The sequence below is a fragment of the Colias eurytheme genome, chromosome 25 (assembly GCF_061535395.1).
Source record: "Colias eurytheme isolate Ceu_HAF_F1 chromosome 25, ilColEury1 Martin Lab GWU primary, whole genome shotgun sequence".
In the NCBI taxonomy this organism is placed as follows: domain Eukaryota; kingdom Metazoa; phylum Arthropoda; class Insecta; order Lepidoptera; family Pieridae; genus Colias; species Colias eurytheme.
Window position 1 is genome coordinate 2,880,961 of NC_143004.1, and position 60,948 is coordinate 2,941,908.

The window sequence follows — 60,948 nt, forward strand, 5'->3', positions numbered from 1 at the left end:
TATTGTTGGGGTGCCCCGGCCCAGATGTGGGAGCAGTATTCCATGTGCGACCTGACTTGCGCCTTATATAACTTGAGGCGATGGTGCGACGTGAAATACTGCCCCGCTCTACAGAGCACACCAAGTTTTTGTGAAGCCAACTTGGCTTTTCCTTCCAAGTGACAAGAAAACTGTACGTTACTCGAGATTTCGAGACCAAGGATTCCGATACTGACTGCGGCTGAGAGAGGAGTACCCTGAAAAGTAGGAGCTAATATTTTCCTTTCATTCAACCACTTCTAGCGTTTTAATGTTTTAACTTTTAATCATATTAAGAGGCAAATACTGTCCTCTTGTCACGTTTACACTCTATAGATAGGTACTTGAAAAATACGTTATAGAAACGCATATTTTCTATGCACGTAAACCCTTATAGATACCAAGAATAGTAAAGATAATATCCTTCCTGGAGTACAGCTCTGTTTATTCTATATCAGTCATATCAGATAATAATTATAGTTTCCTACACCTTTACCGTATCTTTGGGACCGTTAAGTAAATCTTTTGATAACCATAACGTTGGCTCTGAAAAGATAACAATACACTTAAATTTTCTTTAAATGTTATTCTGAAAAACATCTAATTTATCTTTGTTATCGATTATCGATTAATGCCATCGAGATTGTTCACACTTTGTGTCTTAGCCTTTGTTTTTGCTTATTGCAGATAAATTTTAATTATTTTCCACTGCTGCATACATTTAATAGTACCGAAAGAATAAAAAAAAAAACATTATTGTTCGTCGTTTTAAATTTTAATTACTTAAGTCTAAATAAATCATATCAAAATGCGGCAATGGTACACCTTCATAAGGTCAAGTCCAGAATAACACGGAAAAATTAACTGTTTTTTTTTTTTTTCAATGATTTTGCACATTATTAACATCATTACTATGTACTGCAACTCGATAAAGGGAAAAACTGAAACAGATCGTAGTGGCCAAAAAGTTCGACGTTCATTGACAAACCGCTTGGCCAACGTGGCCATAGGTAAGCCAACTTTATCCCGCAGTAGCATAATCTGCGGCAGTAGCGACATATACCTAATACCTATGTGACTTGTGAATACGTGTATGCTTGCAGTAGAAATAAGGGCCGGCGCCCACTGCCGGCACGGCACGGCATGGCACGGCAGAGCATCCCGCGGCGTGCAATGGCATCCCGCGGCATGCCGTGGCATCCTGCTAAAAGCCCCACTAATGCTGCATAAGTTTCAACCTTATTTCAACTAGCTAGCAATCATAATTCCTCGACCCCAAAGCAAGACACGTCATGCCGCCGCATCCTGCGGCGTGCCGCGTCATGCTGCAGCATCCTGCGATACGTCGCGGCATCGTGGCATCGAAATAAAGTAACTTGAATTCTAAACTGATTGAAATAAGATTCAAAATAACTTCATTAGTAATAAAATCCTCTGCCCTGCCATGCCACGCCGTGCCGGCAGTGGGCGCCGGCCCTAAGAAAGGGCTGATGAAGATAGTATTCTTTATTAAGTAATTAAGTGACGTAAAGAGGACGTGATAAAAAAGCTATAATTTTTACAAATTTTCCTTCTAGATAAGGAGCCTTGGATGTAGTGCACGTGCATTGTTTATCAGAATCTTGCATGAATAAACAAAAAAATATCGGTTATCATAAATCAAATGGTTTGATCGACTGTTTTAATAAATAATTCAAAAACGTCGAAATGATGTATCTATCAAGCTCATAATGTTGTCTGTAGATTGCCCAATTATTGATGACCGACATTATTTTTCCACTATAAATAAATTTTCATTACGATTGTAAAAGTTATAAGTATTAGATTAAATAATATTTATGATGTGTTTTCTATTTTTGATAATGTTTTTGGTAAATACATTCCTTGATATATTAAAGTTTATTACAGGATTATTTTTTTTTATTTATTTGGACCATTTTTTAACTTTTGTGTTGTCCTTTAAAAAATTGTATTTTTTTTAAAACTGAAACGGAATATAACCACTTCCTATAATTAAATCAATTCAATTCAAAAATTTTATCACCTAAACTGTTTTAACATTAGAATTTAGAACACCTTCGTCCATGAAACCAGTAGAAAAAAAATAATACTGTCAAACCGACACCAAACCATTTAATAATCTGTGGCACCAAAATCGATTCCCGCAGCCCGTGAAATCTGTAAATAATAAAGATACCACAGATCTGTACAACAGAGGATCATTGATCACTGTTGACAGAAGGGCGTAATATTTACATAATAGCATTTGACCGATTGCGAAGGTCAATATGGGAGACGATCATGTTTATCTGTTGTTTGGTTTGGAGCCCCTCACTCTGTGTGGATTCTAATTTATTTGGGGTTCTGTTAAAAAATGAAAACATTTTTGATGTGGTTGTTTTATAAAAATACTAGCTTTCCGCCCGCGGCTTCACCCGCGTTTTCAAAGAAAAACCCGTTCCCGTAGGATTTCCGGGATAAAACCTATCCTATGTCCTTTCTCGGGTATCAAAATATCTCTATACCAAATTTCATGCAAATTGGTTAAGTAGTTAAGGCGTGATTGAGTAACAGACAGACAGACAGAGTTACTTTCGCATTTATAATAGGTATTAGTATGGATGCATGGTAGAATATTGGTGTAAAGTCGATTAATTTATTCAAATTGTATATGATAAATTTATTTTTGTGGAATTGACCTAGGTACGGTGTACAATATTGAAATATTTTTTATGAAAATATGAATAGGTACTTACATATTCAATTGATTCATATTAATATTCGTTTTAATATATATCTATTATTTTGTTATCATGAATCAATTAAAGGTGATAATTCGGAAAATACTAACTAGATTTTTATTTGGAATCAAGGTCATCCAACTTTAATTACACGTCAGCTATCTCGTCGTCGTCGTCGTCGTCGTGTCAGCCGTGGGACGTCCACTGCTGGACAAAGGCCTCCCTCAGGGTTTTCCACCACGACCGGTCACCGGCGGCCTGCATCCAGCGGCTCCCTGCCGTCAGCTATCTACATAACAATAATTATTACGTGCAGGGCTGCCGTAATTAATATTTAATATTCGAATCAAAAATCATTTAATCAATGACTCTATACACTCCTATATATACTCCTAGAAATCCCTATTCGATATTCCTAGGATCGGACTTAGGAAATAATTCAATAAAATCTTGCTATTAATATTAAGTATTAACCTAGGTCTTACGTAGGTACTCTATTGTAGTCATCTGTCATAACATACAGTCTATTTTTTTATGAACGTTATGATATGTGTATTATTTTTGGTGTCAATTAAGTTATTAATATGATTAATTAGTGATGTGTCATTAATTATCAATAGTAATCCTTAATCTTATCCGTAAATAAATAGCTTAAATTTTAAGATAATCGTTCACGTTCATAATATTACCTGTGATATTACCTAATTTTATATCTATGGTATAGAACAATAATTCAAAATAACCACACTAAAAAATACACTGATGTCAACCCTACATCTGCATCAAATTAAATATATTTCATCAGAATAATCAAACAACTAAAATAGAGCAAGTACCTACCTATATGATAGCATTTTATATTACAACTACTGAGCTATATCTAATAGGGTACAGCCCTATCACCCATACGCATTAAATGAGACGTGTTTTTTTTTATATTTACATATTATTTTTATCACATACTAAATTAGTTTACGGCTCAAAGATCATTTTAATCATAATTACTATTTATTAGCCATAGTACACTTGTGATTTTTTTCTAAGATACTACACAGGTGTATCCATATTATTAGCAATCTGCAATCGTCCATGTCTGTTTGCAATTAAACAGAGAAAAACAGCTGATTAACTTTCTCTCATTCATTAACCAACACCATTGACTAAATGATACTGTGTACGGTAAGCGTAATTCAGAAATGTTAATGCTTACTAGAAATAATTAATGCTTTAACATTCATCCGAACGGTTAAAACGTTTAAGCTAACCATCTTACTAATTACCACTTACCAGCCATCTACAATTCGCGTGGATAATTAAGTTCCTTGTAGTAATAAATACCTAATCTCTAAATCTTGTCTATTCATTATCTGATAACAATAAATTTATTGTATTATTATATTGTTTTTAATGAGTTCACGTCGCCATATTGTTTCATATTTATCTCATAGATAATGTTAAATAATGTTCGATAAAAACGGAACGACATCGGTAAAGGCATCTCCACATTATCATTTCGCGCTCTCAAACAATGATCCACCTGAGCTCGCCCGCCGGACAATCTGTAGCAGGACGACGAAACGAACGACGCTATCCGTCTCGCTCGCACGCGTCCTGCCCGAGATGCGCGCTCTCGTTCGCCCCGCGCGCCCGGTCGACGGTCTCGACCAATCGGCGGCCATCTTTTGCTCCCCCGAGAGCAGAGCGACAGTGCGTACTCTCATCACAAGGAGACGACATCTCGCCGCGCGAGGTTGTCGTTCCCGCGGAAGATGCACACATGCAACGCGACGCGATAATATATCCAGAAGTGCCTTAGAACTTTTTATTAGTGTAAGACTGTAAATCTGTGCTCAAAAGTTACCGTGATAAGTGAGAGACTGGAAGCTTGGAAATTGGACTTTAGTAGTTTCTAGTACCGGCTGATAGCGCAAAAATTATCCACGATTGGGTAAGTGTAAGTCTAACCGATTAGATTACAATGCAAATTATCGTTAGTGCGACCGTCGCCCTGTTTTGTTTTTAGGTTCAGACATTTAAATCGAGTAGGCCGTGTCGCAGAATTCGATGAATTAAAAATGAAACAAAGTAATTTATCGATCTCCTTGTGTAGGAAAAAATACGAAAGTGGTGTGTGCTTTTTTATTGTTTATCGTTATATTTCGACAGAACGAAAAAAGCTTTGTTTTGGATGTTTTGTTAAATATTGTGTTTGATTTATTTTTTAATTAAGTGCTGTGAGTTTTAAATAGAGTATAAAATGAAAAAAATCCATGTTTTACCTATATAAATTAAATTTGTTTATATTAATTCGGAACTAGTAAAAACCCGACGGGATCGACATTATTTTTGTGAACGAAAAACGAAATTACTTTTTTGAGCTTTATGACTTTTTACGTTACAAATTTTTTTACTCAGGTTTTTAATTCCGCATTACATTTTTAATTAAAAAAACTTACCTACATATTAAAGTAAAAAAGCACCTATTTTTAGTAATACCGATAATATGTTAATTGTAAATGAGAATTGAGATATTATATTTTTACTCTTTATTCTCATTAAAATTTATAATTGCCTTTCTTATAAGATATACCAATTGGATGAAATTGTGTAACGAAAATGATTTTACTTTTTATTAACCGTAGGTATCTAAAAAAAAATCGTATAAAAATTGTATGAATATTTATCTTCTCTCTACTACCATAAAAATAAGTCGGGTTTTCCTTCCTGACGCTATAACTCCAGAACGCACGAACCGATTTCCACGGTTTTGCATTCGTTGGAAAGGTCTCGGGCTCCGTGAGGTTTATAGCAAAGAAAAGGTGTCTCTGTGTTTGCTAGTTAAATTTATATACACATTTCCAAAAATATTGATAAAACTATGACTTTCATTGTTAGATACCTACCTACCTATTATCTATGATTACTGATTAGGTATTCATCATGAGAAGTTACGGTAAATGCGTAATATTATACAGAAATTAGCACCTTTTCTTTTCTATTTTTTTATTTCATGCAAAAATTGGGTGAATACCTATCACGTAGATTAAAAAACAATTTATTTTTATTCATTTTCAATAAGAACTTAGTAGAATTAAGAACTTAGTTCCTATGTACCTACTGGTACATAGGAACTAAGTTCTTAATAAAATTATAAATTTAACTTGCATTTAAAAAGTAACTTATAAAGGTAGATACCTATCAGTTTAAACTACCTATAAGATCAAAATTGTGACGACGCGGATCACCGCTTTTTCTATTAACAATACCAATAACACAAATACAATATTATATTAACCTAAAGCTAATTTTAAACAAAGAAACCAATTGAAAAGATAAAACAAATTACCAAAGTACCTAGGTATACAATAACCGTCAAGATAAAAACTCAATCTCAAAATCCGATCTTAAATTGAGACGTTCACTCAAATATTATCTAGTAATTGCGTTCTCAAACTCAAGTGGTGAAGCTATTTTTATCTAATCTTGTTGTTCTCAATTTCAAATTATTCAATTACGACGTAAAATAGGTATTTAATAAATGACAAAGGAAACGAACTTTTATTATTATTTATCTGTGATCTAAATTATAGATAATCTGAGGAAGATATTTTTGAATATGGTTTAGGTATATTGAATATGTATTTGTTAAATGTTAGATTTAAAAAATAGAATAAAGATTTTAAAAAATTATGGCATTTAAAAATAATTGAATCATAAAGTCAAATATAAAATGAATAAAAATATTATAGCTTACACACTTACCTATTTAATTCGGTTATGAAGTAGAATTGAACAAAATGTTATATAGAAAAGATATACCTAGTATGTATTATACAAAAAACTATATTTCACGGTTACTTCATCATTAAAAGAATGTTGACAAAGCAAACCTTTTATACCTACTAAAGAATAGAAATTTTTTTGCATTTGAATGCCATAAAACCAAAAATAATTTGGAAAATCCAAAAGTGCACGCCTCATAATTTTTTTTTAATAAATATTTATTAATTATTATTTTTGTTTATTTAATAACAATTAAACCACATCGAATCAGACCCTGAAAAATGAAAGGGTTCTATTCCTGAGCATACTCAAGCGTAAGAGAAAAAAAAAGACTCGATTAGTAAAGTATTTCGGTCGCTATCGTGTTAACAAGAAAAAGGATCCGCACATACAGACACACGGACGTCCAAGACAGAACTTTTTTAAACTGTTTTTTAACTAGTTTAAATAACCTAAATGACATCAAAAATATCATGAACGTTAAAAATAGTGTTTTTTCTTAATATGTGTGTGTATGTATTATCTTACAAGTGCAATGTATGATACATAAAGACATTTTAAGTTTGAAAAATCAGATGTTTTGCGCGAAGTGACAGTAGTACCCACCTCAACGCTTCGCTTATGAGGCGTGCAATATCAATTTCAAAGCAAAATCTTTCATCCACTCAAAATATTTCATTGTTCTCTAGCCTATCTATAACCTTTAATGATATGGTACATTATATTAGATATGATAACATATTTTATTCAATAATCTATATCCTTTTTTCTATCCTGTTAACATTTACACATTACACAGGTAATAATATCTACGGTTAGATCATTCAACCCATGAATAATATACGATCACAAAAAGTGCCTACATATAAAAATGTTTTTGTAAATTTTCATGTAATTTTTAATTGGTTTGAATAAAAATTACACGTTCAAATGAACAGCGATAGTAAAGACTAAAGACTAGCTGCGCCCCGCGGTTTCACCGTGAATCGTGATGACGCCTATAGCTTTACTCATAAATGGGCTATCTATCCCTGAAATAATTTTTCAAATCGGACCTAAAGTTACTGTGATTAGCGCGTTCAAACAAACAAACTCTTCAGCTTTATAATATTAATAGTATAGAATATAGATGTTTACTCACTTTAGTAAATACTAGATTTCCGCTCGCGGCTTCGCCCGCGTTTTCAAAGGAAAACCCGCATAGTTCCCGTTCCCGTGGGATTTCCGGGATAAAACCTATCCTATGTGTTAATCCAAGTTACCCTCTATATGTGTGCTAAATTTCATTGTAATCGGTTCAGTCTTTTTTACGTGAAAGAGTAACAAACATCCATACATCCTTAGAAACTTTCGCCTTTATAATAGTAGTAGGATTTTATAAGGTAGATAAGTATTAAATCAATTAAACGCATCATAAAGCATTAAAATTTAAAATGAATTTAGATCATTTATTTACCTCTTAATCGTCTATTAATCACAGCATCTTTACTTTAAATTAAGCATTCAATACTGATTATGTGTCTTTTTAATAATTTTTAAAGAAAAGACCACATAATCTGTTAAAAGAAAGGTTTTTTTCAGTCTTCGTTAACAATGACGTTCACGCTGTCTATGTACAAACTACAAATTCATTATTTTTTAAACGTTTCGTAAACAGGCACTGGTTATTCAACAAAGATACAGCACAGACATTTTTATCACTAATTGCCAGTTAAAAAATACGAATTAATAATATATTAATGAGACGATAACTTGTATCCAAACTTCACGGCCTAGTAACGCCATCTATTGGCAGAGTTACGAAAACACTTCACGCATGTACCTACAAAGCTGTTATGCCTGACAAATGATCACTTTTTATGGACTAAATATCTTAAACTAGCTTACCGTCCTCGGCTTCGCCCGTTTTGTCTAAAACCTAATAAACCTTCCTCTTGAATCACTCTATCTATAAAAAAAATCCGCATCAAAATCCGTTGCGTATTTTTAAAGATTTTAGCATACAAAGGGACATAAGGACAGAGAAAGCGACTCTGTTTTGTATGTACCTAGTGATTAAAAAAATGCATAACTATTCCATATTTTTATTATATTCTTTGATATTAAAGTAGAGAACTCAACTGAAATAAGGTTTCGGTTACGTTCAATACATTTAATAAAATATTCATCTATACAAATTATTATTTTATTCGTATAAAAACAAATTACAAATATCTAGAATGATTAATTACTAGACCTATAAATATTGAACCTGTTACAATTAAAAATTTATCGAAAGGTTTAGAAAAAAACAAGATAATAAATATATTTTTAAATATTATTACATCACGCGAAAGCAATGATCATCAATATCTCACAATACAGATGTTATTAGTGACTTTGTCACGGAATTACCGATAAAGGTAATTAATATTTAATGTCTTCATACGCGATGCAATAAAAGAAAATATTTTATTTTATCTGTTCAAGTATTATTTGTCTGTGCCATTTGCATAACTCGCAAGATATTTCAATGCATATTCGAAATAAGTTCTTATTTATTATATTCAATTTAAACGTACATAGTTAAATAGGAACATTTGAATATAAATGTGCGTAAAACATGGCTTTTCTCGTTAGAACTGTTTTCATATCAATAATTTCCATACTTTTAACGATTTTGTTTATAACTTATTATAATATTTATCATTTAAACATTTATCAATTCAAGAAAGCTTATTTTAATAGCAGCATCTTGAATCTTCCTACCTATATGTAGTGAAAATTAATCCATCCATCCAGAAAAAGGTATTGTCCAAAGCCGATGCCGCGAAAGCCTCAGGTATTGTCCAAAAGGTATAGTCCAAAGCCTACAAGCCTACTTAATGCTCCGATTTATTTATTTATCAATTTAATATACCTACCACACCAAGTAAAATATTTACAATCATACAAAATGGATTTATACGGTAGTTACATAAGGTGGCCTTATCGCTTATACTAGCGATCTCTTCCAGACTGCCCAAAAGGTAAGGGAGCGTCCATAAATTACGTGAGGTGTTTTTGTCCATTTTTTGACCCTCCCTCCCCCACTGGTGAGATATCATGAGTTTTTATTGGGAGGGCCCCATCCCCCCATCTTACGTGAGATTTTTCAAAATATGGGTTTCTATGATTATTTGTCATTGTAAAACGAAAAAAAAATGCTTCGTGCTTTTGTTTACGACTAGTTAAAAATAGTATTTAATATGTATTGCTGAAAGTTATAATAAGGGCCGATTTTTCAATGCTTGGATAAAACTTATCCGTCCAATAAAGTATTACACGATAATATTAAAATGTCACGTAAACTGTCAAATACGGGCAATTAGAATACGTTTTTAAAATGGTAGTTTTATACATTATTCGACGAATAAGTTCTATCCAAGCATTGAAAAATCGGGCCTTAGTGTTATAACAAGGTAACAATAGAATATTTAAATCTTAACCGTAAGTCCGTAACATAAAAATCTTAAGCATGTTATTTGGATTAAATGGACCAAAAGAGTATAATTTGTTTTGTTTCAATTTAAAAAAAAAATCCGTGATATTTGCCGACACCCCCCCTCTCCCCAACGTAAGGTTAGATGAGATTTTACTCGACCCCCTCCCCCCCTAAAACAACTCACGTAATTTATGGACGCCCCCTAAGAGATAAAGAAGAAAAGAAAATGTTACGCGGGTGGCTGTGAAAACTGAAGATAGTATACATAAAATACATAATATTAAATAGAAGGATATGCTAAATTGGAGAGGTGCTTGTATAAAAGAGTTTTAAAATATTTTATAGAGGAAGCTCGTCTAACATCCTTATAATATGTAATTTATGTTACCTTCTAGAATCTAGATAAATAAAAACCTTACATTAATAGATTAAAATAACCGATTTACCTTAGATAAATCTTATCCAAACACAAAACCAAGTGTCTCAAATCGAAAAACAGATACAAGCAAAATCAATTACCTCAGGCTTATCAGATAAGTGACAAGGATTTCACCTGTTATCTAGTAGATGTGACTGTACAAAATCATTATTTAAGATTATTTTATACCTATTAGGGTTCTTGAAATTGGACTTAAAAGTCTAAAGTGCACGTATTGGCATGAAACACACTTGGGAAATTACAGGATCGTCCTGTGGTTGAAGTAGGATATTTTAACTAGCCTTGCCTATGCGTTACAAATTATGTAGGTATCAAATATAGGTTCGACAAAACTGCAAAGTAATAACAGCGATATATTAAACATAGACGTACATGGAGGAAACACTCAAATATATGTACAAGAGAACAGCCCAATGGGCAATGTGTACTAATTAAAATTGATTTGATTAAATTTTCCTGGATAATTCTAACAGTATCCAGTCCAATAAGAATAAGTACTTACCTTTAACTTGGAAATAGTAAAGCTTCAGACCATTAAAACATATTTGTTTATTATTCTGAGGTTAGCAAAGAATAAAATAATGCGAGAGGAGCCGCAGGCAAATAGGTAGTTTCTTATAATATTGGAAAGAGATTATGAATAAGATATATGAGGCATTTGGAAATTTTTTAGCAGAGATATGAAAGCGGTATTTTATATTATCTAATGCATGTTTGTATATATCTAGTGAAGGAAAGGAATGGTTGAGCGTAATTGATAAAAGTTTTAGTCATTAACAAGTGTTTTTATCTATCATATAATATGCTTAGCGGATTAGATATATTAATAAATTATATATTTATTTATTTTAAGAACTTATCGTATCCCTTTTTAGTTTTAACACGGCTGGTAGATAAAAATATTAATTTGATGATACATATCGTTAATTATCTTTATGGTGATCAATTATTAAAGAAAATCGATTCATTTATCCAAAATAGGAATTATAAGTTATAAAATTATAAATATAACTGAGGAAAATATATCTTCGGAAATGCACCTCATTTAGAAGACAGCAATGTTTAAAGTCAGCTATAAGCTTATAAACATTAAAAACATTACTATAAACATTATTTAATTTATTATCATACTAGTTGTGCCGCGCGGATTCACCCCTTACGAACCACGGGGTCAAAACCAAGTATTTGTACAATTTATGTACTACTAGGTTTCCGCCCGCGGCTTCGTCCGCGCAGTCTAAAGAAAAACCAGCATAGTTCCCGTTCCGTGGGATTTCGGGGATTGCGTCATTTTCCCGGGATAAAAAGTAGCCTATGTCCTTTCTCGGGTATCAAAATATCTCCATACCAAATTTCATGAAAATTGGTTCAGTAGTTTAGGCGTGATTGAGTAACAGACAGACAGACAGAGTTACTTTCGCATTTATAATATTAGTATGGATTCTGCTGTATAAACTATATTAATGTAAAGCTTCATCCAAATCTGTCAAGAAGAAACATATATACATCCTCAGTCCTCACAAACCTTTGCATTTATAAAAGAATTTTATTAATATCATTAGGATTCATGGAAACAAAGAAAGTATTCATTGTGTTATTTAACCACCTCATCAATTTAGCATTTAACAATTATCGAATTAAAAGCGAGATATTATTACATGGCGGCTTATCTCAGATAATATTACACGGTCTCGTACAAAGAGGCCGCTTCTTTGTTGGCGTAAACTGAAGCTTTGTGAGAATTTTCATGCCTTTGTGGAAATACAGCGGAGTATTGTGACAACAGACAAGTTGATATTTATTTTATAGAAGATATACACCCGGCATCGCCCAAAATACTGTCGAATATTGGTCGTACCAACTCGGAAATATTCGGGGACTCTTGCATAACACTTTTAAATTCTAATAAGACTGAAAAATCCTTGAAAATAACCAGTAGTTTCTTCTCCGTCAGGAAACAAAAGAAATAATATAAAGTTTGTTTTAAATTGGAAAAAAAAATAACAAAACTAACCCAAAAAGACATGCTTAATTCAAAATGCATTGTTAAGTAACAAATACATAATATTGTAACTTGTAAGCCCATTTCAAAACTTACCAACCAAATAGGTAGGTATCTATATAAAATACAAACCATTTAGTCAAATGTGTTTGCTGTAGGTATATACATTATAGAAGTTCAAAATGACCATGGACAAAACAGCACCAAAACTAAGGTTAATCCATTCCTTTAGAAAGGAGCAATCTCAAAACAGTACAATCCCTATACCTCATCTATTTATACGGTACATCGCAGGTTGTTAGCACGCATTGTCTGTCCTTAATGGGTCACTTGAAGTGCAGTCTGTAACACAGGTGACAAAGCGACACATCGGCGTTCGAATTTTTTTTTCTTTTTTTGAATGAAAACTTTTTGGTGTACTGGCTGATTATGTTCTGTTCTTTTTTAATGAAAACTTTTTTGTGTTATTATGTTTTCGTTTTTAAGCGACATAGAGTATAGTTTTTGCTTCTGTGAGCAGTTTTGCACGCCTCATAAGCGAAGCGTTGAGGTGGGTACTACTGTCACTTCGCGCAAAACATCTGATTTTTCAAACTTAAAATGTCTTTATGTATCATACATTGCACTTGTAAGATAATACATACACACACATATTAAGAAAAAACACTATTTTTAACGCTATTGTTATTTAAACTAGTTAAAAAACAGTTTAAAAAAGTTCTGTCTTGGACGTCCGTGTGTCTGTATGTGCGGATCCTTTTTCTTGTTAACACGATAGCGACCGAAATACTTTACTAATCGAGTCTTTTTTTTTCTCTTACGCTTGAGTATGCTCAGGAATAGAACCCTTTCATTTTTCAGGGTCTGATTCGATGTGGTTTAATTGTTATTAAATAAACAAAAATAATAATTAATAAATATTTATTAAAAAAAAATTATGAGGCGTGCACTTTTGGATTTTCCAAATTATTTAAGGTTTATTTTTTCTTTTTTAATTAACTTTGTTGGCACGGGGCTAGTAATTAATTGCTATGTATTGATAACGGAATTGTGCCTTAGGTGATTAGGTACTTAATATTCATGATATATTACTCAAAATCTATGAATTATACCATTTTTATCTTAATAGTTTCTGAAAATAGCATTTAGCTGTAGCAAAAAATAAAAAAGCAATATGTTGAGAAAAAAATCTAAAATTGGCGCGAAACGGCCTTATACATTTTCCATCATGGCGTCACGATAGATACACATTTCTCGATGTATAGGAAATACTGATAACTGAGGGCTTCTGACTCATTTCTTTGTTCTAATCGATTCTTTTGTGCTATATAATGTCTGTTAAGTATATGTTTGTGTTTTACTTCCCTCTCAAAGTAGGCCGAGTATATATAAATGTTATATGTACTTATATATTGTTTGATTGTAACAACATATTTTTATTTTTATGCAAATTTATACTTAGCTTTGGTTATAAGCATTGGAGTACAGTAGCAACTTATATTACGTCAATAGTTTGTGTTTTATATAGATTCTTGGACAATTATGAGTTTTTAATTGCTCTAAGAGATTACCTATTCATCTCATTTGTTTAATTGATTTGAAAAAGTGTCTGTCCAATGGATGGAAATAGGACTCAAGAAATATATTATAATGATCCAATACATGATTACAATAACAATTGAAGAACTACACAAATTTTATACTCAACGTTTTCTGAACAATGCCGTTGAAAAACCTTTTTTTTACTCCATTTTTTATGAAATCACTAACAATAGAATATTAAATACTTATAGATATTTTATCTAACAGGCGTTGTCCCCAACGGGTCATGCAGGGTGCGGCTAACGCGCCTGCGCCTTCCGCGGCGGAGCCTCCGGCGTCACAACGTAAGTTTCAAGTTAACTTGTAACTTAGTTGTTACTTAAACTTAATATTTATAATGTGGAAGTATTTTCTTAATTAAGTGTAGTTTAGAATAGCTTAGTCACCTTTGTGCTGAGACCTTATTTCTAACGTTTGCGATCTGAATGAATTCTTTTAAAAATGGATGTTCCGATTGGAATGAATAATAATTAATCTATCTATATATGTATCTATCAACGCACAGCCCAAACCACTGGACGTCTCGGACTGAAATTTGGCATGCAGGTAGATGTTTGGACGTAGGCATCCGCTAAAAGAATTTCCCGAATTTCTTGCGGGATCGGGGAAAAACGGGGATGCACGTTAAGTCGTGGGCGGAAGCTAGTCAATTATAAGTCTAGACATGATAATATTTTATGGTATACGATTCCTTTCAGTAACACAGTGAATTCTTATATATTGTACGAATCTAAAGGTAACCATTTTATAGGCATTTGTAAAAATAAATGCAGTTCAATGTACCTTTACTGCGGCAATGTATTCTATCGAAAAGCTTCATCTAACTATACTCTCACAACTGAGATCAAAATAACATTCCAACAACAGGATGCGAACTCGATACTGCAATTAAGATTATCTCAACGACGCGTGCGATCTCCGCGGCGGTAACATGACGACTAATTGTAATTGCGCGCATGCGCCAAACCCGACACCAACAAACTACCCGCGTATTTTATAACATTTATCTTTTGAAGTGAAACTTCTAAGCGCTTTGAGAGTAAAATTTCAAGGTCGCTTCATGGCAATACCGTCACGTCATGAAGTAATGCGACGATTTTGGTATCTTGCCAAAGAAGTTTCACTTCTGACACGTGTATTCGGCTCACACCTGATTTTTTATTGTGCGATAGGAAAGCTCTTGAGTCTTGGCCACGATGCAGATGTCACGATGAAATGTGGCCTAAGATGGAGCGCTTCCCTAGAAGCCTTCCTTCGTCGGGAAACTGTCATTTATCCTTTCTACAAGTCACGCACTTATTACAGACTAGCTGCTCCGCGCGGTTTCACCCCCGTGGCTCCACTCCTGTTGCCTGTAGCGTGATGAAATATAGCCTATAACCTTCCTTGATAAATGAGCTATCTAACACCGAAAGAATTTTTCAAATCGGACCAGTAGTTCCTGAGATTAGCGCGTTCAAACAAACAAACAAACTCTTCAGCTTTATAATATGTATTAGTATAGATTAAATATATCTTAATTACTTACTGCGGTCCAGTTTAAAAATAAAATGGCAATTCATGCATAATTGTTATAATGTTATTTATCTGTGATTCAATATTGTATAATGTATAGTCATTCTATGAAATAAGGAATCGAGATATAGGTAGTTTTCGTAGGTATTAGTTATCTATATAAGGATTAAATGTGTTATATTTCATACTAGCTCACCGCCCGCGGCTTCGCCCGCTTTGTCTTAAACCTAATAAAATATATACTAAAACCTTCCTATTCAAAAAAACCGCATCAAAATCCGTTGCGTAGTTTTAAAGATTTAAGCATAAAAAGGGACATAGGGACAGAGAAAGCGACTTTAGTGATGATGGCAATTGAAGTTCCAATAAGCGCATAGGAATAGGAGCTCATTTCTACATAATTTTCATCATAATTTTCCACAGTCATGATGAATCTTCAAAATTCTTAAGATTTCTAATCGGAAAATCGTTTTCCAATAACACAATAATTATCTAAACTAATAAATACGCTATCAATATATTTATTATATTATTATTTGAACAAAGTATATAAAATTAATTTATTTTTATTACAAGCTAACCGTCTCAACTAACTCAAGTTAACTAATTAAATATAAATCAGTATAAAAAGCGAAGATATATTTTATTCTGACGAAAGTACCTATTTACGTAATTGTAAACAATTTTATTTTTATTATTCTTCGCTACGTTGAATTTGTGAACACCTAGAAAATCCTTGGCCAGTTTTATGGATCTGTTTCGAAATGTTTCTAAATATTATTCGTACGTTTATTATAAACTAGCTTTTAACGCGGCGTATTTGCAAATTAAATCTATACCTACTAATATTATAAAGCTGTAAAATTTGTTTGTTTTTTTGTTTGAACGCGCTAATCTCAGGAACTACTTACTGGTCCGATATGAAAAATTCTTTCAGTGTTAGATAGCCCATTTATCGAGGAAGGCTATAGGCTAAGGCTATGTCACGCTAAGACCAACGTAGGAGCGGAGCAATGCGGGTAAAATCTCAGGGCATAGCTAGTTTGATATTGTATTATAGATACAAAATAACGGTGTAGGAATATATTTTTACACGCTTTATATTAGCTTCACCTGTATGTTTGTTTGTTTGTAACCGACTTCTTTGGGCGCGATTTTGACCCACTTTAAACGGCCAGATTTAGTTCAAACTTTGTAGATTTATTGAGGACCGATGACAATACAATAATTTGATAAAATTTTCTATTTTTTAGTTCGGTTTTCTATGAAAAGCGTGTTTTTTAGTTTTTTTAAACTATTATTAAGTTATTCTAGAAGAATGTAAGAAGCCGTATACACTACAGGTAGTGTTCATAATTGTTTTAATTATTTCTTACTTTAATAAGCTTAAGACGTCTGAGTTACACGCAGACGCCTTACAGATAGATAGAAAGTTGCTAGACTTGTTTAAGATAGATCTTTAATATAAAACATTTAAAATACACCTCATCTATGAACATTTTCAAAGTTCTTTTAATTTCCGATTGGAAAATGTTTTCTAACTTTTACTCGAATCGAATTATCGTCTTGTAAACTCTAATAAATGCGCTTGTTATTCATCTCAATAATGATTTTTCTTAATTAAATCTAATAAAAAGTATCTAAGTAACTAAAAATATAGTAATCTAAAAATACTAACATATTATTATATATTTACTAGTGGTCCCCCCCCCCCGGCTTCGCCCGTGGTACATATTTAGTATCCTATGTCCTTCTCCTGGCTCTAAACTACCTCCCTGCCAATTTTCAGCTAAATCGGTTCAGCCGTTCTTGAGAAGTGGAGTAACTAACACGACTTTCTTTTATATAATATATATAGATATTTAGATACACCTAAATACAAGATACCATTAACCAATTCCAATGCTATTTATCTAAGAACAAACGCAACAACCAAACAAACATCACCTCGTTAGCTGTATTGACGTATAATCCACCTGTACCAACATCCCAGAGATAAAACTGTAAGATTCTTTTGTTCTTGGAACACAAGTATACGCACATCTTACCGAAATTACTAGAACGTTCCACAAAGAAGCTAATTGCTTGACGAAATTAAAGAATCTATCTTTACTAATATTATAAGGCTGAAGAGTTCGTTTGCGCTAATCTCGGGAACTACTGGTTCGATTTGGAAAGATAGTAAGATAACCTATTCATCAAAGAAGGCTATAGGCTATATATCTGTGTATCTTAGATATATCTAGTTACAAATATAGAGGAAATAAGATTGTAGCAAGATCATTTCTAGATAAAAATGTCCATTATGATTATATTTCTATTCTCGGTTTCAAATTTTAATAATAATAAATTTCTAAATTACAGCTTCACAAACATATTAATAATTATAAACATGTGATTAGATTCTACATCCATTCAGCCGTTGATAAACAAACCATCTTTACAAATTAACGTATTTTTCTAAGCCAATATTACTAGTACAAAGAGGAAAATGTTATTGTTCGTTACTTCTTAAAATTATTTCTAATACTACAACTCAAAAACTACTTCACCAATTTCTAATGTTCATTCATCTTTAAGTACATTATTTCATTGAAAAAACTATATTATCAATAGCCACACTTAGTTCAATGCACAAAACAAAAGAAAACCAAACATTTCTTCAGTTGAATGACTAACATTTAAAACCTTTCAAATGTCTTAGCGTCACCGATTAGGCGTTCAGATAACCTCAATGTGTGTTTGTATTGGACAACTTTGGTCAATTGGACCATACCGAGATGAGACAACATCCTGGCGGATAAGATAGTGACAAACACACTATTGAATCAGGTATTGATAAGTGGAATTAGACTAGGCAAAGTTAGTCATTTGCTAACGTTTTTTAAAAAGGTTCTGCATTGGTACTTTTTAACACGCCTAAATTAGCGTCACTTGTATGTCGATATGTAACCGACTTCTTTAGAGTTGATTTTGAGGCACATTTAATTCAAACTTTGTACACTTATCAAGGATCTGTGACGATACAATAATATCACTACTAATTTTTTTCTTAACTCAAATCGTGTTTTTTTTAATTATACCTACTTATTTCATTATGGTTAACTGCAATAACAAAGAAATCTTGTTTATGAGTTATTACCATTTCAATATTGAAATCATGCATTCCAAAGTAATAAATTTTATCACTGATTAGTGTCTAATACAAAGTTCAATTCTGGAAATCGTAAAATGATGACATGAAATCATTATTAATAGCTATGTATTTCCAAAGATAAAGGTTAAATTATATTACAGAATCTATTGTAATAGAACTATGACTAAACTAGCTTAGTAGTAAGTACTAGAAGATGCTCTTTACATTTAAATTACTTACTTACTTACTTAATATCCTAAGACCCCTAGGTGGGGCAAAGGGCGTCAACAGTACATCGCCATGTATCTCGATTTTTGGCGGCATGTTTTATTTCGCTCCAGCATTTTCCTATACACTTGTCCTCTGCGATGACAGTCCGACGCCATTTTATCATATCATTTTACATTTACATGCGTAAGAAAAATTGTATTGTTTATCGAGTTGCATTAAAAATATTAGAAAGCGCACCAGAACTTTTGTAACAGCCACGGGCTTATAATTAGGAAAGGTGTCACGTAATTCATGTATCAAGTACCTTAATGTAAAGGTTGTTTACCTCTATAAACACTGGGAATACGATTATTTTGTTTTACGATCCAATTGGGATGGAATTAGCATCTAGAAAATTCTACGAATCGAAAATTGACGTGCTTAAAATTTACGACGCGAAGTCAGGGAAGGGAGGCACTTAATTCAATGTAGATTACAAATTACTTTTAAATAGTCGATAAAATCATAATAAATGACGTCATGACAAATTACGTATGTATTTACTATTTGTTGATTCTTTCGAACTTTTATAATAGATACAGGCTACATATTGAATATTCAAGCAGCTATTATGTTAGTATAATTCCATTCTTCTTTAACTAACGAATACGTAAAACAATATCGTTTATTATGTCGTGACTGATTATAAGATAAAAGGCTTTATGATAAAAAAAATTAACACATTATTTATCACTTCACCTTACATTCAAAAACCTTTGTATCCGAATCATTTATTATCTATGCACTCGATAAAGAAGGACTTCTTTATAATCTGTTATAAGAACGCGCCTACTTTTGAATTTGGAACGTCAATCTGACAAAGAAAAAAGTTATACAAGAGACAGGTGCTCGGTTGGTATGTGCGGTGCGCGTCGTCACGTCCTCAGTCCTGTTACCGCCATCTCTCGGGCACTGCGCGAATTAATATTCAAATATTCAATTTATTCACATCTTCACGCCCCTCCCGACTCCTAATTGGTACGCCTTTCCGTTCGGAGAAAGCGCCGTTCGATTCGGCCACAGATTATATTCATAGCACAGATGAAATATTGTCAATGTGCCTGAATGCGAATACTGATTTCTGTGGCGTTGAAAAAGTATTTAGGGCAGTGTTTTTAGCCGTAATTCGATATTCTTGCTTAGATCCATATAAGATAACGAGGTGAAGCTATATTTCTTATTGGGATATGCGATCTCTAAACAGTTTTCTGGTAGGCAACATCCATAACCTCGGTTATAAGCATCTAGGGGCGACGCAACTTGCTTGGCAGTGCGTCTACTCTTTTGCCTCCTGATGTCATAAAAAAGAAACGGATAACATTTTTGCTACTTTACCTTCTCAATTTAGGAAGTGCTTTTTAATAAAGACACCATCACAAACGTTACCAAATCATAAATACTTTCAAACCTTGTTCTAAGTACATTGCAGTTTCCATTACCCACCAGTTACACCATTTGTCCCAATAACCCACAATATACAGCAATGTATAATAACCAGCGATATGACCGTTAAATTGTCGCGGAAGGAGCGCCCCTGACTTGCATTCGTTAACACCAAGATGGAGCGATGTTGCGCCATGACCATCTAGATGTTTGACCGTCTGAGTTTCTCTATTATAGTACAGATTATTAAATACTATTCTAGTTATGAGTGTATTTATATAATAAGCTTATACTTTATGAAATATTTATGTAAATGTTATACATATGTAAGTAGCTTACATTGGGATTTTTCTGGAGATGATTGCTAAATAGTACTTAAATACTTACATCAGAAATAAGGACACTAAGAAAGAGCCTTCAGAAATTCAATCGAATATTATTACTTTATATTTGATAAATAGTTAAATACATAAAAAATTAGGTTAATGACCTTTATTTTTCTTTGAAATAGCACGTACTTATGAAATTCGATACCGCGTTGAAAGCAAGTAAAGGTTTCACGAGTTATTTTGCTACGCTACATATTACTCCTACGTTAGCGCATTTTCCTGTCTTAATATACCAATACATATAATAAATTCAATATAACTTGAAAATTTAGTAAGTATATACAGCTAAGAGCTTGAGTATAAACTACAGATTGAAATTATCCCTTATAAAAGTTGTTTCAGGTCAAGAGCGATACGAGTATACATTAAAAACTTTCCCAAAACAGCTTAAGTAACAACAAATAGCATTCAAACAAAATCCATGTCGAAACCCGGCAATTTGCACACAGCCAGCCGAAACCCTGTCGCAAAGATAATTGTCAATAGCAAAATGGTGACAGTCTCACTATAATTCTGTACCGTTCATTGGAGCATAACCAAACGGTCCGCGCGGCGCGGCGACGTCCCGACCATATCAATCAAATATTGTGGACACCGTTATGTATGGAAGCTTACGGTGCATTTACACATTCGCCTCGAAACATTCGTGTACGAATGTTGACGCGACTACACACTACTTTGCTCTCTTGAATCTCAAGACACACACAACACGTTCGTTCGTTTTTTCGTTCGTGATTCGGCTCGCTGTTCGTACGAGTGTGTAAACGCACCATTATAGCACAGGACTGGGATGGTGATAGGTCGATTTAAATTCCGTATAAGCGGGAACGAGGAAGTCACGAGCGCGCGCATCTATGTGACACCTTTTCTCTATATGAACTTGAATGAACCCGATTTTTGATATCGAGATTTGAATTTAGAAATTATTCTCGAAGGTTCGTATTTTGTTGTTAATTTTTTTAGGTTCAGGTGTTTTATAAAATGATATGAATTGCGGTCAGTTTTTAAAAATACATAACTAATAACTATGTATATCCGATAATCTTAAAGTTTACTGTTTTAAATTTATCATTGGTTGATTTAATCAGCACAAATTATTAAATATTTTCGATTTGAAAAATTAAACTTTTTAGTTTTTTTATTATAAAAGGCGTTAGTTGCTGGTATTTCTATTACAACATTGTTGTTTCTTCAAATAAACCTCTAAATTTATATTTGCTGATGTTAATGTCAATGTTTCCCAAAAATGCATATAAAGTTTCCTGGAATCGAATGAATTTCAACATGTTTACGACAAATGCGCAATTTCTCTGTAGGGACTTACGTTGCGTAAAGGTGTCCGCCTATCACACCGTATTACACGATGTTTCATAATGTTAATTAATAATTACGACAAGGGACTAATTTAGAACATTTAAATTAAGTACACCCTTGTGATTATGTTTAATATTCTGTGAAAATAACATGATGTGTAAAACGTTCAATAGTAGGTATATACCAATTAAGTATAAATATATTTTTTTTAATATTAGATTCATTTCGATATTTTGTATTAATCATAATCTGAAAACATCTTGCAATTTTATAATCCACGAAACATTTAACTTTTAAACGAACATTAAATGCTAATATAATCCCTCTTTATTTGTAAAACCTGTTATAGATACTTTAGGTTTCCGCATTATCACAAAACTTGTTTTACACAGTCAATGTTTAGCATATATAGTGCTTTTGTATTTGATAAAGCTTTGTAGACAAGACTTATTCTCATTTAACAAATTTCAGCTAATTTAAACATATTCTATTTCGTATTTATTTTGTACTTATTTACAGTAGGTATATTTAATAAAAAACTGTCATCTTGAATGAATAAGTGTATGTAATCACTATTAAAAATAACTTTAAAACGTTCATTTTACTCAATACATATTATAGCTAATGTTACACAGCATTTAGTGAAAGAATCGAATAACCATTTTGCGTAAAGCACTTTTATAATTAACGTATTACAGTTCGGTGTAACAGGAGGCCTTGTCATACCACCGCTCATATTACTTAATAAGATTGTGTGTAGTGATTATTTCAATGAAAATATGATACGGTACATTTGTTCGACAATTCTTGTAATAATTTATTATTTACTTCAGCGAATTTGATATATTTATAGACCGGACTCTCAGTGGAGTTTCGTTTGCAAAAATCGCGGACCTAAATCTGACTTCTGATATATATTGTATAGATCCCAGACATCCTATAGACAGATGTTGCCAACCAGTTTTGTGGTCCCCCTGCCCGCACCCCGGTAATTAAATATGGCATACAAAGAAAAAAATAAAAATTTCCAAAACATGCCGTGTGGGGTATCAAATGAAAGAGCTTATTGAGTAGATCACGAATATATAGCATACTATATACATTTCTTACACTTTCTCTAAGATTTTTTAGAAAATTTACGAAAATGGTCCATTTTTGAGTTAACTTTAAACCACTATAGATTGAAAACTCATGAATATATTTTTTAAATTATTATTTTAAATAATTAACAATAGTTCATTGTTTACGATTCAATATTTCGTACAGTGAAATAGTTGCATGGGGGAGTGGGGGGAGCATTCAAAGATGGCGAGTATATTTTCAAGTTCATATAGTATATAGTTATTTTCATCAAATCCACCACATAGCTCACTTATATTATATTACGAACTATTGAATCATAAACAATGGACTATTGTTAATTATTTAAAATAATAATTTAAAAAATATATTCATGAGTTTTCAATCTATAGTGGTTTAAAGTTAACTCAAAAATGGACCATTTTCGTAAATTTTCTAAAAAATCTTAGAGAAAGTGTAAGAAATGTATATAGTATGCTATATATTCGTGATCTACTCAATAAGCTCTTTCATTTGATACCCCACACGGCATGTTTTGGAAATTTTTATTTTTTTCTTTGTATGCCATATTTAATTACCGGGGTGCGGGCAGGGGGACCACAAAACTGGTTGGCAACATCTGTCTATAGGATGTCTGGGACCTATACAATATATATCAGAAGTCAGATTTAGGTCCGCTATTTTTGCAAACGAACATCTCCTTGGAGCCTGCTCTATTAGGTGAATTACATCAAGAGAAAATCCTAATTTTTTAACATAATGAACATTTATGTATCTACTAGCACAAGTTAGTTTCAGTCCGTGACTTGTCTTTAAATAAAACAATAGTATTAAAAAACAGAACTTTTAGTAGCATTGTAATAATAATTCAAAACGCATCATTTTCATTTATATCTGCCTGTTACTACCATTAATTGTATTTGATTGATTTATCGTATTACATAAAAATATATTTCCTGTACGTATGTTTGACCTATTTTAATATTAATTCAAATAAACAAACACTCAATGCACAATAAATATTACCTATCAAAAGTCATTGATTTGAAACAAAATATAATTGAATGAAATGTATTGTAAATAATAAAATCGGCATCTCATTCACAATTGAAAACGCAAGCTCGAAAAACGGCATCCATTTACACCGCTCTTTATATAGATAAAAACATCCGGTTGGTGGTGTCGTGTTACATTATAGGTATTATAGATATTAGGTGAAATAGTTAATCAATGCTATAATGTGTATGTCTGTCTGGTACGTAGTCACGGCGCGGCAGCAACTGATTTCTTGGGGGATAGCTAGGAAATGGATGTTATTTTGAAGTAGCTGTGCCCCGCTTTTCGCTCCTGTTGGTGTTAGCGTGATTATATATCCTTATGGCTTATATAGCCTTCCTCGATAAATGGGCTATCTAACACCGAAAGAATTTTTCAAATCGGACCAGTAGTTCCTGAGAGTACCGCGTTCAAACAAACTCTTTTATAATATTAAGTATAGATGAAAATGAATTGTATATAACTAGTCTGGTCATAAGTTCTGTCATCATGTTAGATTTTCTAATTTTTAATGTTTACCGCAAATTTCTTTTTCACGTGCGATTTTTCATTATTTGACGCGTTAAAAAACGAGACATTTTATTAGAATAACTTATTTGTTACCATGTAGTGGACGCAAAAAGAAGACATAGTCGCTGTTCTCGCTCTGCATCGTAGCGGTTACGCGCCAAGAGTAATATTCAGTTTGCTTTAAAATTTACAAATAACACAGATATTTTTTTATTTCACTATAAAACGTTTTAAGTAAGATTCAAGAGTAGAAGATAGGAATACAAGTGGTCTTTGTCGTACGATTTGGACGACGGCAGTGATAAATGCAGTAAAGGTGCGAATAAGGAAAAGTCCGGTCCGAAATCGAAAACAGTTAGCACTGCAGATGGGCCTTAGCAGTACCACAGTTAAAAAGGTGTTAAACGAGGACCTAGGACTATGGGCTTATTGTAGAAAAACATCGCATCTCCTTAACACACGCGTGAAGAAATTAAGACTGGATAAATGTCGCGCTTTACATAAACGATACGCGAGAAAAATGTATCGTGAAATACTGTTTTCAGAAGAAAAAAAATTTACAGTGGAGGAGTGCTGCAACAAACAGAATATCAAAGTGTATACCCACAGTAATGAAGAAGCTTGTCAACGTGAATCTCGAGTCCAACGCGGCCATCACCCCTTATCAGTAATGGTTTTCCGGGGAGTGTCTTATTTTAGCCTAACAGAGGTGTTTTTCTGTAAAAAGGGTGTGAAAATAGGTTCCAATGTTTACCAAAATACGGTCCTGAAAAACCTCGTAAAACCTCCTTCTCAGAACATGTTAAAAAATCAACACTGGGGATTCCAGCAGGACTCAGCACCTGCCCACAAAGCAAGAGTATCCAAAACTGGCTAGCCGCCCGTCAGATTGACATCATTCGTCATGAAGATTGGCCATCTTCTAGCCCGGACCTGAATCCTCCGGATTATAAAATCTGGTAATATTTAGAGGAGAGCATCTGCGCTAAATCCCACCCAAATTTGGAGTCACCCAAAGCAGCCATTATTAAAGTAGCTGCTGAAATAAACATGGACATGGTTCGTGCTGCGATAGACCACTGGCCGCGGAGGTTGAAAGCTTGTATCGCAAAACATTGATGCCATTTTGAATAATTTTTATACGAAATTATTAAGTAATATGTAAGCTTTATTTCCACATATAAAACAATAAATATATAAAAGTAACTTTTTGTTTATTTAATAAAACATATGTGACAGAACTTATGACCAGACTAGGTATATTTGAGGCGATTAAAATAAAGTTATTTTAATATAAGCATTACAGATAACTTATTTACCAACTTATCTTGATTGATTTAATGTAACTTGAGACATAATGACAGCTATATCGTAATTAAAAACTTGCGGTAAATAACATTAAATTCAGACTGAATGGAGTTTTTGAGGAAAACTTAAATATCCATATATGTTCGTATACGTATGTTTAAGCAATCTTATTACTCACCAATTGGTAAGCACAAATTGATGACGTTCTAGTATTGACGACATCTAACACCAAGCATTCTATAAAAATGGAGCATAATATTTTTTCCAAGTTACATTATTACTACATAGTATAAAACAAAGTCGCTTTCTCTGTCCCTATGTCCCTATGTATGCTTAAAACTTTAAAACTACGCAACGGATTTTGATGCGTTTTTTTTTAATAGATAGAGTGATTCAAGAGGAAGGTATATACATGCTTTATAATGTTTTAGACAAAGCGGGCGAAGCCGCGCGCGGAAAGTTAGTCTTAATATATATCTTATATATAAAATTCTCGTGTCACAATGTTAGTCTGCATACTCCTCCGAAACGGGTGGACCGATTCTCATGAAATTTTCTGTGCATATCGGGTAAGTCTGAGAATCAGCCAACATCTATTTTTCATATGTACCACGGGCGAAGCCGGGGCGGGCCGCTAGTATATAAATATTTATGAAACTTGTAAAGTTCTTTCTTTCTAAGAAAAATACCATATCTCCAGGTAGGTGATAAAAAGATGAGGCCATACATAAAACCTAGATTTTCACTTAGCCCTAAACCTTACACATATAGGTCATGACGTACATATGAGTCATAAATGTAATACCTACCTACATTTGAGGTCATAAGTCATAGCAAGAAACCCAACACTTACCGAATTATAGCGCATTGGGGGAATTTCGGATGAGGGGTAATTTCAGAAAATTGTGAATACCACTATTAGAGCATCGCTTTATCGTATCGCGAAGGAAGGGCATGAAGATATATGTATATAGGTTTGATATTATTAGCATATATATTTGCTTAATCTATCGATAGTTACGTTTTAATTTAACATATATATACGTACTAGATTTCCGCCCGCGGCTTCGCCCGCGTTTTGAAAGGAAAACCCGCATAGTTCCCGTTCCCGTGGGATTTCCGGGATAAAACCTATCCTATGTGTTAATCCAAGTTACCTTCTATATGTGTGCTAAATTTCATTGTAATCGGTTCAGTAGTTTTTACGTGAAAGAGTAACAAACATCCATACATCCATACATCCATACAAACTTTCGCCTTTATTCGTATTAAGATTAAGATTTACTCCGTGGCCGGAATTACCCCAATGCACCTTATATTGTGAAAAGGTACTTTACGTTTACGGTAAATTATATATGTATTAATTATTAATTTTCTATTGATAACCAACAATAATATATTGTTTATTCTTTATTATATTGAAAACAAAATCATCAATAAAATATAGACAATATAATAAACTTATTGATTACCTCTTTATTATACACAATTAAGTAATCCTAATTTCATATCTGTTTCATCTAATCTCAAGAACGCTTGAACCCATTTTGATAAAACACAAAACCTTCCATAGACAATTATTTTGTACTAAATCGAATGTGACTAACCTGTGTATTGTAAATAATGTCATCATGATAAATTACCGATTATTATAATCTTATCTGTAAGTACAAATTTATGAAATTTCTAAGATTTTCACCAAATTAGTCTTTGTATTGTGTTTTTAAAGAAATATTATTGGAGAAACAATAAGTATTAATAACACGCTAGCTGCCTAGGCAGACGTTAATCTGCCCTATGGCCCTTTTTCCGTGTTTTCTTTCCCTAAGAATCCTTGTGCCTCAACAAAACTTAAAACAATAGCCGAATCGATCGAGCCGGCCGACATGGCGATTAAATTTTATTATATTGAAGATTAAGGTTTTCTCCGAAACATAATCTATAAATAGGTATCTAATGATTCATGGATAATAATGAATTGACAATGGCACGATTAGATTATTATTTAACATTCCAGAATGTGTATTTTGTTTTGTTTCGCAAATTTTTTTCAAGCCTTAATATCCTTTTTACATCAATGTAAGTATTCTCGATTCTAAAAATTAATGACTATAGGAACGTTTTCCACGAAAACCTTACTCAGTCATCAGAATACCTTCAGAATAAAAATCTATGAACAAATATCCATGTACATAAAGGAAAATTGATAAACAATAATCGTCCATATCTTCGAAAATATCTATAGAAACAAACACCGTCAGACCATTATACAACCTCACCAAACCACATTAAAACCTACTCAATTTATCGTGAAACCTTTGAAGTCTATTCCGCGAACTAATCTTTACATCACAAAGCATAGTGTCGAGTGCTATAGTACTAGGTAGGTAGGTAGGTATAGCCCGTTGTCAGTATTGATTTTCCTTCCGACCAACCAACGAGCGATGTGTTGTGTACTGTCTACCGCGCCTTACTGTTTATTTATCTGCTGTTTACCTTGCGTAACGAGTTCACTTTTAGGTGCTAAATTCTTATATACGTATATTATGTAACTCTAAGATCATTAGAGATCTTAATCGTACAAATAAAATAATGATTCATCCTTCTTACCGTGTTGAAAGGAACGTATTGAATAATTATCTCAAATATCAAATTGTACGCTTATGGCTCAACATCCTTATCTAACGCTCTTTGATTTTCAAGAAGTGCCTTACGAATACCGTATTTGAAACAATGGCATACGTCTGATTCATATACAGGACTTCTGTGGCTAAGGTGACTGGTATCCTTAAAGTGACGCGATTTTCAACCTTATAGCATATTATATCGAATTTATAACAGATTGTACAAATACATGAACGCGGCTTTTATCACGATTAACTTCAGTAATCTATTAGCGATAACAGGAACTTCCCGTTCAACAATAAACTCGACATCTCTTTATGTTATTCTAATAAAACTACATTCGTACAACTGACTGACTCATCTATTGTGAACTTTTCTTGGAATAGGAAAATGAAAGCGACCCGCGTTATTCAAACATTCGACATCGATTGACACGTACATTTGTTGTTGCAGAAATCAAAACAGAAGTCATCAGTGAGGCGAAGGTTGATGCGGAAAACGACGAAATGAAGATCGAAACGCGAGCGAATAGAACAACCAGCATAGACAGCGATAATCGCTCGGACAGAAGCGACGAGGAAGATTGTCGACGGGCGAGAAAGCGGGCAGCATCTACCTCACCTTCACCCATCCCCTTGGACAAGAGAACCGCGCGGTTTGAGTGTCCAAAATGTTTTCAACGATTTGACTCCCTCAACGCTTTTGATATCCACCGATTCACCGCACACGGTGATGAAACAAAAACCAACTATGAAGACTACACATTCTCAGATTTTTCGAATAAAAAATTCGCAGATATCCCCAGAAACATGGGCGATCGCAATCAAATGCCTATCAATGATCAGCTCTATAGGTGTGAATTTTGCACGAGAGACTTTCCTTGTTTACAAGTGTTGGAGATCCATAGAAAAACTTGTGCCTCAACTAGAGTACCTAGTCCAGAACGCGATCGCAGAGAAGACTTTTTCGCTAAATTAGATTTGCGAAATAGATCGTTTGGAATTCCTGGAACTTTAACACCTCCAATGGAAAGGTTCACTCCCAAGTTCGATGAGGCACATTTAGGTAATGGAATAAGACATATCGACGCTGCGAGAGACCTAGCAGATATTCAGTCAATCTTAAACGTCACTTCTGCTGGTAGTCTTCTAGAAAGATTAACGGGTACGAGAGTTGCTCTAGAAAGTGCAGTACTAACCCCACCGGATACTATAGGCAAAGATAGAGAACAGGAAGAAACGCAAGATAATTTCGCAGCTGAGTTTAGACGTATGAAATTGCGCGGAGAATTCCCATGTCGACTTTGCCCTGCTAAATTTCCGAACCTCCGAGCTTTAAAGGGACATAATCGAGTACATCTAAGTGGAACAGGCCCCGGCCCCTACCAGTGTAATATGTGTCCACATGCATCTCTTGATAAAGCAGCCTTAGTTCGCCATATGCGTACACATAATGGGGACAGGCCTTATGAATGTGCTGTTTGCAACTACGCTTTTACAACCAAAGCAAATTGTGAAAGACATTTAAGAAATCGCCATGCTAAAGTCACGCGTGAAGATGTTAAACGATCTATTATATATCACCCTTCAGAGGACCCAAATAACGATGAAGTTAACTCTAAACTCGCGCGAGACGAAGTTAAGAGATCATTAGCATTCCATACACCAGATCTTGAGAGACGAAATGATTCGGGCCGCGATACGCCTTTAACTCACTATTCTCCTACATATATAACTGACAGACATCCAGTTACTGCGTTGGTTAAAGCTCTACCAGAAACGCCCACTTTGACTCCGAGAGAATCCGAACAAACAATGCCGAGAATTAAAGTGAAAGGCATCGGACAGTTGACACAAATACCTGAATTCAGGACACCTGATATCACGTTTAAAACAAACGATATTCAACCGGAGCCGTACAATGAAGAGGCTCCAGTGGACCTCAGTACAAGTGATAACAATAGTTGCGACGTTCTTGACCTCAGTAAAAAGAAGCGTGATACGGATGATGATGAGCCAAAAGTGCAAACACGTCCACCCTTCGATTCTACAGCTACAGCAGCTGCTACCGCTGCAGCATTCGAAAAGACAAGGTTCTTACTTGCCCAGCAAAGACTATTTGAAACTTCACTTCCTAAACTAGACCCTGCATATTATGCCACCCAACTTTCTCAATTATATGCTGGTGCAGTACCAGGGCTACCTGGTCTACCTATACCACCATCTTTCCCTATAAATCCTTACTTTCTACAATCTTCTTTCTTTCCCCATCCAACTGATTCGCAAGAGCTCGCCGAAATAAAACAGCGTATTCAAAAAGAAATTATCCGTGGCTTAAGCATGTCTGGTGGAAGACTAGTGACGACTGAACCTGAACCTCAACCAAAGCAAGAACCAGAAGAAGAAGAACAGAAACCTTTGCAAGTAGCCACGTCACCGACACCTCCACCGCACTCTGAATCTCCGCATCCGATAACTAACAACATTGTACCACAGAACGATTCCGTGAAGATGGTCATAAAGAATGGTGTGTTGATGCCAAAACAAAAACAGAGAAGGTATCGTACTGAGCGCCCGTTTTCATGTTCGCAATGCTCAGCTCGCTTCACTTTGCGTTCAAACATGGAGCGGCATGTTAAGCAACAACATCCTCAACATTGGAGTGTGAGGAGACCAGCGCCAAGAGCGCCCCCACCGTATCCTGGATCTGAAAATTTAGCAGATCGAGTGAAATATGCCTTGTTAGCTCGACACCTTGAACGGCCGACGCAACTCGACCGGTCTCCCGTTAGACGAGACTCTGATGAAGTCGCCGATAATGAAGAAGATGAAGACGATGCCTTAGTAATTGACGAAGAACCTGATGAAAAATCTGACGAACATACAGCCGCGCATAGAGCTGCCGCGGAAATTTTAATGGCAACCCGTCAACAAGAAATGAATAAGGATTTCGATCTTAAAATAGCTGGAAATCTTATAAACAAGCCAGTTCCTATTAATAACGAGAAAACAGAAACGGGCACTGACCCAATTCCATTGAGTCAGGACGCCGCAGTGCCCGTGGTACCGACACGTAGTGATGAAGAGGAAGACGAGGAGGGCCTTGTGGCTTCTACTAGCGAAGGAAATGTCTCCGGAAGTGACGAAAATAAGTAAGTATATTTACATCATACAAAACGTTAAAAATAATACGTTTCAATAAAACAGTTTAAATTGAAGTATCACAAGACATAACTATTGCAATCTATTTACCACATTTATTTCTTTCAGATCCGAATCCGACACCAACCAACCACCAAAAAAGAAGTCCGCATACAGCCTCGCACCGAACCGTGTCTCCTGTCCTTACTGCCACCGTAAATTCCCCTGGTCCTCCTCCCTCCGACGGCACGTGCTCACCCACACCGGCCAGAAACCTTTCAAATGTCCCCACTGTCCTTTACTATTCACCACGAAATCCAACTGCGACCGTCACTTGTTACGGAAGCACGGCGGATCAGCCAAAGCAATACTTGCGGAGCCAATCGCAGATGCTCTACCAGCTGTTGACGCGCGTTCAGTGCCTGAACGACCTTTCAAATGTGCCTCTTGTCCAGCCAGTACCTTTTCCTCTTTAGACACATTAAAGAAACATATGTCCTCTCGCCATGGAGATTCTCAACCTCCTTCCCCGTCTGACACTACCGAAGACAGTGAAAATGGTCTGGTCTTCAAGTGCCACTTATGTGAACAGTCGTTCGGCGATCGTAGTGGAGCTTTAGCGCACTTGGCAGCAGCGCATTCTGCTGAATATGAACAGTTAGTCAGCAAGGGGGCTCTGGATGCAGCCAGTGATAGAAGCGAAAGCGCTGATGATGACGAAAGAGGAAAATTCCCGGATCATGCTAATAGAAAGGTAGGTAGCATCGGTAATCAATTTTCTCTTAAATGTTTATGCAAATTTTTGAATTGTTATGTACTTGAACTCTTCAAAAAAGTGAGTGCTAAGAAATTTATTTTTAAATTTACTTTACAAAAACTAAAACGTGTTTCATTACGAGACTTTTCTTTTTCATGTTTTTCATCAACTTGCTGGCTATTTTAATTAATAAATGAAAAATAATTAAACACGTGATAAATATGCAAAAAGATACATATAGACGACGAAATGCTTTAAATGGAATAGTTTTTTTTTTATAAACAACTGCGTATAGCATAGCAACTAATGATAAATTTTGAAATACATCGATGTTTGTCATATATTTTATTTCCGGAAGTAAGGTTTTCATCAAATATCGGTTCCTCATTTTAAGTCATATTAATGCAATTTACCTTGATTGTAATTTCATTTATTTCAATTCTGTGGCATATTCAATAGAACATTATTACTTTATAAATCAATTATGTACTACATTAATAATAATTTAGAAAGTCTTGATGAGGCCTTTGTCCAGCAGTGGACGACCCACGGCTGAAACGAACGAACGAACTTTACAATGTTCTAGGTATATGCGTTGTCCAATGAATATTCTTAACAGTAGTCGTCATTTAACAAAACGTCTCCCACCCAGGTGGTCTGCGCCTTCTGCGTCAGACGCTTCTGGTCCGCGGAAGACCTCCGCCGCCACATGCGCACGCACTCCGGCGAGCGGCCGTTCGCCTGCGACCTGTGCCGGCGCCGCTTCACACTGAAGCACAGCATGCTGCGGCACAGGAAGAAGCACCGCGAGGACACGGACGACGAGGAGACCCCGCCGGGCACGCCGCTAGAGACCAACGGGTGAGTTAGCTGTGTGTGCGGCTTTGTTGTTAAATGGCCGTTCCCAATATTCAAACTACGGTTATAGATAGACAGCTAACTCCGATAGCTAGTAAGGTTCTATCTATCGTAAGATAGATACGATATTGGGGACGGCCATTATCGGCTGTTATTGGGACGCCAAAACAAAAGATAGATAGCATTTTCTAATTTTAGTACGTCTAACCGAAGATAGATACGATATTGGGAACGGCCAATAGTCGATCCAATTTAATAGGCAACATTTGACGTCCATCAATTTTATCTTCGAAGAGTAACCTGCTTAAAAACATCGATTAAAGTAAATTAATCGATACGGACTTGAAACATTTGCCAATCGAACTTGAAACACATGTCAATTTTAAAATTCATCAGGAAAATCCCTGTCCTAGTAATATACTTTCTTTCGTAAATTTAAAGAGCAAAATAAGACAAGTACTATCTATCTACATAATTAAAAAAACATAACGCATTTAAATTCATTTATGATGATTTTTATTCACAAGTAATCAATGCATTCACAAAACACACCCTCTGTAATGACAAGAAAAAAAAGACGGATTGCACTCCGGGAGTGCCGGCAGAAGTGAAAACTTGATTATTAACGTTGAGCATGTTTGATATTTTGGAATGGTATCCGTCTTACGCTTTTTCGATCAGCTCACGTGTTCTGACGCGAGTTCAAGATTTTATACCCATTACAGAAAAAGTGCTCAACGCCGCTAAAGAAGTTTTCACTTCAAAAACTAATAAAAAAATCAAAAATGCTAAAACACCGTTTTGTTTACAGCTACCGTTACCAAGACGACGACGACGGCACCGAGATCCCCAACAACGTGAACAACAACAACTCGCCGCCCTCCGTCCCTTACGACAAAAAGCTACAACTCGACATGACGTCACGCAAATATTCCTCCGAAGAAAACGACACGGAAAATGGCGGCGACCTCATCGGGAAGTTACTCGGCATTCCCGACAAAACTATCATAAATAAACTCCTTTCATCCGCTGATGAAGCAGCTAAATTCTTGGGAGTGAATAAATGAGAGTACGCTTTAGTCCTCGTGACTCCGGCCAGACTTATTCTGGCCCCGCGTGGACTAAAAGTACAGACTAAAAATCAAACAGCGCCATCTGTCGGCGAGTAGTGTGAACGCTTTGGTGCCTTCTAAATGCCTTGTACGGACCACAGATAAACTGAATGCCTTTTTGTAAAAAAAAAAGTTATCTGTCAAATTTTGACAGTTGTAATTTTTTTTATCGCGTAATTATTATTGTCACAGGTTATAAATTTGGTTTAATCTGTGGTCCAATTTAGCTTATACCGTCCTTTTATGCCTTGTGGATGACCATCGAAGTATGTTTAGTGCCAGTTTTAAAGTACATTCGAATCTAGGGATTCTGTATTGTAAAATAAACGTAGTTGTAATTACGTCGTTGGACTTCTAGTACGCTTATAAACTAAATAATGTTTACTTGATGTATTTTATTGTATTGTAGTTATTTTTATTCCAATAGGTATACTAGAAGTTTATCGAGACTATATCTATTACTATTTGCATTTCCATCTAGTCGTAGTTCACTTCATTTCATTTTCATTTCATGAATACAGCCAAATATTCAGCAAGCCCAAAATTGTCTAGTCAATTTCATTACTTTTATATCGCGCTAAACCAAATCCGTAGATTGAAATAAGCATAGCTCTTAAACCATCCTACCAATGAATAGATTTAAGTAACAACTATCACGCATTTTCTATCTATCTCTTGTAAACTTGTATTGTCAAAACTTTCTATTCGATTCCTCAAAGGTATATATAATTATATATAAGTGAGTATTTTAAGTAACGTAAGAAAACTTTATTTTGCTCAAATTTATGGCATTTCTTTTAAACAAAGACTAAAAATATTGCTTCTAAGATGTGTTAGGATCTCGTTTTTTTATTATTATAATAATTATGTCTACGACCAAAGGTTGGACGGTTGACTTTTACCGGCCGATGTTTTTGACAATTTTTTAAATACGTTTCGTTACTTTATTATTGAAAGATTTTTATTTTTTAATTTTTTGTATTGTAGTTAGTTAAGAATTTTGGTGCAGCAATATTTTTGATTAATTAGTTATGTAATTATTATTAGGTGGGTTGAAAACTCGATAGGCTCGTAAATTATAATTTAGTTTTAGTAACGTTCAGTCTCCAATTTGGATCGACGAATCATACGCTAGAATATACCTAAGTCCCGAATATGCTTTGTAAAATAATATCGCATACATATTATAATATACCAAATTTATTATACAGATTATTTAGCTATGAGCGTAGCGTGTAAGAATTATACTAATATATGAGTGTTTCGCTTGAAAGAATTACTAAGCAATAAATTAGTAAGTTTCAATTATTTGTGAATTAATTATTAATTAGTTATAGATTATAATAAAGTAATTTTATTATATCTTAATTATAATAACGTGTCGTTGTACGATTAATGTAATGATTTATGACAAAATCCTGCTTTATGTCAATTATAGTTAATGGAATTCTGTATTGTAATTTATTTAGTGAAATAATAATTTGCGTTACATAAACCTTAATTGGTGTTTGGCTAGAAATCTGATTTATTATGTATTTAGATTATTAGATATAGAATAATCTCGTACTTACTAGAATAATGTAATTTTAAGAAAATATGGCAACACCGCTTGGCCTTTCGATAGTAGTCGTGTGTTTATTATTATATAAAAGTATTTAATGTTATGTCTAATTATATATAGTTCAAGTTTTATTGCATGACTTGATTGTATTCAATTATATAAATATGTAGTAAGCGTATTTACTATTCACCTTTGCCTCTCTTTCTTTATTGCAATATGAGTGTCGTTTTTAAAACGTTTTGTGAAATACATTATGATATAATAATAAAGATGTAATGCTTTTACAACTTGTTTGACTTACACTTATCATCTCCCGTTTTCTCCCGTTTTTTACATACATAGATTCCTTGCAGCTATTTTTATACATATACTGTAATAATCTAAGATAATAAATAATAATCATTCTGTTACAAAATAATACGCCAATGAAAGGAATACCAATCAAAAATAAAACAATAATTGTGACAAAGTAAGTTTACATTAATGCTAACAAAAATAGAAGAAGACAAAATCCATTTTATCAATATTTTATTGAGATAAAAAATAATAATGATTTATTTGATTTTTAAGTATGTAATAATTATTGAAACATTTTTAAACGTTATGATGAAACATTAAATTCTAAAAAATATGCATCATATTATATACAGAAAATCCTTAAAAAAATAATATGAATCTCTTACTTATGCATTAATGTTTATTTTCCTTTACTTAAATTTTTAATCGTATTATCAGACAATAATTTTATAATACATACTTACATTCCATACCGTACAGCGCACTCATGTTTGCTGTGTTCGAATTTAGAACTATTTGAATGTGACATTCATTGTATTAATATTTCTACTCGATACGAGATGGCGCTTTATTATAATAATGATGTTAATGTATTGAAACTAGATGGCAGTAAATTTCAGGATTTATAAAAAAAACAATATTGATTGTTGAATTGAATTTTGAAATATATAAAATAAATATGTGATAAATATATTATAGAAAGATAAAAACGAATAATTATTTTTTATTCTTTTTTTGTCGGGGATACCATTATAATAAACTTAGACGTTTAATTGTTTTTATTAATTTTAGTTTTAGTACCAATACAATTTTAATATCAAACTGGAAAGCAATATATTCAAGTTTATTATCGTAGGTAGTGTACGTCATAACAAATTTTCTGAAAATTTATTATCAATAAAAATGCAATCAAGGATATGATTGATATTAATAGAAATTGGCAACACTGACTATTCAGTGTTGCCAATTTACCTATGTAAATGAAGATTGAAGGAATTTGAAGAAATAGAAAGAAGTCACTAATTTATGCCAGACGGCGTCTTTATTTTCAGATGCAATCGTTTAAGTTTTGAGTGGTAATTGTGAAAGGTTACGTGTCGCCCTTGGATTTATATCCAAGCTAATTACAGTAAGGAAACAATGTAAGCAACATTTATTTGTATTCTGTTAAGTTATGCTTGTTTTCTATGAAATGCATTTCTAATAGTGACGTAGAAAACTGTAATGCACTGTTTAGTTTGATCTATTACAATTTGTTGTTGTTGAATATACATTCGATTTAGTACAAATACTAATTTATTGAGTTCTTCTAAAAGATACAATAGTGCAAAATATGTGTTGTTTACGTGTATCAATTTTATTTTAAACTTTCAGATATTATTAAAAAATTCAAATTCAACATGGGGGACCAACAGTTCTTTCTAAAATGGAACGATTTCCAAACGAATATGGTGACATCGTTCAGGCATTTGCGAGACGAAAAAAGCTTTACAGACGTAAGTTTTTTAGAACGAATTTGATGATAAATTTCTAATAAATTGATTGATTTGTACTTTCCCCTTGGGATAAGGGTTTCTATTATTAATTTTTGAGTAACACTTAAAAGGAATGAATTCTGACATGAACAAATCAAAATAAATTGTTTTGAATTCTGTCCAAGGAATTGATTTTCTAATAGTTTATGATCATATATTGCAATATTTTTCTAATAGACTGAGGATAGAAACTTAACTAAAAAATAGTACTGTACCATAAAAACACTGCCAAATAAATATAATTTAGTACAGTAGTATTGTTGTTGCTGTTTTCTGTTTGAAATATTTGATATAAAACATGTTCATCATAAAATATAACTTATGTTTTAGGTAACATTAGCATGTGAAGGCCAGACTTGTAAAGCTCATAAAATGGTTCTGTCAGCGTGTAGTCCATATTTCAAAAGTTTATTAGAGGTGAGTTAAAAGTTGTATATAATATAATTAATGTATTATCTGTTTAATTTCACTTCATTCTTGTTACTATATTATAAACTAGCTTTGCCCACGACTTTGTACGTGCATCCCCGTTTTTCCCCGTTCCTGCAAGAATTTCGCGAAATCCTTTCTTAGCGGATGCCTACGTCCTAACATCTATCTGCACGCCAAATTTCAGCCCGATATGTCCAGTGGTTTGGGCTGTGCGTTGATAGAGCACTATATCAGTCGCCTTTGAGTTTTATATATATATATAGATATGAATAAAACTACACTTTCAAGACAAGTAAATACTAAATTTATAACATTCTAATTTTATTGAATTAGTTACTAGATTTTTGCTCGCAGCTTCGCCTTTACAAAGGAAAACCCGCATAGTTCTCATTTGAGTTGGAATTTTAGGATAAAAACTATCCTATCCAAGTTACCCTCTATGTGTGTGCCAAATTTCATGAAAATTGGTTTAGCAGATTTTGTGTGAAGGAGTAACAACCGTTCAAATTTATAATATTAATAGGATAGGATATTAATGTTTTAATTTTAGGCCAATATGCTTTGTAATTTACCATTTTTACCCATTGTGAAATAAATTATTCAATCCATTTAACTGTTTACAAATTTAATGTAAACATTAGTATCTGTGATTTTAAGCGAGGGATATGAAATTGTAAACAATCATAATTATGACATTTGGTTTACATTTTTTAACCTGTGTTGATTACATTTATGATAAACGAATTATATTTTTTAAAATTTATGTAATGTGTCTTGAATTATCTTCTAATATCAATATACAAAGAAAGGTTATGTAAAATATGGCCGCTTTTTTGAGAAAAGTGTGACTAATAAATTATTTAATAGTTGATTGCAAGTAATGGAAAATAAACCTGCGTCATATTTTATGTTTAATCTCTATAGAGAAATGTGTAGATTTGAACTATTGAATTTAATATCCGCCAAGACATAATTTCTTCTCTTATATAAAAAAAGACGTGTGTCACTCGGGGACTGCCGCGGTAAAGCTATTGCATAGCTTGCCTTCAAGCCACACCTCCGAGCCCGTCGGAGTGGGGAGCGTGAGGTTTTTTCGTTACGCAATTTCTCGATTCGATCCCCGCGCTCAAGGCCCGTGATAGAAGCTATGCAATAGCTTAAAAATTATTGTGTTATAATGTTCGTTACCATACTCCTGCGATAGATCTGGACCAATTTTCATGAAATTTTTGTCCCTATTGGGAAGATTTGAGATTGACCATAAGTCATAGGAGTAAAGTAGACCAATGTTTGCTGGGACAGCTAGTATGGATATATAGCTATTAGATTTCCACAAAATATTTATTTAACTCTAATAACAACACATATTTTCAGGAGAACCCATCAAAGCATCCAATAATAATACTAAAGGATGTATCGTATCTACATTTGCAAGCAATACTTGAATTCATGTACGCAGGTGAAGTTAATGTGTCGCAGGAACAACTACCTGCGTTTCTCAAGACTGCCGCACGCCTTAAGGTATTTAAAATTATTTTACATAGTTTATTTTAATATATTTTTCTGTTCATAAGACAAATCTTAATAATTAAATTGTTATCAGTATCAGTATATTGTGTTAACATACTTATCATAAAATAGTGTGCAATCCGTTATATTATGCGTTAAGTGGAGGATATTTTTTCAATATTTTAAGTCAAATTTTAATTTCAAATAATTTTATAATCCTTTTATTAGAAGCCTTTCATTAAAAAAAATTTAAGATTGGAAGGGTCATCACACTTTTTTTGCAATAATAATTTTCCTTTTGTTTGGAGTTTTTTGTAGTTTCTTATCCATACATACTGCTTTCTGAGTCAGTGGTAAATGTTTAAAATATGTTGTGACGATTCAAAATTGCTTCTAGAAAATGAACAAATTAATGATTGATTTTGAGTAACAACATTGTGTGTGTATGCGTTTCTACAATATAATCCATACTTCCATACTAATATTATAAATGCGAAAGTAACTCTGTCTGTCTGTCTGTTACTCAATCACGCCTTAACTACTGAACCAATTTGCATGAAATTTGGTATGGAGATATTTTGATACCCGAGAAAGGACATAGGCTACCTTTTATTGCGAAATATGTACCACGGGCGAAGCCGGGGTGGACCTCTAGTAAGGAATAATAATTATTTTCATAAAATTTTCAGGTGAAAGGCCTAGCGGAGCCCCCACCGCAGATGCCCAGTATCAAGCGGGAGGGCTAACCCACACTCGTACCTAGCACTTAGTGACCTTAGTGCATATCAAATAACTTACACTGCTAATTAGCAGTAAGTTAAACAAATTTGTTGAAAAGCTGGCTATATCATGTGTATATAAAAAGCTGATTTTTTGGTAACTTTTTGATTAAATAATGTAGTTGTTTTTTTTTATTTTGTTTAGTAAAAAAGTGTTTTTTTTTTACGTTACAGTGTGATGGTTAAACAATATACATATTTGTTTTAACTACCAACTTTTAAACAATATTGTAAAGAAAATTAATGCATTGGACTTTTTTAAAGAAATAGTATGTGCCTTTATTTATAAATTTAAGCATTTATTAATATTCACATAAATACTTTTTTTTTGTAAATGTAATGCCAGTTTTTAACATAGTGTAACTTAGCATCTAAGTTATTTGAAATGGACTGTATCATGTATTTTTACACAGTTTTGTTTCTTCATTCTTTTTTATTTCCGTGATGCGCTTACGCTTGCAATGGATGTACTTTCAATTTTAATTTTTTGTGCATATGTTCAGATTTATAAATATAAAATCGCAGTGTTTTTCTGTATGTTTGTTATAAGTAACTTATAATTACATAAAAACCGTTACTAGAAATATAAAATGTAATAAAAAAAATCATCAAATATTCTGAAAAAATACTTTAAAATCGACTTTTTAACATACTGTTGCAAGCGTATCCATGACAACCAGTAATAAATACAATATAAATATGTATTTTAGATGATATTCCGTAATTTAGCAATAATGCTGTGACAAAGTTTTAACATATAGAGAAATATATTTTTGCACAGGCGCTAACTGTGGAAATTTATATGTATGTATAAGTGGAGCTGTGCGCAACGGCTAGACAGAAAATGATAGATTTTCCATATAAACGTTAATAGAAAGTCCGTAACAGTCTTTGAGATTTTTTTTTTGTTTTTTGGAAAGAGAAATATGTCAAAGCTTAGCAAAGGCAACTCTAAATATAATTATCTTTTTTAACCTTTGTAACCTTTATTTAAAATTGTACACAAATTAGTTTCTTTTTAATCATAATAAAACAGGATTTATAACTATTAACAAAGAAGAAATTGTAATTCGCCTTAATTGTGGAAATATACATATAATTATATATTTTTCAATTCATATAAATAAACATATTATATAGTGTGTAATTATGATTTTTGCGCGTAGTTTTTAAGTATTCGTCGTGTGCATTTTTCACACCTACCTGTTGAATACATTGAGCTAAACAATATAATATTTTCTTTGGTAGGGAATCTCTGAAAACGTTTTTAACAAGAATAAATCATGTTTTCTTGCTTTGTTTGTAAATTAACACCGATAAATGGACAATGCAATTCTAAAACTAAAAACAGTAAAATTTTCGATTAACAATGAAAATTTTGGTCAATTTTTTTTTCATATCGCATTAAAAATATATATTTGTAAAGTTAACTTGTAACATTCCAAAGTCAAAAGTCCATTTATCGATAAAATGTTAACACCACTCATGCATCACTAGTGCGCGTAATATTATTTTTATAAGTGCAATTATATGCAAATAGACAATAGGCTAAAACCTAAGTTCTATTAAGATCCAGTCAAAAGTGGAGTAACCTAGAGAATATTAGTAATACATTTATTTTTAGAACTTATTTGAAACTATATGTCTCAACGCCTTAAATATTATACGGCATATGCAAGTAAATAAAAAATAGGGAAAATATTGACGTACTATTACAACTAGACTGATAATCGCCAAGAAAATGTTCAAAATGTTTGGTATAAAACATTCATTGAAATTTACACCTTATTTGGTGGTAATAAGGTTCAAAACACATTGTTTCTCTCATCAAACTCTGCCCAATACACGAAAAGGCAGAGTTTTGTTCCGGACACTTTGGGTGATTATGAGTCTAGTTTTTTTTTGTACGTTAATGGAAAATATAAGAAAAAATCTATCCGAAAATATAACTTTGCTTGATTCCAAAAGTTAGTCTGCCTTAGTCCGTGAGTTACCTGCAACCAAAGTATAGAGTATGAAGAAATGCATACTAGGGCGTGACGACTAACTGTATGTTTGACCACCGATGGTTGCCTTATTTTGTCGCCAATGCAAAATTGTTTCATTTTTTTAAAGGTTTTTTAGTATGTATATTTTTTTTCTCTTCCCAATGTGATATTCGCTGAATTGTGCTTTAATTATAATAATAAAAACTGCCATTCAACAAAAATTATTGATAATTATTATTGTATATTGGTTTACTTGGAAATCGTAAAGGTAATAAAAAATTACGACATTACTATTGCGATACCGTACACTATATTTGTATATTAAAATAAGTTACATTCGTAAAATAAAGAACACCAAAAAATCTTCAATATGTTAAATACTTTAAAGAATGGAATGAATTTTGCATTGGAAAGCCTTAATTCTGCTTCGTTTTAGAGTGTAAGTGTTGTGGATACATTGCTTTGTACACGTAGCAATGTATACTTAGTTGCATAATACTTGCGATGCAATTTTATTTTATATAATTATTCATTTTTGTACTTTTTATCGGGCTGAGTTTATTCATTCATTTTAAATTTAGTATTAAATGATATTAATTTTAAGCATTTTATCGTTCTATGTTTTCGATTATATTCATTTTAGCTATGATTTAACTCAGTACAAATCATGTCCATTGAATTCTTATCTTCCTTAGTTTAGGTGCAATCGATAATTATTATTGTATCTCATTTTGTATATTTTCATATTTTCCCGATACGTTCGTTAGCTTGTAATCATTTTGTATGCTTATTTTTCATTCCCTTGCCTTTCTCGTTGAAGAAATTAATAATAGTTGTTGTAAAAATGTAAATCTGTTATTTTTAGACAGAGTAATGACTTGTGCTACATAGTGAACACGTGACTAGTTTGTAACGAAATTATGAAAGATTTGTAATTTTAGATTATACAAATAAAAGGAAATTAACAAAACTTGGTTTTATTTATTTTAAATCTATAAAACATTTCCTAACCCTATAGAATGAAATTTTGGGATTGTTTCAAACGCGTCAGATGAACAAAGAACGTTATCTGACATAGTGATAACCTAAATACCCTTTAAAAAACTGAGTTCGAGTCCCGATCCCAGGCGGATCAACTACTTGTCTGCAAAGAAAAAATATCAATGGAACAGATCGTGGTAGTCTTTATGAGACTTACACACATGTAAAAGAAATGTGGCCCTTCAGAATAGTTAAAAAAACATCTTCAGAAAATCTAGTACATAGATATGTTATGTGAGTATAACTTTGGGAAGCAACTTTCCCAGGTTCACATTTACGCATCCAAAAGTTGTACAAGAAATGTCTTTGAAGAGAATTGAGAAGTAAACATATGAGTATACCTTTTATCAAAATACATAATTGTAAAGAAACTCGTTAGAGGAACATGATCGTTTTGAACGTCGTAACGTTGAACATATTGAACGTTTGTAAATATCCCTATACAAAATTTCTTAAGAATGCATCTAAATCTATCAGTTTTTTCGACGTGCTGTGTGCTTCGGTAAAAAAATCGAATTCGGTTGTGTAATTTTTTATTTATTTATGCATACAATTTGACCTTTAATAATATACAAAGCTGTACAACACGTACAAATAAGTTTCCGCCGTTTTTTGACAAAATGATAATACTTTTTGCGAAAACACGGTAGTTTTTATTTCAATACATCTAAGTATTTTCCATCGCTAGCAAGTACTTTAGCCCATCTCTCCAGAAGTTTTCGAATTCTATGTTTGAAGAACTTCTAATATTTTGAGGCTATTTACGAATCAACCTATTTACCTTATATTTTCATAAATAATTGTGAACCTCTGCTCCTGCAGAACATAATATGACAATGGCCGAAGCACATGAAAGTTCGATGGTGGCTGGTGCAATGTCTAGTGAATACTAATAATTTTAAAAGGTTTTTCTTGCTGCTTGCATTTTAATTTCTTATTAGAGAAGTATCATTTAAAGTTCCTGCAAATGACGATATTTGGTTCAAATCTAGACATCTTTGGATGAAAAAAAAATATAATGCTATCATGAATTTAAAAATGTAATAGGGATATATGTTGTTCTTCAATCAAAAACCTAATTTTCAAGTCGTTTATCATCTATAAATTCTAATGGAAAACTTGTGTAATGCCAATACCAAGTCCAAAACAGCGGGAACTTATTTGTACACCTAATATATTTTTATAACGAAAAGGTAAGTTAAAAAATATTTCTGAAACTAGATTATCTGCCCATGATTTTCATCTAGCTTTTCTGTAAATTTCACTTTTCATATCATAACTTAATTTCTAACTAATATAACAAAAAAGGGGCTTAAATAAAACACACATTTTTAACATAAAATTTTATTGATTACATTGATAAAATAAAGCAAAAGCACCATAAAATATATTCGATAAAAAATAAGATAATTTAAAATGGAAAAACAAGGAATGATAGATTTAAATGCAAATAACAATAGTTTTGGAAATATAATTTTAGTTCCTACATATTAAATAGATTTTTTAATAATTTAATTACCTATATAAAACATCGATTACATCACTCCTAGACTTTTATTAGAATAAAATAACATACATATTGTAATACAGATAGTTTAATATTCCGAACATAATATGAGTTTCTTATCCCCTACTGATCTCAATCTCACGCCAAAATAAAATATAAATATTATATGGCAACATTTTGAAATGTCAAGCTTCATTTTAAAAATGATATATGTAAATATAATTATTGCTTTGGCATAACTTTGGTAACATTTCATACACAAAAATAATAATCATGATTGAAATCATACATACTAAAATATAAATTAAGTCTAAAATAAAATATGGCATCATATAGGAACGATCTTTTATATAAATAATAAAAAATAATAATATTTGGTACTCTTGTACACTAAAATGCACGCTTCATTTTAATTTTTAAGATATTATAAGTATAGAATAATAATATAACAACTTTAAGAATTCAATTAAAAATACATAATAAATGTTTTCACTGGCGTTTACCATAATTTAACCACCTATGCGGCCTTCAAAATATAACTTTTACAAAAGTATGCAGGGAAAAAGTTTCGTACATAGCAATACCCTATGGACAGTTCTTTCGAAAAATGACCATATATTAACTTAATCCTGAACACAAATAACAGAATCATGATACGGTATTTAACTAAGTTGTATGTTCTACAGGTAGTACTATACACCTCTTAGTATATTATCTCCCTTACGCTTCCTTCTAAAGCGCATCACACACGGTGAAGATACTATAATATTTTATATTACAGTATACCGCCACCCGCCACCCTGTTACAACCGCCATCCTGTTACAAATGACCCACAAAATTTCGGGTCATTTGTAACAGGATGGCGGTTCTACAGTGGTCTTAGTACGCAATGACAAAAAGAAAAATGATGGTCAGAACGCTGATACCGGATGCCTTAAGATACTGTAATATTTTATATTACAGTATCTTAAGGCATCCGGTATCAGGCTTAAGATATCCGGATAAGATATCCGATATCCGGCTTAAGATAAAATATTATAGTATCTTCACCGTGTGTGACGCGCTTAACGTTATTAGCCACAGCTTTTGGAACCTTTACTTATATTCCTCCCCTACTAACTCCTCCTCCCCCTACTCCCTATACCCATTAGGGTTCCCACTCTGCCACCTCCACACATCCTCACACATCTTCGCCAGTGAGCGAGTAGCCTTCCAAGCCAGTAACTGGCTCGCTGTGGCTGGCTCGGCCCAGTTACTGGCCAGATCACCTGCTCTACGGGGGGAAGGGACAAAGGGTATAGGACGGTTACTGGCTCTCTTGAATGCGGATATCACTTGGTATACTGAGTAACCTGTGCCTGTGCCTGTAAGAATTAGAAGTTCAATGATAAATTAAAATATAGTAATAGTTTATTGTTGATTAAAATCGGAATTAAAATAGATTTAAGAAAAGGATCTTTCACCAGATCAATATTCAACGATTTTTAGAAATGTTATAGAACTACAATTTGGTTCACATAAAAAAAGTCAAATACTACTTGTACGGAAAAAACGGAGATCTCAAACTTCACTATAGGTCGCCGGACCAGCTTATTACATAAATGTATACTATAGTGTGTTATATATACAAATTACACAAAACATTAGCTTTACCATATTCCTTCCACCCCATTTACTCACCCAAGTTAATAGGGCAGAAACCGCTGAACCCATTCCGATGGAACAACTGCAGCGCCTTCACGTGCCCATCGGCCAGATCCACCACGTGTATATAATCTCTTACACCGGTGCCATCTATTGTTGGATAGTCTGTACCGAACACTTTCAGTTCTGGCAGACGACCTACGGCTACCTGCAAATTAATATACCTATTACCTGTTGGTTATTACCTAACTATCATCTATCACTTGCTTATATACCTACTAGCTTTCCGCCCGCGGCTTCGCCCGCATTTTCTAAGAAAAACCCGCATAATTCCCGTTCCCGTGGGATTTCCGGGATAAAACCTATCCTATGTGTTAATCCAAGTTACTTTCTATATATTGTGTACTAAAGGAGATTGCCCAAGTTACTATGGCACTTGGTATCGCAATCAAACTTATTGTGTCAAGATGAAATATAGCTCAATTTAAAGCTTGATGTTAGTACTTTTAGAAACTATTAAAGTTTTTATGTAAATAAGCCGCAGTTCGCGACAATAAAAATAAAACAATAGTGTTATTCAACACTTTAAAAAAATACTTTAACTAACGATGAACGTTAAGTTTTACATTTATTACATAGGTTATATTTTAATTTACAAGACAAATATGAAAAGTAAATCGTAATAAACATTATTTCAAAATAAATAACGTCGAACAATGCGTCGAACACAATGACAGATGACGCAGGACGCTTGCAAGAGAGATAGATATATGTGTCAAAACAAAAACTTTTACTTTTATTTCTATTTATTCGGTATAATTACGACTTAATAGTGATAAATATGATCATTATAAATACAAATAGGAATTAACAATATCACAAACATGTGACACAACTAGTATTTTACCGATTCCATTCGTGGTCATACATGTTTCAAAACACAAACTTTTACTATTATTTCAATTTATCCGGTTATAAATACAAATAGGAATTAACAATATGACGAATACGTGGCACAACTAAAATTTTACCGATACCACCCGTGGTCATTCTCCTTTCATTGTAATCGGTTCAGTAGTTTTTACGTGAAAGAGTAACAAACATCCATACATCCATACTTACAAATTACAAACTTTCGCCTTTATAATAGTAGTAGGATTGAATATCTTCCTATTGCCGTTATACCTACTTAATATATGTTACCCTTACATCTAATTATTACCTACTTATTAAATATTAAGTAATACAATTTGAATTTTGCAATCTCGTATGTATTATGTCGATTCAAAAGCGCTTCTAAAAGAAGTCTGGTAAGGTCGGTATTTCTTAGATAAATAGTCTCCTAATAAAATTACTCAGAAGATATTACGTATTATATCACCATTTTTCTATGTGCCAGCGTGTGTAGTAAGCACACAAGACCGAAAAAAACACATCGAATTCTAAAAAATAACACAATTTTTCAAATCCGGAAAAGTTTTCCAGGTAAAACTAGATAAAAAGATTAAAAATAATTCTTCTAATACCTGAGCAATAAAAGGCATCAAATTGTTAGGAATTCCATTAGGGTCTTCACCAATCCGACCGCTGGGGTGAGCTCCCACCGGGTTGAAATAGCGCAGAGATATTATTTTCCACTTCTAAAATCGTAGAAAAAATATAAACATGGAATTAGAATGATGGCAGTTTATTTGCAGTCGTACACGTAAAATAAAATAAAAAATTGACCTTTCTTTGTAGCGACTTCTTTAACGTTTTTCTTGCCACTTAGATAAAATATTGGGAGAATTTCATCAGTGTTGCCAGATTTTCATATCTTTCAAAATTTTATTAATATTTGGTCGTCTCACAACATTGGTAAAAACTACAATGCTGAATTAGCTCAGGTTTCTCATAGGGTCGCTGGTAAAAAAATAATAATTACGAGATACTTTTGTTAGAAGATACAAGAGTCTTTTTTTGAGTAATATGAAGCACACATGTCCTTCATGATCTCCTCGCAGAAGTACTTGGTCCGACCGTACGGGCTACTAATACCACGACCAGTCGTATGGTCGTATATAATTACCTGTTGACCATTTAGTCATTTGGCTAGGCTATCCCTTTACTCACCGGATCGCTAGCACACAGGTCCTTCATGATCTCCTCGCAGAAGTACTTGGTCCGACCGTACGGGCTACTAATACCACGACCTGTCGGGTGATTTTCGTCTAATGGTAATTTCTCTGGTTCGCCGTACACAGTACATGAGGAACTGTATATTAGATTGTAGACTTTGTGGTCGCGCATCACCTAGAATTAGAAAAATAAACTAAAAAAATGAAAAAAAAAAGTTTATTGCTGTTTTACTGAAAATTACGAGCACTAAAAATTTATTCAAAATACGTCGAATTTGGGAATTTGGGAAATTGTGCTAAATTGTTCAATTTTTTAGAGAAAGTTCTTGTTCAAGATAACAAATTAAAGGCAATTAAGGCAGTCTGAAAATTAAATGATGTCGAGCGTTGCATACACTTTAAGAAATTATTGCTTTACAGTTATAATATAATAAAATAATACCCCCGGATGGCATATCTACAATAGATATCCCAGCCGTGCAGTCAGTCACCCCGCAGGGCACCTTGTGGCGAGGTGTCGGGGAGTAGCGACCCCGCGGGAACCGAGCGCTCCCGGGGGAGGTCCCTGTCCTCACCTCTGGACTGTCCCAGTGGCAGTTCGGAGTGAACAATGACGAGGTTCAGGATCCCCCACCTCTGGCTTGCCTTTGTTGGCCGTCCAGAGTGGAGCCGCCAGAGCTATATGCTCGGGGGTGGAAGTGTCTAATGGCGTAATAACGGGGAAACCCGCTCCGGGCCCGAGGGCCCGCGATGGTGAAACCGGTGCCGCACCTCTCTACACCCCTAGCCGTTCAGCTGATGTTGCCCCCTTGTTGCCATTATCGGTAACCTTTTTGGGAGCCCATCGACCGAACTGGCGAGTCACCGTCTGCCATATTTTTCAATTTTTAATATTGAAAAGGCAGACGTCCATAGTCCCCATAGACCCAACCTACCGATCCACCGAACACCTCCTTTCCATAGCCTAGATTCGTAATTCCCATATTTTGCAATAGTCCTACATTGGCCGCGGACTGCCCAGGGCTGTATCTCTATAGTGCAGTCATGGGCAGGCTGCGGCTGGTGTCCCACAACACATTAAAATTCTCTAAGGGCCTCTGCGTGTTGGACCTGTGTCCCCACGTAAGCCTTCCAAAGGACCGGGTATCTTCCTTCTGGTGATACCCGTGTATTATGGAGAGAAACATAATAATAAAAATCTTTATTTATCCATACCTTCAATTACACTGTGTATGCCACTCAATTTATATAAACAAACAAACAGTTAGGACAAAAGACTAATAAAGGCATATTAAATTAATCAGCAGATAAAGTATGAAAACGAAAGAATTCTCAAACTGGGGGTAGGTATATATATTACATATCGAAGGCTCTAGAAGAAAAGCATGTAAAACCGCATATCACATCAGTACATACCTCGAATAAAGTGCAAGTTCCGGTAATATTCGCCTGGCAGTACTCCAGGGGCTTTTCTACGGACTCGCCGACCGCCTTTAGGGCCGCAAAGTGAATCACGCATTGCACATCATGCTGAAAAATATATTATTATAATATTTATTTATTTATAAAAAATATATATCCTTACTTAATATTGGATATATGCGAAAGTGTGTTCGTTTGTTACAAAGGAGCGACGTTATGCTATGAGTTTGTTTTTGTTTAAAGATAGTATGAAGGCTAGAGAGTGGCTTTTTACTGAGATTAAACATCCCATGGGAATTTTGACTACTTCTGCTACAACTAGACTCACAATAGTGTATTAAAAGGTCGTCAAAATAGAACAATTATTGAAATTAACACCTTATTCCGTGGCAGTAATGTTTAGTCTCACCCATTAGAAAACTTGGCCTGTTAGAAACGTAGAGTTTTGCTTCGAATTTTTAATCGTATTTTGAGTCGAATTTGTTCGTCTTTGAATCTGTACTAATATAATATAAGAAATAAATATATTTTGTTACGATTACGAATTTGAAGAACAATTTAAATACCTTTCCAAACACATTGCTCAAGCCCTGCTTGTCACGAATATCCACTTCATAGAACTGTATCGTCTTGCCTGTCATTTCTTCTATCCTTAATAATGCTACGGGTTTCTTTTGTCCTTTGGCTCTGAAATCGGAATACCACAAAATAATTATTCAAACATTTTGAGGAATTTTCTTACCATACATCTTGACGCCAACCGATTGATTGAACCTTTTCAACCGATTTAAAAAAGAGAAGGAGGTTATCAATTCGACTGCTTTTTTTGGGTTTATTACCTCAAAACTTTCTATTAGGTGAACCGATTATGATTATTCTTTTGAACTTCTTCAGGAGCGTTGAGAATAAAATTTTAAAGTCGCGTCATGGCAATACCGTCACGTTATGGAATAATGCAGCGAATTTGGTACCTTTGAATCTTGCCAAAGAAGTTTCACTTCTGACGCGTGTGCTCGGCACACACGCTCTTTTTGTTAATAAATAATAATTTAGCATATCCTTAGAATTTTATAGCATCACCTATAAGCATTAGACAGGTTATCAACCACGACGATTTCGTACTCAAAATCTGGTTGTTCGAGCATCGCCATGACGGTGTGCGAGCCGACGTATCCCGCGCCGCCTGTCACCAATATTGCTGGCATTTTGCTGGAAAAAAATATGGCAAATTAGTACTTAGTTAGTTCTGAATACCTGGTAGTGATAGATCTAGTTAGGAATTTGGAAATTTATATATATTTCTGAGAGAGGTACAGGTCAAAAAATCTGTGTTATTTGAAATGTATTCTAGCGTTTTGAAATAAATATGTAGTTGTGCAAGTATTGGTCTAAATAAGCAAAAATATCTTTAAAACATTCGAAATAGTATTTAAATAAAAATAATAAATATAATACATGTAAGTATCTTGGGGTTAAAAAAGGTAACGATAATTATGTATTAGCATTTAAGGGATTTTTTAGATAAATAAATAATTTAACCAACGGATAATTCAAGACAACTCGCACTAACAAATAATATTACATTGTATTGTAGAATAAAAGAATAATAATCAGGGTGACGTACACTTAATTAGCATTCAGCATAAATCGAAAAGATATTCGTAAAATTAATTTAAAAAAAAGTACTTCACAATATCGGTACCTTAATCGGTACATACAACTTTTAAATATCACAAAATATTTAATATTCTCTTTCTTTCCTTCTTTCTGTCAAAATATACATCACAAATCACGACACATTGATGTTATATCAAAAAAAGAATGAATCAGACTAATTATTTCAACTTCAAAAATGGAACACATTTTTTTTAAACGCGCTGTCCAAAACCGAGCTATGAACAAAGTATGTATTTGATAATCTGTAGCGCACATACATACCAATTGAATAGAACATAAAACATGTAATGTGACCTATATGCTATGAGTGTGTATTGTAACTACGTCAACAATATACTTGAGAATGTATCAACAATGTATTTACAGACAAATGCTTGAAATCGTTTATGAATTGAGTGGTTTGATTACCATGTTCTATTTAGAATACTGCAAATAAAATTGATAAAAAGGTGGATTATAAATTAACATAATAAAATTCGTAGTAAAAAGTTTATTTTTCGTGTCTAGTCTACCCATAAAACTTTTAAAGTTTTTTAGCGTTAAATTATAAAACACCAATCAGCCTCAAACGAGCGCATTCCTCTTTGATAGAAGTTTTATCGTTTGTAAAACTTACAGCTAGGTACCGTTTAAGATTATTAGCTCTTTGTTAACAAAATAAAAGATGACTAAGGCAGAAGGGATGAAACTAACTTTTTATGTATTGATTACTCAGCGTCAAATAGTTTCCAAAAATCGTTTATCTAACCGGAAGAATGTTGTTCGTTTTACAACCATTAGTTTTGTATCAGTTTTTTTTAAGTATTTTGATAAAGATAATATTTGAGAAATACATATTAGAATTAGAATGTATTTTGAGTCCGTGTGATGTCTCAATGAATCTATTTCATTTTCATGGTATTATTATTTATTTCTGTGTCTAGGAGGCTAGGCTCCTTTTTTTTACAGCGTTGAAAGATCTTAGTCCCATGGCAATTTCCCCTCGACAATTCGGGCGGACGGCTAGTAGGTAGTTTTTTATTAAATAATTAAAAAAGCGTATGTTTACGATTAAACTTAAATGTGCTAAAAACACAATCATAACCCCATCACGGTTAGGTTTCGTGATCTTTCAGATATCGCGGTAATAATTTTTTGTTTAAACTAGTAAAATATCTGTGTATAAGGCAAATAAGATACGGATTGAATATTTCGAATTTACTCAGGTGTGTCTTTTATTTGAAAATATATTATAATATAATAAGAAGGCATGACCAATAATTGTAAGTACTGTAAATAATTGTAAATGACGTACATCTTTATATTTTGTTCAAACAGTAAGTAACTGATATTTTACAGATGATTTAGAATATGCAATAAAAATAATCCCCGAGGCCGATAACAATGTTATACGTACATATTTCCAAGAAAGTAATAAATACTGGATTATGTAAGAGTCCCATTAAAATGTGTAATACGAAACAAAGTGTATACGTAAACATCACATTTTATCTTAACACTAACCAAATATTATTTTAATTAAACGATATATTACGTACGTAATCATGTCAAATTAAATATTTTTTTAAGTGTTATCGTAGGTTGAATTAATAAAAAAAAACTACATTACATCAATGCTCGCTGCCAATACACGCGCGCACAATGAAAAAGAATAAAATAAAAAAAATACGAACTTTTTCACGTTTTGGCGGGAACGGGCGATAAGTTCGGCGATTGCCAGGTTACTGTTTTGTCGCCGGATCCTCCTATTATATTTTGTAGATTAGTTTTATCGCGCGGTGTATCAAAGTTGTTGAGCGCTATTATATTGCTTTTTAACTAATGATACGAGATGATATATTATGGTAATAAATGATTGATATTTTAAGCTTTAATTTTTACTTATAACTAAATATTTTAAATTTTCAACTTGAATTTTTTTTTAATGTGTTATTGCTACAGTGTCCTTCATTGACTCTACATCAATGTTTTAAAATTTTGGAGTTTCTACTACTACCACATGCATTGCATTCTAGGTATTTTCACAATCACCGGTCTGAATTAAAAATCATCAGTTTTTCGTTCATTTAAGTTTAATAAATTGTGTTTGTGAATAAATATGTTCTTTTTTTTTCTGAGCCTGCTCTATTGTATAACCTTCTCTCGCTATTTCTGTATGACCTATGTGCAAGTAGTTTGTAAATTTTGAAATACTCTTAAAAGAAGGTGCAATGGTACATTAATTGTCCGCCCCAGCTTAAAATTAGTCCAATAAAGCATGTTATATACATAATATAAAAGTATTAATTTTCGCCTTGAAATTCTCGAACTGCAACTAAATTTGAAGCATAGTTTAAAAGGTACCTACATAGGGACACCACGGAAAGCAACTTTGTTACATACAATGTTGAATGTAGTAATCATGATAGTAATAATGATGTTAATGATATTATATGAAGCAGGATATATCATAAATGAATACTAAACTATGTACATATTTCACTTTTTAAATAGCTCCATACAGCCAAATACTTTTATTGTTTACTAGCTGCTCTGCGCGGTTTCACCCCCGTGGCTCCACTCCTGTTGGTCGTAGCGTGATGATATATAGCCTATAACCTTCCTCGATAAGTGGGCTATCTAACACCAAAAGAATTTTTCAAATCGGACCAGTAGTTCCCAAGATTAGCGCGTTCAAACAAACAAACAAACAAGCTCTTCAGCTTTATAATATTAGTATAGACTATAGATATATTACAGACCTTTGTCTTAATTTTCATTCTTTATACATATTTTCTACTTATTTTCTTGATGATAGTAGAATACTAGATGATACTATTATGTTTTCAAGTTTTTGTCAAAATTTCAGTCTGAGTAAGGTAAAAAAAAACATAAATATTGAAATATATCTATCTCGAAGCACGTATATACGAATCGTGATACGTATATACGAATTGATCCAAGTAAATTATTTCATACAAATGAATAATGATACATACAATCGAAATATCATAAAAAATATTTTTATCAAAAAATATACTTACTCTGTTATTGAGATTCACTCAGCTTTTACCCCAACGATTCCAATGAAACACTTTATTTATATAGATGAGATTAATTTCCCGGAAACTTCCTTCAACACTAACATTAAAAATCGAAATAACTACATGTTCTGTGTTTCTATAAAAACGATACTAAGCGCATTCACAATGAAAATATAATAACTATTGTGAACGTCATCGTATAATGTGTTAAAATAAAATAAGTATCGCATAAAGATTTAATAAAATTTATTCACTAATTACATTTTAATTTGTTTGAATTCGAAATTTGACATTAAGGTGTAAATAATAATTATGACACTGACATTGGACAATTTTTTTTTCGATTGGCCACTTGCGGGACGCTAGGAATATTGGTGCATGTTGGCTATGTAAATTAAAGTTTCTTTTTTGCTGATATTTTTGCGTATAATATTGATTAATATTTTAGTTTGTCATCCCACCCTTTATACTTTTTTACACAAGATTTATGAAACTTCAGTTCTACTACGATTGAATAAAAAAAGGATTTTTAGACTGAAGACTAAATTCTATGATCTGAGTTATTTTGGTAGGGGATTTACTTTTAGTTTCATAACAAAGAAATATCAATGATTTGAATAGGTTGAATACTTGAAGTGATATACGACATCGAAGCCGCAAGACTACAGAATTCTTTAAGCTTATCTTTATGTTACTAATGGCTGGTTCACACTTTGATTAGTGCGAGTGCAGGTGATGAGTAGTACTACGTGTGGACAGCGACTGTTTAGTGCGAGTGTTTAGTAGGCTGTGTAGTAAAGTGAATAGAAGCGTGTTCTATTTTTTTGCGAGTGGACTGCGAGTAGCCACGTCCCGCGCGCCCTCCCTTCCCCCGCACTCGCAGTGTGCCTGCCTAAACACGTCTGGACAGGAGTGTTTAGTGTTTAGTGTTTAGCGTAGTGTGTAGCGTCGCGAATTTCACCATTGTCCTGCACTCGCACTAATCACCTGCACTCGCAGTTGAATTGGACACTACTCGCACTACACACCTGCACTCGCACTAATCACCTGCACTCGCACTAATCAAAGTGTGAACCAGCCATAAGCTTCACCACATGTTACACTATAGGGTTTTTTAAAATTTTTAGTTAATATTTGAACTCTAATAAGATGGTGAACGCCAAAAATATGAAGTTTATTTTAATTGCTTTGTAACATTCATATTTTTGTTTTAGAATATTATTATAATATAATAATTATAATATCAATAATAAGTTTTATTTTTATTTTTTAAGTTTAAGGTTTTATAAACTGGTCACACTAAATCTGTCAATTTCTTAATGTCAAGTGTCAATTTCTTTTCCGTCTCTTTTACTCCCGCTCAGTCTTCAAGGTGGATATTTTTGCCAATTTCTCTGATAAAATTTAAATTTTATATATTTTCTCCATTAATACTAGATTAATTATTTCATTGATTAAACGAGGAATCTTTGAAGTACTAAATTTTTATATTTAGGGTAAAGATTAGTCCGATAATTTTCGATGCTATGTGCTAGTTATTCGTGTCCAACGTTGTTTTGGTTACAGAAATTGAATTAATGTGCGGAAATATCTTGAATATATCCGAAATAAACTATTAGTAGCAACGATAATACTCAGTGGCCAGAGTTTATTCAATAAAAGTGAAATAGTTCGAATTTATAAGTGAACAAAATTATAACCTAAGTTTGTGGTTATTCATCGGTGCTTGGTTTTTCAGATGAGTACGAAAATAATCAAGCCGGGCGGCGTTGAGGCCGATAACTTTGAGACATCGATCTCACAGGCGTTGGTTGAATTGGAGACCAACTCCGACTTGAAAGCTCAACTGAGGGAGTTATACATTACTAAGGCTAAAGAAATTGAACTACACAATAAGAAAGTAAGTAACCAATTAGTGCTCTATGTCATTAAACTCAAGTAATTCAGATGTTGAGACTAATAGTAACAAACTATTCAAAGGTGGGTAAAAAAAAATATTGAAGGTAATTTATTTTTACTTGTCTCTTCAATTGTTATAATACACCCACTATACACATTTCTTCTATCAGAAAGAGATACCATACTTATGGCTCAGTGCATTTCAATACAATTGATATACAAATTGTGGGGTCATAACTGAAATATTTGTTTAAAAATTATGATCCTCCAAACAATGGTCTATAAGTTTGTAAACACATGTGGCTGTAAACATTAATTTTCTATTGAACATTGTTATTGGATTCATCATTGAAAAAAATGATGAAATTTGGAATCTGCATACAATTAGTTATTGAAATTTCCCATATTTATAACTTCAGACTTATGTTTCACCAAGAGAAGTTTTCACAAAATTCTATGATACCGAGACTCATCTTATTCATTTCTATGTACATTTTTCCAGTTTTAATAAATACAAAACATAAACAGTTTTAATGTCATTGCTAGAGATAAGCAAACATGCTATAACTGTATATCTTTCACTAGCTGCTCCGCGCGGTTTCACCCCCGTGGCTCCACTCCTGTTGGTCGTAGCGTGCTCATATATAGCCTATAGCCTCCTCGATAAATGGGCTATCTAACACCGAAAGAATTTTTCAAATCGGACCAGTAGTTCCCGAGATTAGCGCGTTCAAACAAACAAACAAACTCTTCAGCTTTATAATATTAGTATAGATTTCATCAAACTGTACTAACTGAACTATAAAATTTCCAGTCAATCATCATCTACGTGCCGATGCCAAAGCTGAAGCAGTTCCAAAAGATCCAAATTCGTTTGGTGCGGGAACTCGAGAAGAAGTTTAGCGGCAAACATGTCGTCTTCATCGGTGACAGGAAGATTCTGCCCAAGCCCAGCCATAAGACGCGTGTAGCTAACAAACAAAAGAGGCCGAGATCTAGGTAAGCTATAACCACAGAATACATAATAGTAGCTAAACGCTACAGAACGGACATTCCGCCTCCAGCCAAAATTAAACTTACCTCACCCCCGTGCGATCAGACATAAAATGGGCCATATTTTTCTGCAAGGACGATACGCAACGAAGATTGACAACATCAATCAAATTGACTTAAAGTAATTTTATTATTTTGGATTTGTGATTATCGTTTTTCGTAGAAAATGGTAAGATATTGTGCTGTTTACGGATGTATTTCATCAGAAAAACGCGATTTTTTTTTACGCTAGTCAAAAATGTGCCAACCATAAAGCGTTAACACACACATTTGCAGTCTCTACAGTGTGACTGTCAAAACGATAATTTTGTATGGAGTGTCCGGGGTGTGCTATAACTAAAACTTCTATTGTAAAGGTTCAGAGTTTGATTGTTTGAATGTGTTAATATCTGGACTGCTATTTTTGGTTTGAATTGAAAGTTATTTTTGTGTTTGAGGAAATGTATAAGATAGGGGGATTATATTATAGATTTTAATTAATTAGGATACTGTTGTGCTCTGTTTGTGATTTTACTTCTGCTGTATGTTATTTAGGATTAAATTAAGTGGAAAATTATTATTAATTAGATATATGATTGATTACTAGCTATGTACAATCTATTTAACAATAGTTTTACATGCTATATGCAATTACAGTTGTACAAGTATTTGTGTTAAAAATTACACAGGCTATGTTTGTTTCTATTTGCATTTTCATTATAGTACATATGAAAGATAAACAGCCTGATTTGTTATTTGTAAATTTCAGAACGCTAACATCAGTGTACGATGCGATCCTCGAAGATCTGGTTTTCCCCGCGGAAATTGTGGGCAAGCGCATCAGGATCAAGTTGGACGGCTCTCAGCTTATTAAAGTGCACTTGGACAAGAACCAGCAGACCACTATTGAACACAAAGTATGTATATTATCTTAAATACAATCCATACTAATATTATAAATGCGAAAGTAACTCTGTCTGTCTGTCTGTTACTCAATCACGCCTTAACTACTGAACCAATTTGCATGAAATTTGGTATAGATATATTTTGATACCCGAGAAAGGACATAGGATAGGTTTTATCCCGGAAATCCTATGAGAACGGGTTTTTCTTTGAAAACGGGAGCGAAGCCGCGGGCGGAAAGCTAGTTATTAATAAATGTTGAAAAGGTTGAAAAAATTGACACTAATAAGAATTGAATTTACTTCAAACATACTACTACTCAATTTCATGGGAATTCCATGTTTTATTGAAGTGAAACATTATCACTATAGCCTTGAATCGCCAAACACATATTATACCATACAATGATTTTGTGGTTATATAAAAAAAGATGTAGATGGATTTCGAAAATTATTTCTGTGTTTATATTGGGTAAACTGTCATGGAATTGAGGCAACTATAAATTTCTACTAGCAACTGACTAATTATGTTAATCAATGAAAAATGAGAGCTCTAATTTATGATAAAAAACTGGCCTGAATCATCACTAGAGAGACGGTAACTTTCTAAAAATGTATAAAAATGAAGAAATTTTATCTACTTGACATCTGATTATGCCTGTCATATCTGCCGATTTTGTGTAATCTCAAAATTTCGTATGAGAAAAGACGTGTGGCACTCGGGGACTGCCGCGGTAAAGCTATTGCATGCTATGCCTTCAAGCCACACCTCCGCGCCCGTCGGAGTGGGGAGCGTGAGGTTTTTTCGTTACGGAATTTCTGGATTCGGTCTCCGCGCTTAAGGCCCGCGATAGAAGCTATGCAAAAGCTTAAAAGTATGATTTTATTTCTAGATACTAATATATTTTGTATTTGTCAACAGGTGGACACTTTCCAGTCAGTATACAAGAAGCTAACGGGGCGCGAAGTCACATTTGAATTCCCCGAACCCTACTTGTAAACTTTTACAATAAATTTTAAAAGCTATTTACTGTCTTTTCTTTACAAAACGCTTTTGAACAGAGAAACCTTATTTGCTACTAGCGGTCCGCCCCGGCTTCGCCCGTGGTACATACATATTTCGCAATAAAAGGTAGCCTATGTTCTTTGATCTTTCTCAGGGTCTAAAGATTATCTGTGCCAAATTTCATCAAAATCGGTCCAGTAGTTTATGCGTGAAAACCATACATACATACATACAAATTTTTCCTCTTTATAATATTAGTATAGATAGAAACAGTGTTGTATTAATACTTATGTGTATCGATAATAATAAGTTTTAAAGTATGCAAACATGCTTCTATAAAAAGGTCAGTAAATAATTAATGTTTGTATGAGATGGTAAACTACCTTCAAGACATGGCTACCTTTAAAAACTACAGACTACAAATTTGTCCATGGACGTATGAATCGAATCAATGACGCACACTGGGTTAATTTCTCAGTTGTGACTTGTGAGTAGATCAGTTGTGATGTGGTTGTGAGTAGATAGACTTTTAAAAGAACTACACAGAACCGGGTGTAATCGTTTAGTGTGCACCCTGTATAGTAACATCATCATCTATCCGATTGAGAGTTCAATTATGTTCATAGATATAAGCTTCTTGTGTTCATATATTGATATATTACTATCCCTCGTTTCTTGCTTTCTTGATATACGCCAAAAGTACTAAGATTTATCGCTAGAGATGCCATTTACTCGAACAAAAAAACAGTCTTTAGAAGGAGAGTATTTCTCTCATTGCTCAAAATAAGGAAATTTAGGCTAAACCCGCATACCCGCCTCGAATTTTAACCGTACTATCTTGCGAGTTAAAAGAAATATATGGAAGCTGCACTGACGGGCTTTTTCCTGCGACTGATATTAAAACTATTGCTACTGATTCTTCGGTAGTTCAAAAATAATAACAATGAAAAGTACTAAAATTGTATTTACAGCCAGATTAAGATTATAGGCTAAATTTGTTATTATATGTAAGTACTTATAAATTATAATAATATGGCTGCAATGATGGATATGTGTGTACTTATAATTTAACAGG

The 60,948-nt window shown here is 33.3% G+C and overlaps 4 protein-coding genes across 7 annotated transcripts; 3 read left to right on the forward strand and 1 right to left on the reverse strand.

The window, feature by feature from the left end:
- The first annotated feature begins 4,421 nt into the window (after positions 1 to 4,421).
- LOC149897506 (uncharacterized) lies at positions 4,422 to 36,343 on the forward strand. 3 transcript variants are annotated; one of them, XM_090116470.1, is made up of 6 exons: positions 4,422 to 4,707; positions 14,256 to 14,332; positions 29,088 to 31,785; positions 31,904 to 32,528; positions 33,184 to 33,392; positions 34,201 to 36,343. In XM_090116470.1, the coding sequence occupies exons 2-6, from the start codon at positions 14,275 to 14,277 to the stop codon at positions 34,454 to 34,456; spliced, it is 3,846 nt and encodes a 1,281-aa protein (XP_089972596.1). In that variant the 5' UTR covers positions 4,422 to 4,707; positions 14,256 to 14,274; the 3' UTR covers positions 34,457 to 36,343. The 3 variants fall into 3 exon arrangements, with proteins under 3 accessions (XP_089972596.1, XP_089972598.1, XP_089972597.1); XM_090116471.1 differs by lacking the exon at positions 4,422 to 4,707 and adding an exon at positions 4,768 to 4,886; XM_090116472.1 differs by lacking the exon at positions 14,256 to 14,332.
- Positions 36,344 to 37,340: 997 nt separating this feature from the next.
- lolal (longitudinals lacking protein-like) lies at positions 37,341 to 41,949 on the forward strand. Its single transcript, XM_090116382.1, has 5 exons — positions 37,341 to 37,501; positions 37,734 to 37,855; positions 38,225 to 38,311; positions 39,701 to 39,847; positions 40,525 to 41,949. Exons 2-5 carry the CDS (start codon positions 37,760 to 37,762, stop codon positions 40,579 to 40,581), a joined length of 387 nt encoding a protein of 128 aa, XP_089972508.1. The 5' UTR covers positions 37,341 to 37,501; positions 37,734 to 37,759; the 3' UTR covers positions 40,582 to 41,949.
- A 4,231-nt stretch (positions 41,950 to 46,180) lies between these two features.
- On the reverse strand, positions 46,181 to 53,730 carry LOC149897508 (UDP-glucose 4-epimerase-like). The gene is made up of 8 exons (XM_090116228.1): positions 53,685 to 53,730; positions 51,415 to 51,543; positions 50,901 to 51,021; positions 50,329 to 50,442; positions 48,908 to 49,087; positions 48,322 to 48,435; positions 46,832 to 47,003; positions 46,181 to 46,515 (listed from the first exon to the last, which is right to left on the reverse strand). Exons 2-8 carry the CDS (start codon positions 51,537 to 51,539, stop codon positions 46,283 to 46,285), a joined length of 1,059 nt encoding a protein of 352 aa, XP_089972354.1. The 5' UTR covers positions 51,540 to 51,543; positions 53,685 to 53,730; the 3' UTR covers positions 46,181 to 46,282.
- Positions 53,731 to 56,324: 2,594 nt separating this feature from the next.
- RpS7 (ribosomal protein S7) lies at positions 56,325 to 59,893 on the forward strand. Of its 2 annotated transcripts, none has more exons than XM_090116352.1 (5): positions 56,325 to 56,406; positions 56,773 to 56,934; positions 57,748 to 57,932; positions 58,735 to 58,882; positions 59,790 to 59,893. In XM_090116352.1, exons 2-5 carry the CDS (start codon positions 56,773 to 56,775, stop codon positions 59,865 to 59,867), a joined length of 573 nt encoding a protein of 190 aa, XP_089972478.1. In that variant the 5' UTR covers positions 56,325 to 56,406; the 3' UTR covers positions 59,868 to 59,893. The 2 variants fall into 2 exon arrangements, with proteins under 2 accessions (XP_089972478.1, XP_089972479.1); XM_090116353.1 differs by lacking the exon at positions 56,325 to 56,406 and adding an exon at positions 56,412 to 56,530.
- Positions 59,894 to 60,948: the final 1,055 nt, after the last annotated feature.

Bases quoted from the DNA above. Each gene is read 5' to 3' on its own strand.
- LOC149897506 (XM_090116470.1), top strand. From the start codon at position 14,275: ATGCAGGGTGCGGCTAACGCGCCTGCGCCTTCCGCGGCGGAGCCTCCG. The intron at 14,333-29,087 runs GTAAGTTTCAAG...TTGTTGTTGCAG, and splicing joins GGAGCCTCCGGCGTCACAAC to AAATCAAAACAGAAGTCATC. The intron at 33,393-34,200 runs GTGAGTTAGCTG...TTTTGTTTACAG, and splicing joins ACGCCGCTAGAGACCAACGG to CTACCGTTACCAAGACGACG.
- RpS7 (XM_090116352.1), top strand. From the start codon at position 56,773: ATGAGTACGAAAATAATCAAGCCGGGCGGCGTTGAGGCCGATAACTTT. The intron at 56,935-57,747 runs GTAAGTAACCAA...TAAAATTTCCAG, and splicing joins TTGAACTACACAATAAGAAA to TCAATCATCATCTACGTGCC. The intron at 57,933-58,734 runs GTAAGCTATAAC...TGTAAATTTCAG, and splicing joins CAAAAGAGGCCGAGATCTAG to AACGCTAACATCAGTGTACG.
- LOC149897508 (XM_090116228.1), bottom strand. From the start codon at position 51,539: ATGCCAGCAATATTGGTGACAGGCGGCGCGGGATACGTCGGCTCGCAC. The intron at 50,443-50,900 runs GTATTTAAATTG...TATATTTTTCAG, and splicing joins TGAGCAATGTGTTTGGAAAG to CATGATGTGCAATGCGTGAT. The intron at 49,088-50,328 runs GTATGTACTGAT...TTCTAATTCTAG, and splicing joins GAACTTGCACTTTATTCGAG to GTGATGCGCGACCACAAAGT.
- lolal (XM_090116382.1), top strand. From the start codon at position 37,760: ATGGGGGACCAACAGTTCTTTCTAAAATGGAACGATTTCCAAACGAAT. The intron at 37,856-38,224 runs GTAAGTTTTTTA...CTTATGTTTTAG, and splicing joins ACGAAAAAAGCTTTACAGAC to GTAACATTAGCATGTGAAGG. The intron at 39,848-40,524 runs GTATTTAAAATT...TAAAATTTTCAG, and splicing joins AGACTGCCGCACGCCTTAAG to GTGAAAGGCCTAGCGGAGCC.